Source organism: Asterias rubens, chromosome 20 (genome assembly GCF_902459465.1).
Source record: "Asterias rubens chromosome 20, eAstRub1.3, whole genome shotgun sequence".
Lineage (NCBI taxonomy): Eukaryota > Metazoa > Echinodermata > Asteroidea > Forcipulatida > Asteriidae > Asterias > Asterias rubens.
In genome coordinates, this window is record NC_047081.1 from 6,882,514 (window position 1) to 6,943,461 (window position 60,948).

Consider the following 60,948-nt stretch of genomic DNA (forward strand, 5'->3'; position numbering starts at 1 on the left):
ACACGGCCCTCAGGCAGAAAGGAAAATTAGTCTGGTGCTTTTAAAATATCAATGAACTGTCACTGTATCTACTTGTTTTGCAGACAAGAAGCAAGACAAATTGTTGATGGTTGGAGCCTGATAAAGGTGTACATGTATATGTTCAGTAAATGATTCAAATGCAACATGGTCAACGGATGACATTTATCAACTTTAGCTTAAAGACACTGGACACTATTGGTTATTACTGAAACGAATTGTTAGCATCAAAAGCTTAATCGGTAACAATCAATGAGAGCTGTTGATAGTATTGCAAAACATTGTGCGAAACCTTTGGTAATTGTCAAAAACCAGTTGTTGTATCCCAATATATGCATTAAATAAAAAATCTGTGGAAATTTTCCTTCAATAGGAGACTTTCCAACGCTAGGCGGCAGCAGACATACCGGGTAAATTTCCATTGTTTACGTAGTTCTGAACATGCGCATAGTTCTGAGAACAATGGATTTACCCGGTAAGTCTGCTGCCCTCTATCGTCCCAGAAAGTCTCCCATTGGTCATGAAAGTCGCAAGATGGAAGAAACAACACCCTTGTGTCATAATTTCATGTGCTTTACAGGTGCCTAATAAAAGTCTTCATGCCGTAGGTTTTACCAGTATTTAAGTGAAAAGTTATTTCTTTTTCAAAAACTACTTACTTTCAGAGGGAGCTGTTTCTCATCATGTTTTATACTATCAACAGCTCTTCATTGCTTTTCACCAAGAAAGGTTTTATGCTAACAATTCTTTTGAGTAATAACCAATAGTTTCCAGTGCCCCTAACCATAGAACGTACTTTCAGACATAAGTAGCAACTTTAAAATTTTTAAGAAATATGTACACAGCTAATTAGTGCAACTCGTCAAGTAAATACAAATGTCGAATCTACAATTAAATTACATTTAGTTTTACATTTAATTACAGCTATACCTATTACATCTATGGATTTAGCATTCTGTTTTCATCACAACACATAATTATTTAACAATTCTTTTGCATTTATTTACAAAGTGCGAACATGATGCTACAACAGTGTTTAACATTCCTTGTTACTGAAGACTGTTACTTGTTTCACAAAATTCTTTTTAAAGACGCTCTTTCACAACTTAATTTTAAAAAGGTGAGTTTTTTTTAAAACATGGAAAGCCTTTGAAGCAAGCAGATTTTTCCCCACAACACATCATTTCCAAGCTTACATGGCCCAATTTCATAAAGCTCTTTAGCAGAACATACTGCTTGACAAATTATCTTTGCTAAGCAAAATTTTAGTGGGGCACCAGCCACAACAATGTAAACTTTAAGTCATTTTGGCTGGTAACCGACTTCTGCTAAGCGATACTTTTCTGTGCTCACCAAGTTTTTGTGCTCACATGCTTTGTGAAGATGGGGCCCTGGTAATATTTGACTTATACAAATTCAAGTGACAGAAATCCAGTTTTCTTGACACTTAAATTGAGATGGACAATTAAAATGGATAAATCCTGAAAAAGACCCCCCAAAAGACCACAGCAAGACACGTTATTCCTCTAGAAATTTTACAAAGTTTTTCAAGTTTCTTACAATTTTTTTTACACAGTACAAAGAGTACTAAATAGTCAATATCACCAATATTTAACAATAAACTACACTACTAATAATGTTACAACGTTACATTCCAGTCCTTGTTATTGTTTTTCATATTTAAAATATCTACAAACCCTATTGACATATTTTTCAAGTGAGGACAAATAATGATAAATTAATCTTTGTGTCATTTTGTTTTTGAAATTTACAATTGAACGCTGTCTCATAAGAAATAATGTCTTTGAACAGCAACTTTTAATTACAATTAAATCTATAAATGGGGTCAACTCCTACTCTACAAGAAGGAAAAACGACTTTGGTAGAAAGCTAAACCTTTTCTTTACTCGTTCCCAAATTGTTACGAGAACATGTTTGAAATAAGACATTATAGATGTAGATTTACACATTAGAAATGCACGTTAAGTATGCAAATAAGTATGCAAAGGTTGTGTTAAACATGTATTTGTCTCAGGCAAATTAAAGCTACTTCAGTAGCTGCCGTAGCTTTAATTTGAGATCTACGCATTCATTCTTAATAGTGTGAATGCCAGAAAGTGCATCTTTGAGAGGGTTAGGCCATTTTCATTTTGCAAGGGGGGCACTTTCATTACAAAATGTTCAAGCCTGTGAGAAGAGTTTTGAAGGGGCACCAAGGACAAGACCAGGGGCAACATGGGCCATTGGCGCCCAATTTTAAGTAGCAAAAAGTAGCTAAGCACAATAAAAAATATTGCTAACCAGAATAAGGGTACCAGCCAAACTTCCATGTCACATGTACAATTTGTGAATGGTATCCTGCTCACTTCTGCTAAGTTAAGTTAAAAAATGGCTAGCTCTATGAAATTAGACCCTGCAGTCAAAAGCTTCTTACTAATTTCCCCTTAGAACCATTTGCTTATCTTGCTAGGATAGAATGACTTTACATAAAAATGTTTGCTTTGATCAAACTTTGGTAAGTACTGTTCAATCGTTGTGTAAATGCAGACATTCCAATCTTTCCTGGTACTGGAAATATGTGCACTGGTTACCGTAGCAGACTATATCACTCTGGATCAATAAGAGAGGAGTGGCTTTTAACACACCCTGAATGGAGATATAACTTTGGTAATCACTCTTAAAATTAATGCCAATAAAAACTTGGTGAAAAGCAGCACAACAGCTTTCCAATAGTATAAAGCATTTTGAGAAACAGTTCACTTTGAAGTAATGTGATTATGTCAAAAGATATCAGTTTGTATGCCTCAAAGTTGAATGTGCAAAACGTTACTGACAGATTCTCAGAATGTGTGTTTCAATTGCGGAGAATTCCTCCTGCATGAACATAATCGCTTCAGCTTTATCTAAAAAAAAAAGGGGGGACTACCTTTTGAAATGAAATTTTCACAGGTATGTTTTATTGGGTCATAAATTGGTTTTTGTAAACATAATGCTGATTTGTAGGACAATTAATATAAAAATATACAGTAAAAGTCTGAAAGTTTCACTTGAATACAGTGTCTATACTTTTTGAGAAAACAGCAAAAAATACTTGAATGCTGAATCCATGCATGTATCGCGAGGTGAGAGCGGGTACCAACCGAATCTTTGGCCGCAGCATTTGCGAACGCAGAACAACCCTCAGAAATCTGAGAAACCATTTCATGCCGGAATCGTTTCTCAAATTAAAATGCCTTCAAATATTTTCATATCAATTCAAATGGAATTCTTTCTCAAAATAGTTTATACTCTCAACTGCTGTCAGTGCTTCTCGCATAGTAAGTTTTTATGGTCAATATCTTTTGAGTTTTTATCAAACCATGACCCTAACTTTAAACATGTTTAACTTCCAAGAGTAATTTTATTATTAGCTATTTCAAAAATAGAAAGTGATTTTTGTCTACAACAACTACAGGGTGAGAGTTAGAAGATTTTAAAGAGAAAGATGAGAAAGTTTATTACAGCTAACTGAATCATTTGATGATTCGTGCTCGTTCCTAAAACAATATCTACAGATTTGAAACTTCAATTCTCAACAATCCCTTTAACTTTACACAGTTCCAATAACTTCAAAGCTGCGGGGTCGATCCAGTTTGGACTTTCGACTTCTCGAGCTGTAAGCCGTTTTTTCCGACGTGTCTGAGTTTGCATCCACCGTATCCGAGCTTTTAAACTTTCTCTTTACTGAAATATCGGAATTACTAGATTGCTTGACGATCGTCGAGTGGAGACAGGCCGGGTTGGATGTTGATTTAATCATTCGATTACCGTCAAAATCTCTGTCTTGGTTATCGACAACATCATCTAGGGTCCGTCGAGGAATGGGTTTGATTAGGACGGGGATGCCCGTCGTGCCGTTATGGCGATGTTGAAGTGGGTCGTAGACGTGATCAATCGGGGAGTTATTATTATGACTCTGAGCAAGGGAAGAACGTGGGGAGTTGAACCCGCTGTCACCCGTAGAGCTCGAAAGGCTCTCAACTCGCTGATGGATTGGTAGTTTGTTCGGGTATTCGGGATGACCCGTCGAATTCTGAATGACGATCTGTGAGGGATGGACGCTGTGTATGGGAGGTTGGTGACCGGGGCTGCGATCTGCTTGGGAATGAAATCTAATCGGAGGAGGGGGTGGAGGTCGCTCGTTATCCATGTAATCAAAGTGTTGCGAGGTCGGACGTGGGTTGACGGCCATCGTTATCTGGCTTGATCCCTCTCGGCGTTCACTGGTAACCGAATGCTGTGGATATGCAGTGAAAACGTTGGTATCCCTTTGGGGCGAACACATGGGATCTTGCATATCGTCGTCATCCTGGGATGATTTCTTACTCTGTTCTTGCCGCATATAGTTATCAATCTCTTCATCGTGGTAGTACTGCTCATGCTCAGTATGTTCGTTGTAGTTTGAATAAGTGTTCTGTGGTTCGGGTTGTCGGTTTGCGTATCCATTGTAATTCTTTGGTGTTTGTAAAGCTTCAGGGTACAGACCGCTTGGAGGTCCGGTACGTTTCACCTCGGTCTTCTTCGCAGCGACTTGCCGCCTCATTGGCTCGGGGGTGAGCATATCCTCTTTGGGATTACCCTGGGTACCGTTTTTTGTGTGCGATGCGGGAAGTTCCATTCCAGCAGGAGGGTAATCCATTGGATCAACCATCTCCGATTCTCTCATGGCTTTATGGGCAGTGAAGATGCGAGCCTGTCGCCGCTCCTTCAGTTGTTCCAGTTTCTGTTTCCGTTTTTCTGCGGCAATCTCGTTCCGTCTCAGCAGTTCAACCTCCGAGTCGTTTTGATCGTCAGTACTGATGCCTTCAAATGGCTGCATCTGTTGGGGTTTATTGTTCTGAATTGATGAGAAGTAATGCTTCATCTTGTCTGCCTTCTTTGATGACTTAACTGGCTGTGCCTGTTGGGCAATGACTTTGGTACGGTGTTTCTCGTCGTACAGCTGTGTTGGTTTCAAGAACTCCTGCTCGGATTCAGGCATGGACTCCTGGGCATTATCGTGGTATTTCTGCTGCAGTATTTTGGCCGTTTGAGTTAACCGGCCATGTTCGAGTTTGTAATGGTTCACATCCTTAACAGAACCGAAATCCTTCGGGAGGGATTTTCTTGAGCCCTCTTTCTTAGCAGTTGTGGTCCCCATGCCCTTGGCAGGAGTGCCGCCCTCGGCTGCCGTCTTCGATTTCTCCTTTGAGCTACTCTTGGGACTGGAGGTCGAGACCGAGTTAAGAGCAACTTTCTGTGGAGATTTCCCGAGCCAATGATTGTAGTTGAAGAAAGGATCATGGATGTCTGAGGGCGGAAACTGCGCTGAGAAGGTCTGGTGTTTGGTGTTGTCCTGAGCGATAGCTTTCTTCTTCGCCGACTTCCCAAGGAGCTTACCGAAACAGGACGGCTTCGCTTCAGAGTCTGACGTGAAATATCCATTCTCCATCTCGTTGGATTTGGCTCTCATAGAGCTCGTCCGATCGAAGTTGTTTCTCTTGGATGGACTCCGCCTCTCTCGCATGGAGAGACTTCGCTGCAGAGGACTCGCTTGGACATCCATCGTCCGTTGCTTAGAAGGACTACTCGTTCCAATGGTATTACTTTTCTCGTAGATGGTATTCATGTTAACATTGGCTGGGTAAGAGACGGGTCTCGGCGAGGCTGAATCACTTCTCGATCGGGCAGTCTGTGTGCTCTTGTCCACCAGAAACGTTGGTAGGGTATGCTTGGTCAAAGCACCGTCTTTAAACATCAGGTACACCCTGTCATCAGGTTGCTTCGTCTTCGGTTTGACAACAGGGGTTTCAACCTCATCCCCAGAAGGGCTGTCCGGGGGTAGCTTATCCAAACCAATGATCATGTATCCCTTCCCTTTTTGCTCGATCTTCTCCTCGGTCATGAGGTGGCTGAGAGACTTGTGGATGATTTCCGGATTGGGGACCGGCATCTTGGAGTAGCACTCGGCCAGTTTGTCTCGGATGGTGTCTTGAGTTGCCATCAGTTTGCGTTTGTTCATCTCTGAGATGATGAGGCAGAGTACTTCGGTGAGAGGGATGAATTGATGCTGCTGGATTGGGGCCATCTCGACGCCACTGATGTCACCTGTAAAGACAGAGATGGAAGACATCAAATTATTATAAGTTATCAAAAATACATCTACAAAACCAAAGAAATAAAAAAAAATCAACTATCTTTCACCTAGCTTTCACCTTTGAGTGTCAGAAAAGGGGGATTCATTTATTCACATCAGATTTGAACAGAAATTTAAAAACAAAGAGAACAGGTAAGAGATCTATGACTCCGCAGGACAGACAAAAGAAAACAGAAAAGACAAACAATTTTTTTTTTTAGGGGGGGGGGGGATGGTTGAAAACAAAGAATTGTTCAACCCCCATAATCATTCAAAAATATACCCAGTCAGTTTCCCTTGTGGTTTATTATTATCAAACAAGGAAGATTGTAATAGCACCGACAGACTAAAAATTCATTAACTGCTTAATATAAGCTTTCATAGCAACAACTACCGTTTGCAACTACTCTGCATCTGAAGTAGTTGCTGCTACCAAATCACAGGTTTGTTTTAAATTAGTTAGCCTTTTAATGCTACTACAACCGTCCTTGTTTTAATCTCTCAGAGGCTATTTTTTACGATTGTCTTCTAGATATCAATGTGTATTATATTTTTTAAATATAAAAGAGCTTCTTCATTCTCAATTTAGTTTGTCTTTACCAGTTGTTAGATAAAAAAAATAAAAAGTTTTCTTTCAACTGAGCTTATTATGATAACTGAAAAGCAATGCGTCAAATCATACTAATTAACCGAAGAAATCAAACAGTGTTTTTACATCTCTTCCACAAGAGAAGCAATACTGCCCTCAAGGCAAAACAAACCGTACACAAAGCACCCAAGCAAACGGCTGGAATGAAAGACTAGGTGCTTTATTCATGTTACAAGCACTTCTGCCTATATCCATAGACTACTTGTAAACAAGGCTCTGCGGTACACAATGGTGCTATTGAAAGTAACAAAGGGGTCTACAGGTACTTATTGTGATGGTTGAGGTAAATGGGTAAATCTTTGAATGGGTAATGCTCTAGATGGGTTTCAGTAACTATCCCCCCCCCCCCACAAGCTAGATATTCCTTGGGCCGATCTTGCATAGAGCTCCTTCAGCAGTGGACAATTCTGCTTAACAACATTTCTGCCTAGCAAAATTAATCAGGGTTACCAGTCACACATAGTACATGTTATTTTGGCTGGTAACCTTATCCCGCAAAGCAATAATTGTTGTGCTTAGCCATTTTGTGTGCTTAGGCAGTTCGATGCAATTGGACCCTGATCAGAAGAAGTACAAACCCTCCTCAAATTTCCTCACCACTTCACAAGCAACACAGATAATCTTAATGAATTTACTCTGACACATAAAACAAGGGAGGTAGTGGTAGATTTTCAGACCAAAAGTAACGCATAGTTAATGATCTGACATTTCAACCCTAGCAAAGTCTTTTCCATTGGGTCAAAGAAAGACTCTGCTAGAGTCAAAACGCCAGAGCCCAATTTCCTAAAGCTGCTAGCACAAACAAATTGCTTAGCGTTAAATTTCTTCCTTGATAAAAACAGGATTACCAACCAAACATCCATTTGTTGCATATTGCTTGTTACTGGTATTCAGCCGTTGTTTGCTTATCTTGAAAATCACGTGGAAATTTGGTTGGTAAATTTGGTTGGTAATCCTGTTTTTATCAAGGAAGAAGAAATTTCATGCTAAGCATTTTTTTGTGCTTAGCATCTCTATGAAGTTGGGCCTAGACCATTAACTATTTGTTTGCACCGCACAGGTCCTTGTGGTTGGTATTTTTGAGTAAGCAGTTTGCAACAGCTATAAATTCTAATTCTCTCACTAGACTCTATAACACAAAAAATAACTGTATGAACTATTCCTTAACGATGACGTAGTTGACAGGGCTGTATGCTTCGTTTTTGAAAGGGCAAGGGCACCAAGGCAATTTCTCTCTGGAAAAGGGCACCCTATGAGGAAATTGTAAATTTCCACTGGAGCATTTCAAGGGCACCAAGGCAATGACAAGGGGCAACGGAGGCAATTGCCTCCGTTGCCTCCGTGAAGCATCAGGCCTGAGTTGATGCTATATAAAAGGTTACCTGTTTTTGGTTATGTAATAAGCAGGCATGATATTTGGACCTTAAAAAAAGTAGGATCATTTGGCTGATTACAAGGGCTGACCCATATACGCACGGTGAAGAATTAAATATACTTTTCAGGCTATTTTAATCACAATTTTTCTGATTTTTCTGAGGTTAAACAAATTGGAAATCAGGAAAAATTGCATGCCTCAATTGGGTAGTCTTTAAGTGCAACAACAACCTGCCAGAACAATCTTGTGACATTTGCAGCAAACTGAATACTTGAGAAATGCCTGTCCCATATATTCTTGACGTTTTACAATCATAAATGGTACACAAATGTTTCCAAGTTCAATTGGATAAGTGTGCTCAGAGTAAAACGCCACACAATCAGACCCAAATGAGAAAAGTAACACCTTGAAGCCTAGAGTCAGTCGTGCGTGATTTCTCTTTGTCGTGTTTTGTAAAACGCCACAGGGACAAATATCACAAAGCAAAGAAAAAAAGATATGTGTGTTTGAAAAGTAGGTTGAAAGGCTATAGCAATGTGGCTGCTACCCTTGTTGAACACTCCTTACAAAATCAATAACGCAAAGATAATCTGGCAGTCGTTTCTAGTTTCTAGATCCCTTCAGGTGAGATGTGAGGGTCATTCGAAGGTTGAGAAACACAACGCTCAAAGCCGAGCAGGATAGTACAACGCTCCCCAAAACAAAATGACAGGATTGTGGAAATAAAAGGGGCTTGGAAGAGACAAACTTTAAAGCCAGACGTTTCTTTCTACATGCAGACATGTTGACTGCTTGGGTTTCATTTTTTTTTTAGAATAAGTTCTTTCTCTTTTGACAAACTACTCCATGTATATTCGATCTGCAGTTACACCGTGTTTATTATATAAACCTGGCTGTGTAGATTTTTCTTCGAGAACTTCTTGTTACTTATTCTACTGCGACCGACGACAAAGTAGATTTCAGACTTCAGGAGACTACTTAATACAGTTCTGAAAAGAACTTACTGCCCTGGCTTATAAGGCAGTGGACACATATTGGTAATTACTCAAAATAGTAATTAGCATAAAGCATCATTTGGTAACAAGTAATGGGGAGAGGTTGATAGTATAAAACATTGTGAGAAACGGCTCCCTCTGAAGTGCCATAGTTTTCGAGAAAGAAGTAATTTTCCACGAATTTGATTTCGAGACCTCAGATTTAGAACTTGAGGTCTCGAAATCAAGCATCTAAACGCACACAACTTCATGTGACAAGGTTTTTTTTCTTTTCTTTTATTGTTATCTTGCAAGTTTGATGACCGATTAAGCTCAAATTTTCACAAGTTTGTTTCTGGTTTTATGCACATGTTGAGATACACCAACTGTGAAGGCTAGTCTTTGACAATTACCAAGAGTGTCCACTGCCTTTAAGAAAGGAAATCAGCCAGGACTACTACTTTCTTACTGGATCAATGGGACTTTTCCTTATTAACTTCACTGCTATGAAGTGAGTTCTTGTAGTGGATCCAGAGGACCTCTCCTTGATTGATTACTACACCCCCCCCCCACCCCAGAGTCACCAAATTACAATGGCTATTGCTTCATGGATAATCCTTTGACAATCTCTTCTCGGAAGAATAAAGAAGGAAGTCCTGGTAGGGGGTTCTAAGAAAATCGTTTCAGTGAACATCTTTTCTTCACTGAGACTCCTGAATCACAAAACCATTCTCAGTGCTCCTGTTATGACTCAAGTCAACCCCATATGAGGAAATGAAGAAGCCTTTGTTAAAGGCACTGGACACTATTGGTAATTACTCAACATAATTGTTAGTGTGAAAACTTACTTCGTAACGAGCAGTGGAGCTGCTGATAGTAAAAAAAAACATTGTTAGAAACGACCCCCTCTGAAGTAACATAGTTATTGAGAAAAAGGAAATTTTCCACTAAGATATTTGAAGCTTAGAAATCCTTCAGGGCCTGAGGCCTTTCTGAGGCATCTGAAATCACACAGATATGTGCAACTCGGGTGTTACTTTCACTATTCTCTTGCAACTTCAATGACCAATTGAGCCCAAGTTTTCACAGATTTGTTATGTTATCTGATGTTGGGATACAACAAGTGAGAATACTGGTCTTTGACAATTACCAAAGGTGTGTTCAGTGCCTTTAAGGCGTTGATTAAGAGACTGGCAATCTCCTCAAGAAGCATTCTCAGCTGCTTGGCACACTGTCTTAATAGACGGTTCTCATCAATGGTTAGAGAAAACAAATTGTCATTCATACAAGAAGCAGTTACCATGAAGTAACGGCTCAAATCAACTAAAGCAGTGTTCACACTGGATGAAGATTGTGGGTTATATGCTGCTGGATTTATTTGAATCATTTAGAGTTAGAGGACCGTTGATTAACTAACCCAGCTTGCCCGCAGACACTAGAGAGAGAGCGCCTTGCATAACCCTAGACCGCAGATGACTGGATGCACAGTTTAAACTCCCTTCGTTTTCATGGGTATTATTTTGATGAATACAACCAATGTCAACCAAAAGTCTAAATACTTCTGTGAAGATCCCCCATGATGTTCACACATCAAAGAAACATTTGACGTTTTGGATTCTGGTACTTCTGTGAAGATCCCCCATGATGTTCACACATCAAAGAAAACTTTGACGTTTTCATTCTGGTACTTCTGTGAAGATCCCACATGATGTTCACACATCAAAGAAAACTTTGACGTTTTCATTGTGGTACTTCTGTGAAGATCCCCCATGATTTTCACACATCAAAGAAAACTATGACGTTTTGATTCTGGTACTTCTCTAAGATCCCCATGATTTTCACACATCAAAGAAAACTTTGACGTTTGGTTTCTGGTCATGTGAAACAATTTCATGTTCAGCATCAGTTTTGACCTACAAGCCCCTGTTGTCTTGGGGATGTCCCCCCAAATTTGAGCCCTGAATATGGGTTGTTTCTTACGTCAAATCAATTATACAACTTCTCATACCAAAAAAACTCCAACAAAAATAAGACCTGCACTAATTTATTACAGGGGGGGGGGGGGGGGCGCCTCAGGAGGCGAAATATTGGACAGGTATCAGTTTTCAAGGCAAACAAAATCCTCTTTAAGGAATTGAAGTAATACATGTTCCATGAATAATGAGAATGACAAGTTGGACAATAATATTTCCACTTGGCTACCTACTGTCCATGCTTGGATATATATAAAGATCAAGTAAGTAAACCACACCATTGCTAAAGTGTTAATCCCTCGACTAATCCCTTCACAATGGAAGCATTTCCAAGGCTTATGTGGGTACTATCACTTTTTAATCTGAAAGCAGAGTGCGCTAAAACCAGGTCATGAATAATGTTCCACCAAAAATTCTGACCTGGTAAAAACCAAACGCTGAAAAGCAAAGCACATTGTAAGGTAAAAGCTTGTCAATTTCCACTAAAAAGATTCCTAACAATACCTCAATATTTTGTCCTTTTTTCCCAGTTTTGGATTGCCGCCGGCATGTTTTTCCGGCGATAGCACAACATAAATTGGATTAGTGGCCGGGTAAGAAAGGATGGCTAATTCTTGTCCAGACAACATGAATTTTTAATGAATTCAATGATTTCTCAATCTTTTCTGCTTCAGCGCACTTCTTACAAAAAGCATTTATGTGCGTAGATGAACCGGTACGTGGGGTATCATGTGTAAAAAAATAGGTTATTTAAACTGACTCCAACTCAAAAAGTTCTGACATATGTATGTCAAGGTTTATAAGACCAAATAAAAAAAAATATCAGTTGATCGTCCCCGCCCGCATCCTTTTTTGGGGCCGCATCTTTTTTTTACTATTTACTATTTTTCGATTTTGAAAAAAAAAAAAAGAAAAAAAAAAGAAAAGAAAAAAAAAGGAGCTTTTCCCGAATCTAACTTGATGCTCTCGAAGACTTGTAACCGTCTGTTTAATAAAACATTATTAGTGGATGCCTACCAGCAAATCTTTTTAGTGTTACATCCGACCCTGTTAGTGTTTAGTGTTAACACAGGTCCTCATGCAACTAATAGGTATACATAAGTTTGCGGTTGATTCAAACTGAAGAATTGGTGGCCTGTTTGTTTGAAATACTTAGCGGCCATCTTGAAAAAAAATAGTAAATAGTAAATAGTAAGGCCCTCATCCTCCTCTTTTTTGAAAAATCCGGACGATCAACTGGTATTTTTTGTTATTTGGCCTAACCTAGAAGTATATAGGACAGGTGACAAAGGGGTGCCAGATATCACAGAGATTGGTATCAGCTACCCTCGGACAATAAAACATGTTTAAACTTTTAGACCTCTTGAAAAAAAGGAAATGCTCATACAGAAAGTTTGTGAGAGCTCAGTCATAGACACGAGTCTTGAGTGAAACTTGATGTGAAGCCTATGTGTCAAAGTAAAAAAGAGTGACTCTTGAGTTAAAGGCAGTGGACACTATTGGTAATTACGCAAAATAATTATTATCATAAAACCTCATCTGGAAACGAGTAATGGGGAGAGGTTGGTAGTATAAAACATTGTGAGAAACGGTTCCCTGTAAGTAATACAGTTTTCAAGAAAGAAGTAATTTTCCACGAATTTGATTTAGAGACCTCAGATTTAGAATTTGAGGTCTCGAAATCAAGCATCTGAAAGCACACAACTTCGTATGAGAAGGGTATTTTTTTCTTTCATTATTATCTCGCAACTTCGATGACCGATTTAGCTCAAATTTTCACAGGTTTTACTATTTTATGCATATGTTGAGATACACCAACTGTGACAATCACCAATAGAGTCCAGTTTCTTCACATTTAAACCTCTTGAAAAAAAGGAAATGCTCATACAGAAAGTTTGTGAAAGTTCAGTCATGGACACGAGTCTTGAGTGAAACTTGATGTGAAGTGAGTGTGTCAAAGTAAAAAAGAATGACTCTTGAGTTAAATAATGGACTCGAGTTCAGGTTGCGTGAGCCGATAAATTGAGTCAAATAAACATAAGTAACCATAAGCTTCTTTCACACCGATCTAGAGAACATCTGTGGTAAAGGAAAAATTAAACACAGAGATTCTCCAGATTAAGTGGACTCTTGAGTTAAATAGTGGACTTGAGTTCAGTTTGCATGAGCCGATAATTTAACTCTGTCCTACACAGGACTTGGGATTAACACAACAAGCTAGAGTAGTATGGAACTGGATAAACTTTGGATTAGATAGTGTGGTGTGAAAGGAATCTCCGGGTCACTTTTAATTCATGTAGAAGACTTTTCACACAGGTCGCCAATTACACAGATCAAAAATTTAACACAGAGATACCCAGGATTAAGGGGTGCGTTCACAGTGACTACACTTTTCAGGGCTAAAAATTATCTGGATTAACAAACCTCAAACTGTCTTAATCTAAGTTTTTTTTTTTTTTTTTTTTTGGGGGGGGGGGGCATACACTTACCAGTATGGGTAGTGTGAAAAGAACTCTCGAGTCCAAGACAATATTGGGTCAAAATAAGTATAAAATGGTACAAAAACAATTCTTCTGAGTTTTGAAGCAAGTTTTTCAGATAAAAAGTTCAGCAAAACAAGGGCCTGACGATTCGACCTCAGCAGATTTTTTTCCCGAAGGCTAAAATATGACGACACAACAAATAGGAACAGCTAAGTAAGTGTAACAAGTTTTGTTCTATGATAACATGTGAGAAGCAACTTGTAGCTCACCAAAGTTCACAACCCCATGGTAAGTAATCAATCTAAGCTGTGCACACTTTAACGACAGTGTAATGGTTTTGGTGGACGTAATGATCTATTCATCAATCCAACGATCGGAGGACATCGAGACTATTACTTATTGATCATGTATTGATCGCATTTTAGATTAAAACTCAATGTGTATTCAACGCTTTATAAACCCAGGGTTCTTTGACTAAATAGGTTCAATTCACGACAGGAAATCAAATTTAACCGCCAGTGTGGATATGTCTGACCACTTCAAAATAAAATACCCTATTGAAAGATTGTGAACCATATCAACAATTTGATGTATCAATTGTTATTTTTCTATTGCCTTCATGACCCAAGGTTGCACGTAATCTGTCCAGTACTTGAATTTATCACACCAGCTGACTCCAGTTACAGGGCCTTATCATTTCATAAAGTTGCTCAATCAATAAATATTGCTTTGCGATTTTTGGCTCTGAGCAGAAATGAGCAGGATACCAGTCACAATTTGTTTAACTCATTACTCAAAAACCATTGCATTTCCAACCAAATTATTTAAAAAGGACCACCTTTATACCACGTACGCTGTGTTGTGTGCAAATCTGTGTGAACATTTGTATCACTCTTACTGATGTTGAGAAAATAGAATTTGCTGTTGCAAACAACTTACCAACCAAATGGACCGAGAGTATAAATGCAAAAAATAGTTCATGGCCTGACGTTTCGACCCTAGCAGAGTCTTTCTCGAAGGCTAAAAACCGATGTTATGAACATAATTCAATGTCATAATTGGTATAGAAATGTTGGATAAGGTTTTACAAGGAACAACATTTTGTTGTCTTTTTACATGATGTACATTTTGTCAAAATTTTACAGTTTTACTACAATTTAGCATGGGACCCTCGTTAAATTGCCCTCGTGTGAAAGGGGCTTCATATCTTCCTCAAGGCTCGTCTCTCCACAACTCCATCTTAGCGTCAAATTGTAAATTGTAAGCTCCAAAATACAAGTTTCCTATTGAAACTAATAAACTGCTGATACATGTAACAAAATCATCTCTGAAAATATTCTACAAAAACACCCAACGGAATACCAATATCTTTTTTATAAAAAAAATAATAAAAAGTTTCAAAAGAAAGATTCCCGGTGCATGAAATTGTCGCTGTAACCCAATATCCAACCTACGCAAAAAATAACTCGAGTTAAAAATAGCGGAAATCGTAGCAGCTTCACAAAAAGAGTTTTTCTTCTTATACTCAAATAAGGCCCTTTGTCTGTTTCTACCACGGACATGAATTTCTGAAGGTTTATTTTGCCGCCATATCACACAGAGAGACTCTATGGAGACACTGAAGGGTGGAAAAGCCATTGATGGGAGGTGTTCTAGCTTGCACTTACGTATCAGGGGGAACGAGACGTGATCGCTAGGTCTTTCTGAGCTGTCTTGCTAAGCGAGGTCCCGTATACAATGACTGGTGTAAGTTACAGGTTGGATAAAGCATAGCTCTATGGGATAAAGTGTCTCACTCTATTTTCAGACAGAAAAGCTGTACAACTTGACATTTTAAGCAGTCTTAGATCCAGGATAACTTTTAAAGGATTTGGGTACTTTTTTAAACACAATGTCCACATATTGACAATAAACTTACTTGGTTTTGAAGATAATGATAATAGGGTTCATGTTCATAAAAAGCTCACCTTCAAGTTTTACTTGCTGAGGTCTATAGGTTTTGAGAAATGAGTAAAACCATGTCACAAAGTAACTGGTAAATACGTTTTACATGCTAAAATAATGGTTTTACTCGTTTCTCAAAAACTACAGCATCTCGACAAGTAATATTTTAAGGGAAGCTTTCTACCAACATTATCTTCAAACTGTGAAAGTTAAATGTAAATCTCTGGACCAAAAAAAAACCCAAAAACAGACCCTTTAAAGGAAAATACATGTATTTCAAGCCACATCAGAGCTGCCAACATTTGCTTCTTACTATCAGGGAGATTTCGTCCAACAATCACGGAGATATTTAGAATTACATTCAACATAATAGGGAAAAGATTTCCATAATCAGGGAGATTTTCAAATTTGTTCATCAAAACATGGACAGATTGGTTTATTTTTCAGGGAACTTTCTGCAGAATCAGGGAGGGTTAGCAGCTTTGCCACATGTTGTGCGTAGGTTTTCAAGCAATATTTGTAATCTTTACCTAAAATATTTTATTTGCGTCTGCGATGTCTGGTTCTCTATCATAATTCTCAACACTAGTATCAGATAATTTCTTTGTTCTCTCAACCGCCACGGCAACCTGTCATTAATGAGATGCAGTAAAAGCGTAGAATTCAATAATTTCTCGCTACCCCGCTGTGCCGATCGCAAAACTCTCAAAGAGACACGCAATCCATTGGCTGAAGGCAGATGACTAAGGTATGATTGTCTCTCTCTCTATAGGCTGAGAAGAAGGTTCAAGGTTAGAGGAGTGAATGGTGAGTGGGGTTGGGCAGCGTGTACCAGCCTTCAGTAAGACCAAATAATAAGAAAACTTGTTTAGCGTGTCCGCCGGCTTCCTTTTTAGAGTCCACCTCCCCTTTTTCTTTCATTTTATCTTCTTATAAAATAAAATAAAATTAATTTAAAAAAATTCAATCTTGGTCGAAAAAAGAAAAGAAAAAAATTTAAAAAAAGCCCAGCAGATAATCTATAACCCTTTGGTGCACAGATTAGTTAAAAAAAAAAGAAGCAAAACAGAGCATGTTAAACCGTGTTTTTATCCAAAAAAGCACCCCCTGTTGAACATCATACCAAACGAAAGCTCAACAATCGCTTTAAAACAAACGAATGGGGGCAGTATATTTGGGGGTTGTAGTTTTTAAGTTATGACTGTTTATGATGTCAAAGTGATTTTGGTGGTCGCTAGCGACTGCCTTGTGCATGTCCAAAGGGATACAAATGTGTGAAGGGGGGTGGGGGGAACCGCCTCCTTCCTTTTCTAAAAAAAAGACAGCACGCTAAACATGTTTTGTTATTTATTTGGCCAAATACAACCAGACCACATGCTGGGGCTTAGATATTTGAAGCGCAGTCTCCTGGAAGATCAGAGGGAATATTTGTTGGGAAAGCGACAGCGGCAGCAGAAAATGTTTATCAACATTACGTGACTAGAGAAAACTCTCATACATTAATAATTTTGCGATGCATGGGACTAAGTTGGTTAGCACGAAATTTTGCTCTATTCTTATGAATTCAGGATCAAAGAAAAGGCTTTCTGAAAAACATTTTTCAAACAACCATTCATGTGGGATTAATTTTCGAAACCTTGGCAATTGGCATAATTTGTGGAGTAACTCACAGATAGGCCCTTATGTATTTGTTAAAAATCTGTTGACCAGCATGAGGCATTGAAAACCCCTTCTTACATTTTAAAGAAAAAAATGGGGGGGGGGGGATTCGCAAGACCATAGCTCTTGTAGCTCAAAATGTGTACTGGACCCATAGAAATAGAACCCGGAGAACGCTGAGCTTGGCCACCCTCTGTGTCGTATGTGGACGCTGCATATCGATACCGCGTGATACGCGTGTCTGGCAAAATTATCAACGCGTGAGACGCGTGTATTGCAAAATGTCAGCGCACATAGACCGTTTCTAGTGTTTTCATTGGACAATGATGATGTCATTGTATGGCATAATTGTATGGGAAAATATTTTGCCATACACGCATTACAAGGAATGTGACCCGCTACGTGAAAATGAGTCAGATGTTGACAATTTTAAGAATTGAGTTGTATGCATGGCTGGAAAGAACACACCAGCAGCAGTAATTTGGTATATGTCTAAGCTTTGGGGAGAGTCGCGTTGCTGAGTTACTCCGTTTGAAATTAGCCAATACATAATTTTGTCTGAAAAAAACGAATTACAAGTGAAGTGATGTTTTAACCTACCATTGCGCACGAAAGGATACAAATTAGACATAGGGTATGATCACAAAATTGTTGTATTCATAGCTTTATAGCCTAAAGGTAAGTGTTCTCAAGGTTAAGCATGCAAATAAAGATCTTTTTTTTTTCCCAACATTAAACTGTCTATAACTTAATAATGCATTGGGCGACATCTGACTCATTTTCACGTAGCGGGTCACAAATGGCGTAAGTGCGTCCATAAAAATAGTCTCACAAGGCAACCGCACGCACAACGAGACACTCAGCGTTCTCCGGGTTCTATTTCTTTGACTGGAATTTGTTTTACAAGACCGGAATCAAAGTATGAAGAAAAAACGCCTAATGCCATGGTGACTTAACGGGTATTAGGTTTACTTCATTCAGCCAAAAACAACAGAATATGATTAAAGGGAAGGTACACGTTTGGGAATTGTCAAAGACCAGCCTTCTCACTTTGTGTATCCCATCATAAGCATAACATAACAAGCCTGTGAAAATTTGGGCTCAATTGGTCATCGAAGTTGCGGGAAAATGATGAAAGAACAAACACCCTTGTTGGACGAATTTGTGTGCTTTCAGATAGGAATAAAAGACTTCTAGCTAGAGTCTTTTATTATTTTAGTGAGAACTTACCTCTTTCTCAAAATCTACCTTACTTCAGAGGGAGTAGTTTCCCACAATGTTTTATACTATCAACAGCTCTCCAATGCTCGTTACCAAGTCAGTTTTTAAGTTAATATTTGTTTTGAGTAAATACCAAACGTATACCTTCCTTTTAAGTTCAAATAATATTACACCATGAGGTATTAATTTTCAAATTGAAAAACACAAGTTGTACTTGTCCAGTCTTTTGTTTGCAGGCCAAACACTAAAATCACTGGTCCAAGGTAAAATTCAAGCCCTGCTTTTTTTCTTTTTTTCTTTGAAAGGAACATTACAGAATTGGTAAGAAACAAAAACCGTGAAGATCACAGATTTACATAAAACTTACACGGTCTAATGATAATGATAGTAGAAAACATCCCTTGAAATATTTCTGTCTGAAATGTCATATTTGATGAGAAATAAATAATCTAATTTCGCGTTTGGAGTTTATCGCTCTATGAGCGTTTTATTCATTTTTGTTTTGGCATCGAAGCAATGCAAAATTTGTATCGGTTTTTCACTATTCTCTCGTGACCCAGATGGCTGATCGATCTCAAACTTCTACAGGTTTGTCAGTTTATGTATATGATGGATTATATAAAGTGCTTACACTGCCAACAACTGTTTGTTAGCAAACACCAATTCTGTAATGTTCCTTTAAATACAGCAACACCCATTCCCAATGAATAGGAACTCCTTCAGACAGCGTGTGGGAAATTGCCGTCCTTGGAACCATGGGATTATCATCTGCAATACACAGGAACAAGATATGATATTGATACAGGATTACAATATTCTTACAAGATGAGAAAGATTACGATGAGTTGAAAGGATTTCCTTGGTAAAAGGTTCCAAGAGCTCCAAATAAAGATTGCTTGACAATTTTCTGATTAGCAGTAATGAGCAGGGTACCAGTCAGAAATTGTACATGTGACTTTGATATTTTGGCTGGTAACCCTTTTCTTATGGCTGGTATCCCAACTGTGTGAGGCACCTCCAAGAAATTGGGCCCTGTTTTTAAAAGACTCAAGTGGTCCTTCTCCCCCTATCCCTAAATTCTCCTTAAAATCCTTTAGACAAGTACCCTATTTCATTACAACCCAAACAAACAAAAAATTGTTTAAGTTTTCCCCCATTTTTTGTTTTAAATAGGAGACTTTCCAACGCTAGGTGGCAGCAGACATACCGGGTAAATTTCCATTGTTTACGTAGTTCTGAACATGCGCATAATTCTGAGAACAATGGATTTACCCGGTAAGTCTGCTGCCCTCTATCGTCCCAGAAAGTCTCCCATTCCCTCAGTCCAGAAAATGATACGTTCCATCAAACGCAATCAGTCTGACCTTCCAATGCCACGAAATGATACGTTCCATCAAACGCAATCAGTCTGACCTTCCAATGCCACGAAATGATACGTTCCATCAAACGCAATCAGTCTGACCTTCCAATGCCACGAAATAATACGTTCCATCAAACGCAATCAGTCTGACCTTCCAATGCCACGAAATGATACGTTCCATCAAACGCAATCAGTCTGACCTTCCAATGCCACGAAATAAGATCTTGTTTTTAACAAACACTCAAATGATCTTTCTCCCCTTAACCGTAAATCCTCCTTAAAAATCCTTTCAAAGAGAAGTCCTCCTATATCTATAGATACAACCCACTTAACAAATTCATCACCTCTGAGAGCTTCACTGGTTCCCCGCGCCGCCGCGGCCACCGTTGAAACTGCCCCGGGTCAGTTACGTTACTATGACGTTAAATTAGGTCAGGGGATAAGAGACGGGTCCGAGCTGGAAATCGGACACTGTGCAATCTCCAAGACGTCAGTCTCTAGTGAGAAGTGTTTTTTGCCACTCTCTCCGCTCTCCCTCTTCATGCATACAAACTCATGAATTCCTGACGGGGAGGTCAGGTGGTAATTTGGTGGGGTACGACGGGGGGACGGAGGGGCGAGCGGGTAAACAAGAAAGAAAGACTAATTAATAAAGGCGCGATGGTAAATAATTGAGTTGATTTGATTCACAGGTGTCAAGAGAAGGCTTTTTTAATGAGCTTGGAGATTCCTTGGCAGACGGGAATAAGAACTGATGGATTTTTTTTACACATTCTATCACAAGTAATTAGGCGATTTATTCACCACAAGCGAAACTAATTCGCAAGTTGACAAATGCTTTGCGGAAATTATTGAAAAGGTTTGACATGCATCGAGTAAATAATTAATCTGTTTAAATTTATAAGTGTTTATTTAATGTCAGGTTCATACTTTTGTACAACACAGCCAGTTTGTCAAGCTTAAAAGTAATACTGTCCGTCAGTAAAATATGCTCTTCCATGGCAAGACTCGACTTTTAAGAAAAGTGCAGAGATACAGGCCTGTATGCTTTGTTTTTGAAAGGGCAAGGGCACCAAGGCATTTTCTCATTAGTAAAGGGCACCCTATGAGAAAATTGTAAATTTCTACAGGAGCATTTCAAGGGCAGCACGGCAATGACCAGGGGGGCATCAAGGCAATCCCCATTGTTGCCTTTGTGAAGTATCAGGCCTGACTGCTGTTTCACCATAAAATAAGGACAAACTGAGATAGGACATGTTACACTCACATCCCACATCCATACATAGGATGCCTTTGGAACTTTTAATGTGAAAAGCACCATCAAGCTACCAAGAAAAGATCTTACAAGTACCCAAAACAAAATTGAGTTGGGATGTTTTGCCGTGTAAGGACCGCATAGACCAACAATCTAAAAAGGGAAGCAGGAAATTCTAAGCCTGGTATCATTCACTGAAGATAAATAAACATGATGGAATTGAAATTCCAAACATTCTCAGAGTGTCATGTCCGCAGTCCTACAACCACTGGCCTGTAAGAAGTCAACAACGAAGCACCGAAGAAAATAAATCAGCTACGAAGAAAATAAGTCGGTCAGGAGGGGGTGGACCAAGTTTAGAATGAAGAGGATGGGCTGAAGTACGTGTTTAAAATTAAATAAAGGAGAGCGAGAATGTGGCTGAAGGGACAAGGGGTTCATTAAAGTTGGGAGCGAGCATACAAGGTTCAAATTAAAGCGTCTCTGTTTCAGGGAAGATGGAGGAAACGCCTTAAAGGCACTCGACACGTTTGGTAATTGTCAACCACCAGTATTCTCACTTGGTGTGTCCCAACATATGCATAAAATAACAAACCTGTGAAAATTTTGGCTCAATTGGTCATCGACATTGCAAGAAAATAATGAAAGATAAACCACCCTTGTTGCATTACTTTATGTCCTTTCAGATGCATAATAAAATAAGGCCTCAGCTGAAGTATTTTATTATTTGAGTGAGAAATTACCTCTTTCTCAAAAAACTATGTTTCTCACAATCACAATATTTTATACTATCAACAGCTCGCCATTGCTCGTTCCCAAGTAAGTCCGTATGCTAACTATTTGGAGTAACTACCAATAGTGTCCAGTGCCTTTAAAGGAACACATTGCCTTGGATCGGTCGAGTTGGTCTATAAAAAGCGTTTGTAACCGTTTTTTATAAAATGCATGGTTAGAAAGATATTTTAAAAGTAGAATACAATGATCCACACAAATTTGCCTCGAAATTGCGTGGTTTTCCTTTTACTTTGCGAACTAACACGGTCTGCCATTTATGGGAGTCAAAAATTTGACTACCATAATTAATGGCCGACCATGTTAGTCGACGAGGTAAAAGGAAAACCGTGCAATTTCGAGGCATGTTTGTGCGGATCATTGTATTCTACTTTTAAAACATCTGTCTACCCATATGCATTTTATAACAAACGGTTACAAACGCTTTTCAAAAACCAACTCGACAGACCCAAGGCAACGCATTCCTTTAAGATGCTCATGACGTTGGATACACACATCACTGATGGACGGATTGTCTGAGAACTTCTCAGGGCTGCATCCTGGAGACTTTGATTCAGATTAATTTATTTAATATCAGAAGGCGGAATGCCAAAAATGTATATTATTAAAGGTCTGTTTGAACAATTCTCTCATACCTGAAATTTCTCAAACTTAAAAAAAAAAAAGGAAAACAGTTTTGTTATTTAACAGAATAATGAACAGAAAGCAATTTAACATCAGCGAGTAAAGATAATGTTTTAACATGTACACTGTAGTTCCTACGTATCTCCAAAATGTTCACCTGATTTTGGTTTGTTGTTGTTGTATTGTTTTTTAACCTTAGTTGCTTTAGGCAAACAATTATCCATGGCAAACTCCTAGTAGTAAAGAAAAATCTGTCCTTAGCCAATATACCTTATGCATTGACATCATCCATTCACCATCTTAGAGGTAAAAGGATGACGAAACATTCAAAACCCACAGATTTGTACGCATGGTGCACAGGTTTGGCCAATGAACAGCCACTTTTTTACCCCTAAGTGAGGGCGCCCTACTGATGATATGACATAATGTACATAAAGGTCTATATTGATCATTAGGCTGATGATTACATCCCGTTTTATTGGCATTAAACAACTGAAAATAAATTTCTATCTCCCCTGGACAGGATGCCAGAGTAAGTCCATTGCAGGTTACTCCCCAGCTTTCACCAGTACCCATTTGTACTCCCGGGTGGAGAGAAGCAACTATGATAAAGTGTCTTGCTCAATGGCAAAGGTGTTGCGGATGAGGCAGACCAGGATTCAAACCCACATTCTGTAAACTACAAAATTCGAGTTCACCGCCCTAGACCGCTCGGTCGGCCACAAAATGCTCGGCCACGATAACCCCTCATAACACTACGCATAAACCCACAACGAAAAAGAAAAAAAAAAGAAAAAGAAAACACAGTTCACTAAAACTAACAGAGTAACTGTTTAGGAAGCTTTTACACTTCATTTCATTGTAGATATGGGAATTCAAAAGCAAAATACAATATAACGCCTCAAAGCCCAGCAGTTTATACAGAAATCCTGGTACAAGGTTTTCTGCATTATTATTTTCACCCCACATCCTATGGATTACGGTACATTTCATTCAGTTTCCAGAGACTCCAGACCTTGGGTAAACTCGGGGTCTATTTGGGAACGTTTCCCGTCCATTGTTGGGATAAATCCTGTCACCGAAAGCCCCTAGGGATTGGCGACTACAGTCCTGTCCGTTTTGTCCCAATATCAGTTCTGGAGTCCTGAACACTTATTGTGCCGAAATCTCACATCGTAGACAGACAGACTCCAAATAATTATTTGTGTAAATTTGTTCAAATATGTCATAATTTCGTTGTACAATTTCTACTAATTTGTTCGCGTTTGTGATTTTATTGTGTTCAGAATAAAATATAGAATTTTGATATCTGCTTTGAAGTTGAGCAATACAAGATTGCGAGTGAAAAAAAAAAAAAACACAGGGTCAATGCACATCACCAAAACTACAAAGGGAGTGGGGAATGTGAACATTATAATGCTTGCTAATGGTACAGTGCACAATATACATGATCTATTAAAGACACTGGACACTATTGGTAATTGTCAAAGACCATGTATTCTCACTTCGTGTATCTCAACATATGCATAAAAATAACAAACCAGTTAAAATTTGAGCTCAATTAGTCATAGAAGTTGCGAGATAATAATGGAAGAAAAAACACCCTTGTCACACGAAGTTGCGTGGTTTCAGATGCTTGATCTCAAGACCTCAAAATCTAATTCTGAGGTCTTGAAATCAAATTCATGGAAAATTACTTCTTTCTCGAAAACTACATTACTTCAGAGAGAGCCGTTTCTCACAATGTTTTACACTCTCAACCTCTCTCCATTACTCGTTACCAAGTGAGGTTTTATGCTGATAATTATTTTGAGTAATTATCGATAGTGTCCACTGCCTTTAAAGGTTTTATACAGGATTGGTAAGGAGATAATTTTATTGTTTTATTTAAGTCTGAAAGTTTACTAAATATGAAGCACATGCTAGAAACATTTTTCTACTGAATGTTGCCCCTCAATTCAATAAATTGTTATCTAAAGACTTTTTAAAAACTTTAAAATGGCAATCAGTTGATTTTAGTTGCTATTTACATGCTAAAAATTTAGCATGGTTTTGTCACTATTTCGACCTCCTGATTTACACAACAGAATAAGCCAAAGTTTATAACCCTGCTATGACCATATCAACAGCCCACCACAAAACAAAAACTGTCAGCTTCTCAATTGATAATTTGTTTAAAACTGTTTTGTATATTTCCATCGTGCCAATATGGTTTACAAAACAGCCACCACAAAGTACAGCAAGTTACATTGCGTGAGAATGTTACCCAGCAGGCTAACAGCTTTGCAGCTGTTTACCCCGCTACAAAACAGGTAACGAAATAGCTCAAGAAATGTGCCCGCTGGACTGTTTGACGAAAAATCAATAATGGAAAATGTATTTCAGATTTCTTCTCGTCTTAGAGATATCTTCATTAAGATGGCTGTGGATTGGACAATATTTGTAAGCGTTCTTAACTGATACTAGAAGTGTAAATTTATGTACAATGTACGGCCAAGCAGAATGTTCAGTCGCAGCAGGACATAATTTTAAATCAAATCAATTGAGAAAGAAAAAGAAGAACCATAATCTAATAAGATTCTGCTAAAGTGAAAAACGATCCTTTCTTGAGTTGAATTCCGTGACCGCTTCTCAACGATCGTCGAAATGGAAATCCACTATGACAAATCTGAAATTAAAAGGGTCTCGCTCCGATGACATGCTTAAGTACCGTCCTCTCCAAGACGAGTCCCTATCTTTTTTTTTTTTTACCACCTTAAGATATTCAGGTATTGGAGATGCGGGATCACACGCGAGGGGGACTCTCAACACTTGGCCCACTTCCTCCGCGAGACAAGAGACGAACGAAGAATTGGCCGAGGGGCATCGTCTTTTTTATCAATGGGCAGGAAATTTGAGACAAATTATCCCAGATGAGGACCGGGTACATGTACATCAATACATCATTCTTAGGGCTGCGGGTAGGGATGCTTCTTCTCTCTCTATCTCTCTCTGGTGAGAGGTGATGGGGAAGAGGTGGAGGATGAGGTAAGATGGTGATGTATTGTCTTCAAGATAATCTGCTGTTGAATGGAGGACACTCTTGGGACGGAATAAATTTGTCCCGAGAGAGTGATAAAATTTGTCGATTCCTTCGAGGGTGTGAATTGAAATGCATAGTTTTGAGTTCTTCAAACCTCCCCCCAAAAAATACAGATGGGGTGTACATGTACTTGTGGAATAAATTTGTCCCGAGAGAGTGATAAAATTTGTAGATTCCTCAGAGGGTGTGATTTGAAATTCATAATTTGGGTTCTTCAAAACTTCCCCGAAAAAATTTATAGATGGGTGTACTTGGGCATTTTTATCCTGGCCAAATATTCAGAACTTAAATTTATTTTAAGTATATTCAAGTCATGACGTGTGACGGGATGTGAATCACCGTTATTCAGTGATGTCATTTTGTGGACAGAAATTGAAAAGTTTTGCATTTCATGTTTGTTTATATAATTTTTAAGCAAGTCGCCCAAAACAAGGCTAAAAGCCACTCTAGGTTAAGGGCTACAAGGAAGAAAACATAGACACATGCAGAAACTCAGTGGAGCTGAAGGTAGGAATTGACATTCCTCTTAAAAGATGGAAGATCATAGGATGAGGGTTCTGTTTACCGTGGACTTCTGAAGTTAGTAACAGTTATCCGCTAACAGGGGTGTGCACCGATATCTGGGCAAGCTGTTTCAGATCTTGAATTTCATCTCTGAGGGGGCAATGCCACTTTTTGGTGAAATTCTTAGAGTCAATAGAGAAAACCTTTGTGCTCAATGCACCTGTGACCTTAACCAAGACACACTACCATGATGCTTCGTCCTTCGGATGGGACATAAAGTCGTTGGTCCTGTGTGTTGTGTAGTGCAAGTAAAAGAACCCAGTGCACTTATCAATGTACCTGGTTTGATCGGCAGCATATTGTGCAACAGGACCTTGTAACCCATTAAAATGGAGTTTTAAAGGTATAGGTAGCGATCTCATCCTTTAAAACATAGCTCCCTTTACCTTGCAGCATAAAATACTGAGCGCTCTGATATATCCCAAGGGGTGTTATAAAGTGCTATTTAAGAATCTAGTATTATTATTACATTGTAATTCTCTACAACAAACGAGCCCCCACACTCAACAAGGGTTACTACGGTACGGTCAAGCTCAGTACATGTATATACTTCCTTTGACTTTGACGAAAGACCAAATTCAAACCTTGAGTGGTCCTTGATTGAAATAAACTCAACCAAAGGTGCCTACTCACCACAAGTTGATAACATGTGTGCAACTAATCGTAACAATTCCAAACAGCCATTCATCACATATAATCCCTGACAATTCTCCAGCACAAAGCTTCCCCTACACGCACACCAGAGTAAAGTTTTCTTCATGTCTAAAACCAATTCAATTTGAACATGGTTGATGAGATCGAATCACTGTGAATGGACAGAACCAAACCAGATGCGTAATATGTGTACGTGAACTGTACCCTTGCATTTATACAATGCAACAGAATTCCACATGTGACGGCACATGTGAACGCATGATCAAAGGGGCCGCTTTAAGTCCGAGAGTGGAATGCACAAATGTAATTGATTTATCTCGTCATGGGAATGATGTAAAAATTCAGTTAGTCTAAATTGCTAATGGATGTCAACTGATTGTTACATGTAAGACAAGCCTGGGTATAAACCAGGATAAGCTGAAAAGATAAGCCAGGAAACATACTCCATAACTCTTACAGTTGTTTCGTTTCTGCTTAGCAAGTCTAGGCTATTTGCCACCACATTCAAAGAGTAATTTTCCTTTCCTCAGGCTAGGCATGTGTACATGTACACACCATAATGCTCACTTGTGATTTATTTCTGCTTAGCGAAACTTGTCTGTGTTAAGCAATTCTAGGCTAAATATAGCTTATCCTTCCTGCCTGCTTATACACACCTGAAAGCCCGGTTCATACTCCCCGCGAATGCGATACAAATTTTGACGTCACATATTCGCAGCGAATAATTCGCAGCAGTTGAACTGTGATGCTCAACTTTTGTGAAAAATACGTGTCAAATTCAACGTCAAATTCACTTTGCTTTATGAACCGGGCTTAATGCTTGCTGGCTAAGCAGTCTTAGCTAATTCACCCCAATTTACCAATGTTGTTTGGAATTAAGTTTGTTGTTTGATATTAAGTATTCAATGCCAAACCTGCTCCAATTCCTAGGTATTTTTTTAAGCAACAAAAGTAGCTAAGCACAACAAAATTGTGTGTACCAAAAGGTCCGAGCCAAAATACCAAGTCCCATACACAATCAGATAGGTATCCTGCTAATTTGTTGCTTAGCACAAAACTTGTAAGCAGCTTACAATTTGGCCCTGCTAGTCCAGCTGCTAAGGCCCATATGTGGACAAATTGTGCACTTTGTGGTAAAAGCATGAAACTTCCTGCAGTTGTTATATACACCCTAAAGATCATTTTAAGACTTGGACCCATCTTGGATCTCACCCATTTTAGGGGTGGGGCTACGTTTTAAGAAAGTGGGGGGTAACAAATTTAATATGTCAGTTTTGACTATTTGAAAAACAATTCTGCTAATTTTTTTAGACTAAAATACATGATAACAGTTCAATAATTATTTGAAAATTAATAACTGTCTTGAATTCTGCCCATTTTGTGGGCGGAGTCGTATTTTTAAGAAAGAAGGGGGTAAAAAATGTAATATGTTAATTTTGACTAAATTTGCTTTTCTCTGCTCATTTTTTTTTAGACTAAAATACATGATAACAGTTAAACAATTATTTAAAAACTAATAACTGTCTTGAATTCTGCCCCTTAGTGGGCGGAGTCGTATTTTTAAGAAAGTGGGGGGTAAAAAATGTAATATGTTAATTTTGACTAAATTTGCTTTTCTCTGCTCATTCTTTTAGCTTTTAGACTAAAACACATAATAACAGTAAAATAGTTATTTAAAAATTAATAACTGTCTTTATTCCTGCCCCTTTTGTGGGGGCAGTCACATTTTGTTAAAGTGGGGATAAAATAAAACATGCTATTCTAGCCCCTTGATTGTTGTACTGATACATGCAAAACCGTGTAAATACATGTATAGACATTTAATTACAATATTTCTACATTTTCAGTATGCACTACATAGTTGTTTGCAGTAACAGCGTTTACAATTTACTCACAGCACTTCTTCGCTCCCTCTTGAGAGTAAACGATTGGGTGCTAAACAAATCGAACCAGCAGTGATGCCTTAATGTTGAGTATTCTTATACAGTTTTTGCCTCTCCAAATTCCTACAAGAGCTCATTCGAACTGATGATGTGGCCCGACTCTACCCATCAGCCCCGGAAAATGCTATACAGATACCTCAACCAGCAACACCCAAGCATCAAGTTCACCGTGTTCACCATGGGACAAGGGCAGTCTGGCAATAGCTGTCTATGCCTGATCCCCACCACAAAGAAACAAGACAACACCCTCCACCACAGTTTCCAATGAAAAATAACCAACATTGACCGTTGTACACCAGTTCTTCTTTCATTACCCTAGCATCTAAACACACCCTCTTGTTCAAGGTTCCTAAAACTTGTGTCTATGGTGTTCAGTATATAGGACAGGATAGCCTTTGTTGGAGTTGTGGGTTTGCCAGTCTGAGTGATTCAATGCCGCCGTTCTGCTTTCTTTTGTCATGTCGCTCGCCTGGCTGACAACACCCCAGCTAAAAACGCTCTTTGCATCGCCAGCAACTCCAGGGGAGGCCTAGCACCAGCTCCTGGCTGGAAAATATCCAGAGGCCGTCCAAGATCATCTTGGGGTAAACAACTGCCTGGCCTAGTGAAATCGACCACAAAGCTCTATAGGACGTGGACACAGGAGATCGGTGCGACTGACCTTTGCTGTCTCTGCAGTTGATTAATTGAGTCAGAGTGAAGAGAATTGGCTAGTTGGAGTGACGAGTTTAATAGTGCGGAACCGGTTCAGGAGGTACATTTTGCCATTGGGAAGGTCTATCCCCGGGAACTGGATGGTGCGATCCTTTTTCATCAGGAACTTGTGCCGTCTGGACCTTGCCACTGCGTGCGCCGCTCTTCTGCTTTAGCTTTAGAGAACCATCACTGATATGGCACACTCTCTTTGGATCATCTGAATAGGGAAATTTGCCTTACTCAGGACTGGTAGCCAATCAGTCTTTGTGCAGCTAACAGCACCAGCGATGGTCCTCATGGTGCTGTTCAATTGAATATCGAGTAGGCTTGAGAGTTTCTCCAAACTGGATCACAATACTCAGCCCCCAGTGGCAGATAGCTATAGCACCGATGAGCAAAGTGTTTCGGCATTTGCTACCAAGAATTTACCAGTGAGATTGTGGATCATATTGTTTCTGGTCCCAATTTTGACAGTCACCTTCTGCAGAGGAGTTTTAAAGGCAATTGTAGGGTCACAGCAATGGTATGGACAGCTACAGTTTCAACCAGATTAACACCACCAAGCCGCCCCAAACTTAACTATATGTTCCCATACCCAAGGTCAACCACATACCACTACTCACTTTCTTCCGTGTATGTTCCATCAAGCAGGCATAAGGCCAATATACCCTCCGCTCACAAGAAACTTCATCATAAAACGAGGGATTCTTTAACCGACCACCGAATTGACTATAGTGCTGCAGAGCTCATCACTCTCATTCAGCCTTTTATCTTTGTAATCGAGAAGCCAAATGCCAACTGAACGTCTCCTGGTCTGGGGCTCTTCTTGAAAACTGTGACCATACATTGTATCTAGGTGTCACCCTAGACCGCTGCCTCTCCTTTAAGACCCATGTTGCGAAGACCAAAGCCAAAGTCTGTGCAAGAAACAACATTGTCAGCAAACTTACTGGAACAAGATGGAGTGCCAGCCCAGACACTCTTCGATCAACAGCCTTAGCCCTTTGTTTTTTATCTGCAGAGTATGCGTGCCCAGTCTGGGAAAGATCTACCCACGCTAAGAAGATTGATCCAGTCATCAATGCTACATGCCGACTCATCACTGGATGCCGCAGACCAACACCAACTGATAGCCTGTACAAACTTTCTGGTATAGCCAGACGACGAGCGAAACCCTCCATTCAGCCACACACCTGCTAAGAATAGACTCGGTCCAGGAAAAGCTTCCTCAACAAAGTCAAACCAAGTGCAGAAGCCGGGGCTCTTCGAACTGCCATGTGACATGAGAGACTTGGTAAACTTCCACCTAGAACATCCATGGACATACGTGCTTCGGAAGAACTCCCCCCTGATGCTGACTCAGGTTGGGCTGAATAGAAGTCCCTCAACAGACTTGGAACATCAACTGGCCGGTGCAACGTGTCTCTCAAGAAGTGGGGATATCTAGACTCTGAAGACGTTACCTGCATATGTAAGACAGAGCCACAAACTATGGAGCAGGAATACAGAACAGAGGACCTTGCAGAGTACAACGATCTTGCTAGGAACTGTGTCCAGTTCTGGCTGAAACACAATATATAGTGTGTGTGGACACGATAAGAAGAACAAGAAGCCTTGGCACCGCGAATGCATTAGAGGACATTGCAGTTACCAGCACGACACCCTTCTTCAAAACATTAACCTCCAGCTAAGTGACATTTGGCTCCTACTCTTCCTGACCAATGGATATCGACCCTCTATCCACAGCACGTTTCCTAAACCCCCATTAACTTGGGTCGTACTGGTAGATTTCATTGGCCTCTTAAATGGCCTCATCAAATACCAACTCACCACTTTTCCTTTTCCCGGTACATGTTACCTATTTCAGTATTCCGACATGTATGCTACAGCTCAGTGATCATTCCAACACATCCCAACCGAATAACTACACTGTATGAGTGGATTCTTCGCCATATGTTTAACTGCAAACCTGTCTCAAAATTGCAAAAAAAAAAACTGCTAATATAAATGTTACTTATTGTTCTGGCCTGCATGGCATGGTGCCAGATCACACTGTGCGGGTATAATGGCGTGATTTGAGAGCTTGAGTTTGCCATAGCCATAGTATACATAACCGACGATTTTACAGTACATGTATGTCTGATGTCATTCCTATGACAGAGTATCAGATTTTGCCGGCCCAGGACATACTTTTATTCCTGTATTGTTGATGAGATTGTTGGCTGCTTGTGCATTCTTGGCTGTATTACACATGTGTAATTTAGCGAACCCTCGTTTACTACTCTGGCCCCGCCCACAAAAGAGGGGATAAATAAAGAAACTATTTAAACTCATGGAAAAAATGTATTCTTTTATAGTATTTCTATTCGAATAACATAAATCAGCTTAAAAAAACAATTAAAAAAACAGTAATAGTTCACTAAAGATAACACTTTGTTTTAAAAACGCCCACTTTTAGAAATATTGAAACTCCGCCCACAAAAGGGCATTTTTTTTTACTAATTTATGTTTTAACTTATAATTATGATTTTCAAGTTTATATTTCTGGTCAAAAGAACAACAAAAAATTTATTCTAAGTATGATTTTGCCCAATATTAATATCAAAGACCCCCCTTTTTATGCAAATGAGGCTCCGCCCCCAAATAGGAGAGACCCAAGATGGGTCCAAGTCTAAAATTGATTATTAGCCCAATACCAACCATCATAGCAAATTTCATGCTTTTACCACAAAGTGCACAATTGTTCACCTTAGCAGCTGCACTATGCTCTGTTTTTACCAGAAATGGGAAAAACAGAAGACACTCCGGTAGAAACAAATTTTCATTGAACGCACATTAAGCTACATGTATTAACTTCCCTACCAGAAACCACATGTACTGTAGACTAAAATGGATTTCAAGGTACTTTTTACTCCAGCCCATCTTATATGATGATAAATTTTCAAAGTAAACACACGCGTCACGGTTCACACTGATTTACGAGTAACGACATTTATGGCTTTGGTTAAAAGTCCCATTGCGATAAAGAAGATAAACTTTTGATTAAAAAAAATCGGACTTTACTGGAGACACGTTAAGACTTTCGCTAGATGACAAATCACGTACTGGGATTTTGTTTACTTGCCGTGTCTGTTGGGTTTAGAATCAGAGGTTTATCTTGACGTAGATGAAAGAATCAGTACAGTAATTGTGGCGACAACTATAACATTAAACCATGCACTGAACACACATCCATTTACTTTTTCTAGCGTTACATTTCCTTCAAATTTGATTTCTGTCATCAATGAGTTTACTTACAGTTGCCATGGCAAACATTTGACGTCGCTGCATTGGCGGTTTTTCAGACAATATTTCAAGTCAAGATTTGCGGAGGGAGAGTCGGTTTTTGTCTGGACTGGACGGCACCGAGTCGCAAGAAAGACGGGTGTGGGTTTAATCACGACCAAATAAATGAGTAGTAGTTAGCAGGAAAGATGGAACCAGTGGCGCTGCTGATGGGATAGCCAATGTTGAATAACACTTCAGAAATTGACAGTACGACTGTTCGAACATGTGTTGTTGCACTAAGTGAGTATATTAATTAGCATCAAGGATCTTGATGAGTAAGTACTAAGGGATTGGAGCTTAAATGAGCTGTGTCTATCCTTTCTAGCCGATCTTTCAAACTGTAATCAACAACAAAATTCTAGTTGAAATTTTCACAGGTTTATTATTTTATGCATGTTGGTAATGGGTTACACAAGGTGAGGATGTTGGTCTTTGACATATACCCTGGCTTTAATTAATGATCGATATTTCTTGTCACTTGTAAAATCTTTTTTAATACATAAAAATTCTCTAATGGTTCCTCTCCAGGTAGTGTTTCGTTATTAGTTTATTTATTTATGCGTTTATCTCATACAAAAGGAAAGATAAAACAATAACAGAGATTAAAGTTCTTTTAAATGTGTTGTATAACACACTCTCATTAATAACATTTTTTGTCTGTTTTATGAAATTAATAACATTTGAGAATCTGGGTCAGATATATGAAATCAATCACCGCAAGTAGGCCGCAGTGCCATCGTAGCTTTTACCCTATCACCCTCCCGGCTCAACAAAAAAAGTGACTCATAATATTTCATAATCCACTTAATCTCATTTATTCACCCCAAACCATTAGTGAGATCACAAAGTAGGGCAACAAAATGAACATTGTACCTGTGTGTTCTTTTTGTCGGCCTGGTACACAATGAAAAACAATTAATCTTCCCGAGCAGCTGGAAAAAAGGAAGCTCACTAACTCTTCAAAAGAATGTCTGATCAAATCTTTGGAGAGAGCCGTGAGAACATACAACAATTGTCGACGGGGTTTGTTTGGTTAAATTTGTTGTATCTTCGGTTGTTCTCTTCAGTGTTTGACTGGGTCGTTGTTGACTAAGTCATCTAGGAATGTTAATGACATTGGAACTTATCTGGGAAGTGGTCATTGTATTTTGATAAAAACATCATTAACCTCCCTCCCTCTGTGGGTTAGGGGGAGTGGTTCCTAAACCACAGAACTGTATTGAGAATTTGGCAAGTTTGAAGTGACCGTTAGCATTAATTAAAAAAAAAAATTAGAAGCTAAGTAGCCGGATCTCAGACAAATTTTTGCCTTCATGCCCCCTTGTCATTGCATTAGTGCTCCAGCAGAAATTTACAATTTTCTCATAGGGTGCCCTTAACCCAGGACTCACCGAAACTGCCTTGGTGCCCTTGCCCTTTCAAAACCAAAGCATACGGGCTTGATAATGCAACCGTAAATGTGCAAGTTTGATGTAAGTCGAGCTCTACCGATCCTGTATAACAACCTTCAATGGTGGACAACAGGCCTGCTACATAATCATATGTTGGGCTGTTTTACAAGTTGTTGTTTTTTCAAGTCTGCGACTATTTTGTTAGCTTCACCAATCCCGTAAAACACCTTTCAGTTAGTCCCATTGTCAGATACCTTTACTTACTCTTCTCTTAACGACTATCCCACCCAAAAGATACTTAACCCATTGTTTAACTGTAATCTGATAGTCTTAAGTTATTCCATCTGGTGCATGCCATACCCTTACCCCAAAGTCTTCCAACTCCCGTAACATCATGTTAGTCATAACCAAGGACCAGGTTCATCATTTCACAACGCCCTCAGGCTATTGCCGGCAAACGACCGCGAGACCACGACACCGTTCTCCTGGCCGCGTTGTTATCAACGTCTACCACTGTGCGCACAATCAACTATTAATACCCAGGGTGTGGGATTACGTTACCCTGTAGGGAAAGGGGCTTCATGTCCTTCCACTGATGGCTGGGGAGGGGAGTAACAAGATACGGGTAGACCATTAGGACGAGACATGTCAGTCACTTTTCGACCGGTGTCTTCGTATGTGATTTCTTTGACAACTCCCCTGAATGCTGATGGAAACGTGAGAGGCTGCCCTCAGAGAAATTATTATTTTTAATTAATAAATAGTAATCAGGTAAAATGACCAATCATTCTGATTGACAGTGGCTTGCTTAAAGGCAAAGTATAGCTTTGCTTTTTGGAAATGTTCGATTGTTTTAGTCCTTTATAAATGTAGATCTATACACAATAAAAACTGACCTGTAAAAATTGCATTTCAAAAGGTGTTTGTGTTTTTGAGATATTGCCGAACATCCAGAGCGAATATATTTAAGAAGGAAGATATAATCCCTTTATAGGAATACACAATCTTAAAAACGTTTCTGACAGTAACATTTTTCAGATTCAAATTTAAGGGTAAGTACAGTGTAAACTTCTATCTTTTTTTACAATAACCACATTACTTCAAAGTGAAATGGTTCTGGAAATGCTGTATAGACTGTATTGAATTACCCCTTTTTGCTATGAAAAGTCGCCATATTGTAGGGCAAACCGTATGCGCGTCCAAACGCGTACATCATCATAGCACGCAGCACGCAACATTCCCGGTTTGATTTCTACGGCACATGCACGCACGCACGCACGCACACTCACAGCTGCCATCTTGTAGGTCAGATATTTGAGCCCCGTGACGTCATACTCAATACGGTCTATACTATCAAAGCTGCCGTACTTCTAACCAAATCAGATTTTTTTCACAGAGCTTGGGAGAGTACTGAGTATACAGTTCTAATTACACATCACGTACATATGTACATGGGTAAAACCACTGCCGTCGATTTCACAAAACACTTCCTAACTTGAGACTAATCTTAAGACTTAGGACGAGTCCCAACCCTGCACTGTAGCATGCAGACCTTAAGATTAATCCTAACTCGAGATAAGACGAGTCCTAACTCTTTGTGAAATCGACCCCTGAATATTAATATTTAAACGTTTTTATTGACATTAATTTAAGAGTAATTACCAAACCTTTACTTTCAAAGTGGTAAAAAAATTGGATGGAATGGGTTACTCCTTCTTAACTTATTGGAATTCTGTAAACGCTACCTTTGCTTAAAGAACGCTGTACAAATTGTTCGGCATTTCATGAGGTGGTAATCAAATTGGATGCAATGTGTTACTTCTCCTCAATTTATTGGAAGCTTGTAGTGGCTACCTTTGCTTAATTTATGCCCTGAGCTTCGGGTCACACCATGGTCATATCACCGAGCTATCCATGCAGCTCTGCGGTCATAAAATGAAGACCAGCGACTTCAGACTCAGTTGTAACAAAAGACGGCAATATTGCAAAGTCTCGCTGAGATTAGTTCCGCTGATAAGCAATCTTGACTTTCAGGTCAAGTGTTTGGGAGTGGTTTCTTTTATAATATATCTGGGCCGCCGCGGCAACGAAGTCAAATGCCCAACCTTGTACCTGTACTCGTTTTCAGTTTCTGAAGATTTATGACCCATATCTACTACAATCAGGAATGTTATAAGAAACTCTAAATGTCTGGACACCAGGAACCAGACTAAGTTGGTATATCTTAAGCAGGGTTCGAAGTTAATGCTAGACTACAGGCCTTTGGCCTGTTGTTTTTTCATAGGGCCAGTTAACTCAAGCCATGACAAGTCTGGGGGTCTCATGGTTTTCAATTGAATAAATGTACATTAATTTGTACTTCACTGTGTAGTAATATTCAAATAAATAAGTTCAACTGTGTAGAAAGCTCTCTCTAATTACATTCTTGTATTGTAAAATAAATACTGTTTGAGTAAATATTGTATTGTAGTCTACAACAAGCCTGGTGATATTGTGGATTGTCCCCCTAAATTCAAGCCCTGTTAAATTTGGAGTCTGGCAAAATTAGGTTTTAAATTTGAAATGTATGGTTTAAGATTCACTAAACTATGCAATGCAGGGCTAGAATTCAGGGGGCAAATGCACAAGACTGCAGGGCTCATACATTACACTTACTGGGCAAGGTTTATTTTACAAGACCAGACTGTAAGGAGAGTAACCTTCTACACAGTTTTAAATGTATGTAAGCTATAAGAATAAACTAAATAAATAGTAAACTTGCTGGTACAACCATGTATTAATTCTCTTGAGGGAGTGTTGGCTCTGAGCCAGTTTGTCTTTACGTTTCGAACAGTATACTCTGCTTGTCTTCAGGAGAAAAAAAGGGAGGGGAAACAAACGGATGTTATTTTTGTTGTTGAAAAAGCACTAACGATAATTTCTCATTAATATTGTCTAAAAGAATCAAGTATGTTTTAATAACCAACATAACTATTTGCCAGACTCATAGAGTTATTTATAAGAACTAGAGGGCGCACTGGTGATGCTTCTTGCACAAACTCGACAGGACCGCAAGGAGCCACGCTCGCCATTCTGTACGCGCGTTGAACATGGAGTACACAAGTACACAATGGAGTTTGTGTCTATTGAACGCTACGCAGCGCTGTTTTGTCAACTTACAAAATGGCCGCACAAACACACGCTGTGCGATGCCAGTTTTGTCAACTTAGAAAATGGCCGCCTGTGCACATGCCGGGTCGCGTATTTAGGCCAGTGCGCCCTCTAGTTCTTATACATAACTCTATGGCTAGACTCAAAGTCGACATTGAACATTATCTTTTCTTGTTTATTACACAGTGATGTACTTGATGCAATTGAGGTCATTGAGAACATAAAACCACTGGACTTGTCCAGTCTTGAGTTTACTGGCCCAAGGCTAGAATCACCGACCTCGGGCCTGTGGTCAAGTGTTAAATTCGAGGAGCCCCCCTCCCCAATGTTCAGAACATTAGTATGCACTTTGACTTGTCAAACTGAAGAGTTTTTAGGAGAGAGTTGAGCCCTCCAGAATGTCTTGGATAATGTGAGTCATGCTTCCGTAAAAATCAAAAGACAACACCTCTCGTAATAATGTCATCATGATGTCATGCTTGCCTAGAGTTCCAAACTTGCCCAGGGGCAATGTAGCAATTTGTCATCAAAACCCCCTCAAATCTCAGTACAAAATCCCCACTCAGCCCACCACCCATGGGCTGTATAATTCTCCCCATTTGCAAAAAAAAAAAGACTTTCCACCAACACGCACCCCCGTCTGCCGTGGGTTACCGTGACAACCAAGACAAGAGAATCAATCTGGGCATCTCCCAGCACCGTGGTGTTTACTTTAGGTTGTCTTCACACAGAGAGCCAATTTCCCACCGAGTCCGTTAAACCAACACGCAGCCACAACTGTTTAGGAGTTTCACGACCAGAATGATGCGTTCCAAGGGTGGGATTTATGGCCTGAAATCCCAGGAAATCCAGAATATTAAACATCAACAGCCGAGGAGAGGGAAGAGTATTGTCTGAGAACAGCCCCAGAGGGGAAAGGATTCTGTCGGATTCCAAGGGAGTAATCTTACTATCGCTGCTTGAGTTCTCAAGTCATTTGACTTAAGACGTTGTGAAAATAAGACCCACCATCTGCTCTCATATAAGTACAGGAGGAAAGGTGTTTCGTTGTGCCGTTTAACGTCTTAGGAAGCAATTAAAAGTTGAAAAGAACACTGCAGTGTCACGCCCGCCCAACAGAGCCAAGAGAGGCAGGGTTTATCCGATGTCTTAATCCACATTAATTCATCTTAATTAATCAGAAAATAGAAGTAGCCATTACAAACTTCTTACCAATCAAAAGGACCTTGGGTAAAAAATATATAGAATAGTGGCCTGACGTTTTGAGTATTTGACCCCAGCAGAGTCTGTCTTGAAAGCTTAAGGAAATCAAGAAAGACTCTGCTCTGGGGAAACATCACCAGTCACCTAACCATTTTTTTGGCATCTTAATTAAAGGATATCAATTTAATTAGTTTTAACATTTGAACTGTCAACATCTGACATCATTTGCCAAGTTTGTTTACAGGGAAAGTCTGTGTGAACTGAGAAGAAAGATCACATTATACAATGCTTCCATTCCCCCACCCGGTGAACAATAAAAGTAATGGTTAAATAATTAAATACAAAAATACATAAATCAGTATTAGTCAATAACAAAGCTCTGGTAAGAAATATAGTTGATTACTTGACCATAGAATTACCTTTGAAAACTGCTAACAACAAAAAGGACTTAAAATGGTAAACGCAAAAAAATAGTTCATTACTTGACCTTTCGACCCTAGCAGAGTCTATCTCGAGGAATATTTCTCACAGTAAAAAATTTCCTCAAAGAGAGAACCACAAAAGAAAAAAAGCTGCAGATTCTCAATAAAGGAGACGATTTCAAATCCAAGAAAACTCCCATCTCAAAATGTCATCCTTACAATAAATTACTCACAGCACAAGCGTCTCTCTGTGTGTAGATTTCAAAAATATGGATCGTTTTACTTTCCCCTTGAGTACGGAAACAATGAACTAAAGAAAAGTGCATACCCTGCTATTACGTAGGTTATAGCTCGGACCTGCCCCAGTGAACTTAATGCTATATAAAGACCGTATAACTCTTAGTAAAAATGGTCACGTTGGGAGCATGCTAAAGCACATTTATCGGTCTCACTTGGCTGGTCCTGCTGAAGTAGGCTAAGAAATCTGTCTCCTTGCTTGTAATTAATGGGCTGCAATTGCATTGGAATTCATCAGGTGACTGTCCTTATGTCATCTGGATACATATTTGAACCCTCTAGAGAGACCATTCGTTTCTGTAAAGTCACGCAATACGCCCATACATTATTGCTACATGTAATCTTGTTGGTTTTTTTTTCCATTGCTATTTCAGGTAAAACACAGGAGAATTAAAGGCAGTGGACACTATTGGTAATTACTCCAATGTTTATTAGCATAAAACCTTTCTTGGTGACGAGTAATGGGGAGAGGTTGATGGTATAAAACATTGTGAGAAACAGCTCCCTCTGAAGTGCTATAGTTTTCGAGAAAGAAGTAATTTTCCACGCATTTGATTTCGAGACCTCAGGTTTAGAACTTGAGGTCTCGAAATCAACCATCTAAACGCACACAAATTCGTGTGACAAGGTTTTTCTTTTCTTTTTTCATACATGTAGTTATCTCTCAACTCCGACGACAGATTGAGCTCAAATTTTCACAGCTTTGTTATTTTATGCATATGTTGAGATACAATAACTGTGAAGCTAGTCTTTGACAATTACCAATAGTGTCCACTGCCTTTAAGAAGAAACAGAAGTTCATGTTTACTGTTATTTGAGTTGTAGATTCTATGATCGCGTGAGAAACATTGGAAATCGTCAATTCATTCCCACCCCACTCCCAAACCTTCTCTTTGACCGTCTTGTTTGAGCAAGAGTTGGTCAAATAATGCTGCCGCCCTGGGCACTTTGGTGCAAGTGCTCATTGGTTCTCATCCCAGTCTAGTTAGATTTTACTTTGTTGAACACCCAAATTACATTTGCATTAATTCTTTGGATGTTGTAAAGTAGTATCATCATGCGAGCTCTTCCAGCCCTGTATGCTTCGTTTTTTAAAGGCAAGAGGAAATTGTCAATTTCTATCGTAGTACATGTTTCGAGGGCACGTAGAAATTGACCAGGGGGCATGGAGGAAATCAACTTTATTCCTCTGTAAAGTAACATGGGAGCTCGTCAAACTAACTTAAAAAAACAACTTTATTCTTTTTAACTTTTTCAACCCCAGGTGTTCCAAAGAAAAAAAAGTGGCTACGTGACCACTGCGGGCATTTGCAGAAATAGTTGTTAAAAAGCGTACATTGAAAACCGTTCACAAACAGGATGTGTGTTTACATTAAAAGGTGTTTTCTACCAGTGCGACCTGGGGTTGACCTGCGTTATGGAGGAGTTTGTTTATTTGAATGAGTGACAGCGGACAATGATTGGTGGATGTTAAAGAAGGAAACGTCAGGGAAGATTAGGTTGATGGGGGGGGGGGGGGGGTGCTGTAAATGAATGATCACTATTAATGTTCAACCTGCACCTTTATGGAGCTATAGAAACTATTGGGGTTATTTCTTGCTGGTATCTGAACAGACCAGTATCTAAACAAACGAATGTTTACACTGACAGATGTTCCACTGAGGGATATCTTGAAAGTACATGAAAAACGCTTTAAAGGCAAAGTGTATATAGTTGGTAATCACTCTTAAAATGAATGACAATAAAAACATACACTTGGTTTAAATATTTAAACAGCTTTTAATGGTAGCGTTTTGAGAGTAATTTCACTTCGATTAGGCCTTTCCATGTGGGTATAGGGAAAAAGATATCGGCTTTTGACCCCGAAAGTTTTAATTTGAGAAAGGCTTCAGTCAGAAATGTTTCTTAGACTGTGTCGTCCAATTGTGAATTTTTCGTCATGCATGATTGGACTGAACTGCTCCGGATTTATGGCGATCACCTTTGAAAATGAAAATTTTCACTGATTAGTTTTTTTTTATAGAAAATAAAACAATCCAACAGTTCCAAAGATACACTTCCCAATATCATAAACATTGGACGAACAGAAAATAAAATGTTTTAAATAAATCATTTGAAAATGCCCAAAGACCAAAATTTAAGTCCCAAGTAGGCCTATCATGTTCAAATGTTTAGAACTGTAGGCCTAATTAAAGAAGTTACAAGATAGATATTGAAAAGTCAGATGGAAACTGAAGTTTCTAGAAAGGTTCAAATAAAGTAGACTTTTGCAGTTAGCATGATGCAAGTAAATATCCTTTGAAATAACCAAAACAAAAATAAAGCTCCTTATCAGATTCCAAATACATGTACAACCCCATGCATTGCCCATAACAGTTGCTGATTTGTTGACCAACCTTCAGATAGCAGTTTGAATGCTTTATTTTGGGTGCTAGGCACTTTGTAGTGACCCCCCAGAGTACCTTTATTTACCAACTCGACTCCCCACTGAGCAATAATTCTGTCAACTTCAATTCCAAAGGTTGTTAAAATATGATGGGATATGGGGTATGGATTACACATCCATTTAGGTCCAAGTGTTAGACAAGAACCACAGGTGCCACTTAAGGTTAATTGGTTTTATTGTTAGCTGTTTGTGATACATTATGCTGTACTTAGGGGCCAGTTCAGAATAGTCAATACATAGGGTCAATGTAAAACATTTCTTGTTGGCAATTGTTTTGTTGTCGCAACAGCGTACACTTCATGGAATGTTGGCTGGTAACCTGTTTCTGCTATGCAAGATTTTTCTGTGCTTTGCAAGTTTGTTGTGCTTTACATGCTTTATGCAATTTTGTCCTAGGGTGTATGTTCGAACCAAATTGATGTAATTGTTTTGTTGTCGCAAAGGTGTAAAGCTTCATGGAATGTTGGCTGGTAACCTGTTTCTGCTAAACAATATATTTCTATGCTTAGCAAGTTTGTTGTGCTTTACATGCTTTATGCAATTTTGGCCTAGGGTGTATGTTCGAACCAAATTGATGTAATTGTTTTGTTGTCGCAAAGGTGTAAGATCATGGAATGTTGGCTGGTAACCTGTTTCTGCTAAGGAAGATTTGTTTGTGCTTAGCAAGGTTTGTGCTTACAAGCTCTATGCAATTGGGCCCAGAGGTGTACTGTCTGAACCATATCGAAGGCATAAGACTGGTGAAATATGGTGGTATTAGACATTTGTGACAATATAACCACCACAACATCACAACAAGTTTACACCAAACAAATTCTGCCCCTTGACATTCAACGATGCATTCACAGCGTTTATTTCATGGAATTCTTTTACTGTATCCAGCTTTGTCAGTGGAAGGCGAACAATAACTCAAATGTCAGACCATTCTATTTTAGGTGAGAGTACTGCAGAGATATGGTGGTATAGTGGAGACAGTTGTAATCAACAATACCACAACAAATTACACCAAAACAACGCTTTTTGACATTCAGTGATATAGCCTATATTTACAGCATTTATTTTAAGGAATTATTTCACTGTATTCAGCTTTGTCACAGTGGAAGGCAAAAAAATTGTTTTGGGTAGAACAAAATATAAACCAGATGATCGGTCACTTAACCGAGTAACTGTCACAGGCTTTTAAATAACAGAACTAAACTATTACCTCAATTCTGAGATGATTCACAAAAAAATCAAAATGTAAGAACTTCTTATTTTAAGCCTTTGAAATGTCACAATTCAATACTAACGTGTCTTTCCTGAGTTTAGGTGAATTTTTATTTGCTACCCAATCCAGGCAGAATGTCAATTTGGGCATCTCCTTGCAATATGTAACTTCACGCCAAATCAAGCTGTGTGATTCATTTATAAGATTTCTGTCCTTGCTTAATTTCCCCACTGAGAAGGCCATGTTCTCAATCGTGACTTTTTCTTGCTTTAATATAACAAGGGTAGGAAGAGATTAGACAACCAGTCTTCATTGTCATTCATCATGTCAGAGTCCTGTGACGTCATTTGGTATTCCCAAAGCATATACCACATAAGCCTGTGCGTTTTACGGTTATTTTTGTAAATGTATAAACTGTTTCTCAAACAGTTGGTTACACGGATTACTGCCCGATTCTTAAACAAAATTTCTGTTCACAAAAACTGTTTAGCACATCCATGCTTGTGATAAAAAAAGCATTCATAACATTTCAGCATTTCGCAGCACCTTCGAGTAAATTTTGTAAACTTATCCGAACCTTAAAAATGTACACCAGATGATCAGTCAGTTAAAGGCCTTGGACACTATTGGTAATTACTCAAAATAATTATTAGCATAAAACCTTACTTGGTAACGAGTAATGGGGAGAGGTTGATAGTATAAAACATTATGAGAAACGGCTCCCTCTGAAGTAGAGAAGTTTTTGAGAGAGAAGACATTTTCCACGAATTTGATTTTGAGACCTCAGATTTAGAATTTGAGGTTACAAAATCAATGATCAGAAGTGTGACAAGGTGTGACAACTTCGTGTGACAAGGGTGTTTTTTCTTCCATCATTATCTCGCATTTTCAATGACCGATTGAGCTCAAATTTTCACAGGTTTGTTATTTTATGCATATGTTTAGATACACCAAGAGAGAAGACTGTTCTTTGACAATTACCAATAGTGTCCACTGTCTTTAACTGACTGTCACAGGCTTATAACAGAACTAAACTATTGTCACAATTCTGAGATAAATCGCAACGAGTTTTTTATTTTATTTTCAGCTATCAACAAAAAATTTTTGCCTGGTATCTGATCAAAGTTTGACACAAAGTTTGATCAAAATGTAAACAGCTTGTTTACAAAACCCCCCTCCCACAAACAGTTACCTTCATTTAAGAACTAACCACATTTAAATTACTGATGGGGATTCTTTTTATCCACTTCAAGTTTTTCTTAAAAGATGCCATTAAAGGCAGTGGACACTATTGGTAATTACTCAAAATAATTTGTAGTTGATAATATAAAACATTGTAAGAAAGGACTCCCTCTGAAGTGACGTAGTTTTCTAGAAAGAAGTAATTTTCCACAATTTTGATTTCGAGACCTCAAGTTTAGAATTTTAGGTCTCGAAATCAAGCATCTGAAAGCACACAACTTCGTGTGACAAGGTTGTTTTTTATTTCATTAATATCTCGCAACTTCGACGACCAATTGAGCTCAAATTTTCACAGGTTTGTTATTTTATGCATATGTTTGGATACACCAAGTGGGAAGACTGGTCTTTGACAATAACCAATAGTGTCCACTGTCTTTAAGTGTACAAACTTTGCAATTTTAATTCAATTTGGTTTTCAAGAAAGCAAAAGCAAACAAAATTGAATTACTTGGTACATAGCAAATTTTTACCAGAAATAAATTACAGACCTTTATTTAATTATTGCCATTTGGTTTGAGACTGGAAGTAAAGTCATTTTATTACAGAAAAACCAAGGATTGTCTTAAAGGCACTGGACACCCGTTTTGTAAACGTCAAATACCAGTATTCTCCTCTGGTGTATCCCAACATGGATAAATTAACAAATACAATGTATGTGAACATTTTGACTCAATTGGTCATCAAAGTTGCAAATGAATAATGAAATAAAAAACACCCTTGTTGCACAAACTTTTGCTTTCAGATGAAAATAAAAGGCTTCTGGCCTGAAGTCTTTTTTTTTATTCGAGTGAGAAACTACCTCTTTCTCAAAAACTATGGTACTTCAAAGGGAGCTGTTATCACAATGTTTTATACTACCAACAGCCCTCCATTGCTTTGTTACCACGGAAATTTTCATGCTAACGATTATTTTGAGTCATTACCCAATCTTTCCAGTGCCTTTAAGATGTGACAGTTGCAGGCAACCTAACTGTGTCTTGTAGATGTGCAAGATAATTGCTAAGACATCATTGACAATGTCCTTGATGAACCATCAATGTCTGTGAGACTCCAGATGTATTTATTCTGGGCCTGTGATGTCCTTGGTCCCAATCATATTCAACTGACTACAAACACAAGAGATTTTTCACTATATAGTGAAAAATCTCTTGTGTTTGTAGTCAATTGATTTGGACTATTGTTTTTGCTAATGTACGGTCTTGAAATTTTACCTTTGATCTATTTAATGTTGGACAGTTTCTATGTATGAAAGCTTCACACAACAAATGGAACAACGTAGATCAATTTGAGAAACGAAAACAGCACAATATATATTTATGTACGTGTCTAGATTCTTTTCCGGGTGTTACACACAAATGTATGATGTTTGCCGACATGTACATTAAGAATTATTTACATGTAGGTGTTAACAATAACACCGATCGTAAAGAGTTAGCACAATGCAAGATGATGTGAAGGGGGTCAGAATGGCTCATCAGTGTTTTTTTCTCCTTGCCTTTTCTGTGGACCCAGGTTCGAATCTAGCCTTAACCTTAACCTTGTATTGGGGGTAACTTGGGGGGGGGGCACGACACTTCAAAGATCATCTTTAAAAAGAAACCATTTGGAGTGTCCCAGATTGAAGGAAAGATAAGCAAGGAGTAAAAAACATTTGGAGTACCTTGTGTCAATTCAGGGTGATTTGCCCAAACTTCCAAATTTTAGTTCGAGAATGTCCTCCTACATTTAGGTTTGATAAATCCTAGGGGGACAATGGAGGTCAAAATTGTAAAAACCCTGAAATGAAAAGTACCTAAAGGTCACGATACATGCTCTACAACTACTTAAATTTATATTATCACATCAGGCCTGATACTTCACTGAGGCAACGAATGCGATTGCCTCCATGCCCCCTGATCATTGCCTTTGTGACCTTGAAATGCTCAAGTAGGAATTTACAATTGACTTAAAGGGTGCCCTTTACTGAGGAGAAAATGCCTTAGTGCCCTTGCCATTTAAAAAACGAAGCATACAGGAAAAGTCTCAAATACAACCACACAATAGTTGATTATTGAGAGGTAAAGACTGTGTGCCTACACTACACCACACAAGCTTAATGGCCAAGCCATCAAACAATGGCACCGCTGAAACAGACTGAGTAAATTTACACAAACAATCACAAGCAGGAAGAGGGGAAAAAGCTTCGCTGATGACAGCAGCTTGTTCCTAATAATCACTGGCAATGATTATTTCTTGATTACGGAAGAAAAAAACGAATATCGTAAAGATTGCAGTGCTAAATTTGATCTGAAAGCTTTCAGTAATTGGAATTAAACATCTTTGTAAGGAACAAAACAAAACAATTATGGTGATAAAAATGTTTTGTAATTTTGCCAAATGAAAGGAAATAGGACTGGTGTTTTGTGCTGTAAATGCACAGAATGAAAGTAGGTAATATTAGTAAAGTTGCTCTAAATTGGAATAATTTTTTTATAAAAACTGGTTTTAATTTGTTTCTTTTCTTTTCGTTTTGGTGATAGAATTGTGGCTGTCATTTTGCCAAATGAAAAGAAATTGGACTAGTGTTTACAGTAAATTTACAGTAAAAAAATACATGTAATATTATTTGCATTGGATGCTCTAAATTGAAATGAATTTAATTTTATAACAGCTTTTAAGGACAACACCCAAACAATTAGGGTGGTACAAGTGTGGTTGTTTAATGTTATTTTACCAAATAAAAGGAAATTATAGGACTGGTGTTTTGTGCTGTCCCAGCATATTATAATAATTGTGTAGATGCTCTATTGTTGTAATAACTTTAGTTTAGGCCAAAATTACTACAACTTTGTTGTGGCGACTGACAATCACTTGTGTGTATACAAACACAAATTCACATTCGGATTTCAGCTTACATGTACAGACACAAGTGACGCTTTCACACACCATACCAGCTGTGTGTTTAAACTATCGATGGACAAAACTATTGATTTGGAAGACAGCCCATGTGTGGTTAAAAGGAATAATCCAGTTATCCTAAACGTTTCAATCAATCAAAGTCATACTTTGGTCCTCATTCACCGACTTCCATGATTTTGCACTCGTCTACTATGTTAGACTTTAAGGTATAGTGGCATGCTAAAGCCCGGTTCATACTTCCTGTGAATGCGAATGCGATACAAATGTTGACATCACAAATTCACACTGACCAATAATTCGAACTGCCTCTAGCTACCGGGCAATCTCGGTGGTCTAGTTGGTAAGACACTGCTCTAGAATTGCAAAGGTCGTGGGTTCGAATCCCACCCGAGTAAAATGCCTGTCATTTTTTTTTCACAGGACTCGGGGAAAGTACTGAGTATACAGTGCTACACACATCGGTGTATATGGGTAAAACCAAAAAAATTAATATTCTTTATCCCGATGCAAATTTAACATCTATTAAATGACCAATAATTAGTTCAATTAATGCGAAACATTCGCTTCGGTGAAAACAGTCATGTGATGCAAAAATTAATGTGCTTCTCATTCGCAGGAAGCATGAACCAGGCTTTGGAGTAGTATTAAACTAAACAGAGATCAGTCAATGTGTACAATAAAATCTCATTTTGTTTGTTGCATTTTTTAGATATAAATGGTACACTTCTCAGATTCAAATTTGGGGGCATAATATTTTTGTCTCATTTCAACAAAAATTCAGGTATGTGAATGTTGGCCAAAGCCCTGCATTCATGTGGATTTCCCCCAAATTCAAGCCCTGGTTTTGCATAAAAAGCAGACGATTACATCGCCACAGAAGCCATGAACCAGGCCCTTTGAACGACTACATTCCAATGAGATGAAACAAAAAAGACCAAACCCTAACATGCTCTGACAGTTCTCCAATCTCCATCCCCCCTGAGACTCTCCCGAGTTTACTCTGATATTAATTTTTATAAATGGCCTTGGATCTCAAGCGCACTTCCAATTTCTCACTGAAGACAAATTCTACCAAGGATCAATTTGGTCCAGTCACCTGGGGACTGGCGGGCAGTACCGGCGGGCATTACTGCTGGCAGGCATTACTTCTGGGTGGATAGGGCTGAAGGCATTTTGGTATACTGTGTATAGTTCTAACGTGGTATGGTGCGATGAATGGTTGATATGAGAGGGGGATTGTGTGCACAGTGATCGCCCAACTGTCAAACCAACTACAGGTGTAAAGAGGAACAGCATACAGGAGTATTTACTTTGTATTTGTAAAGCACACAATGTAGGAATGAATAATTCACAATACATGTTTATACGCTCATTTTGATGCGAGTGCGACTGAAAAAGGTCCACAATGAAGTGTTTGGGAACAAATTTTTTCTCCCGCTAGTTACTGTGCAGTTCATACAGCTTTCTGGGAATGTCTGTTGAACTGCATGTATTATTGAAAAAGCACACATTCAGTGGATGAATATTTTAAAGCCTTTACAACACTCTCAAAATATATTAGTCAACACTATCTAGTCATATGAGACACGTTTTTTACTAACTTAGATTAAAAATCATGTCTCATTGGACTAATTCGTGTTGTTTTGACTAATACATTTTAAGAGTGAGTATGTAATTTGTTTGGTGAGTCAAACTGAAATTAGCAAAAGAAAAAGAAATAATTATAATAACACATTCAAATAATATATAAAATAATAAACCACCAGGGAAACTGAACTGAGAAATTAATGTAAACAATTATTTAAGTTTTAAAAAACGAAAAGAAATTGACTAGAGCAGAATTTGAACCAACTACCTCTGAATTAACATCAGGTGCTCTGTCAACTAGGCCCTTAAGTAGGGAGACCACCGACAAAGGGCTAGGTTCATGTAGCTCAGTTGGTAATTAAGCACTGACCTGTTAAACAGCCAATAAAGGATGATCTCAATATTTCAACTATTACCTTTTTATGGCCAAATAGACATCGTAGATACCGGTTAATAACCATTTTACCTTCAACAATTGCATTCATTTTAGTAATAAGTAGCTTGAGTCAAAAATGCACCCGGCCGTGCGGCTTTTTCAGCCGAGAGTCAGAAAACGGCTTCTCTATTATAATAATAACAAATTCTTATATAGCGCATTTCACAATAAACCGTATCAATGCGCTTTACATTAGTCCCCTGGTCATTGGGCCAATAAACATCCCTTTAATCTTTCTCAGCTCCCATTAGGGAGTATACAGCCCGAGCTGCCATGGCGCTCCGAAAGCTTTTCATTCACAATATCAACCTCTACCCTCGCAGGTACCCATATATACCCCTGGGTGAAGAGAAGCAATTATAGTAAAGTATCTTGCTCAAGGACACAAGTGTCACGACCGGGATTCGAACCCACACTCCGGTGAATTAGCACCAGAACTTGAATTCGATGCTCTTAACCACTTGGCCGTGACCCCTTGACGCCAATGACGATTTTCCCCATATTTGGTTTTAACACAGTTCTCCAGCCTTGGCAAACTGAGGGCGCTATTTTCCACATCAAATAGCCGCCACTGACGTCACGATTCCTTTGTTGCGCCGTTTGTTTGACCCCCCGTTTTTCAGAAACTTGGCTTGGAGCGTTCTGGAGAAAAACCTATTTTTACCATGTTTTAACCTGGGGTAAGAGACTTGTTATATTTTTTAAAATGTTTCCTATGGACTGCAGCTGTTAGAAAACTGTAATATCTATATATTTGAGATCATCCTTTATTGGCTCTTTAAGCCAGAGGTCATAAGTTTGAAACCCGCTCCAGTTAATTTTTTTTCTTTGTTTAATCCTAAATCATACATTATAAAACATTTAAAAAGGAACATGTGACACATCTTCCACTACGAGTGTTCTTGATTAATTGGTCCCCCCTACAGAAGGGCCATTTTGTATAAACAATTTAAATAAATTTCATGGGTCTACAAAAATATTGCTTTAATGATAAATCATTTTTTAATATTTATCTAAAGATGCACTACTGAATAACAAGTCAACTCTGGTGAGTGGTGTCGTAATGACTCCAGACTACTCCAATCCTAATTGACTAATGGAAACCAACGATAAGTGAAATCATAATGTCTGTATATCACTGAGCTTAATGATAGGACGCCAAACGGAGCAACGTGGAGCTGTGAAACGGCGCTCCTCCCAGATGCCCTGGCTAATGATTGGCCGACGGGTAACTAAGAAGATGAGGCGTCAAGATAAGGCGTGAATTCCTCTTACATTTGTAACCACTTCCAAGACAACATTCATCTTAGGACAAATATATTCTTATTAAATGCAGGGTGTGAGATGTGTATATTTTCAGACACACACATTTTGTTTTGTGACATTACATTATCAACAGCTGCAGTGTTTCTTACCAAGTAAGTTGTTCTGATTTTTGTAGTAAACCAAAGGTACGACCTGCTCTCTCAGAAGATCTGAAGCCAGGAGTTCTAGAGAGATTTTAAACAAAACTTAATCGAGGAAAAATCCTGATAATTCACAGGCCAAGAAGTACAAACCTACAAAACCCCAAAGGAGAAATGACTTATACTTTCTTGGAAATTTTGAATATGGCATCACAAATCATGTCACACAGTCATGTATTTTAATCAAGAATTTGCACTCAGTTCCAATGCTCAGACAGAGTAATGATGGCAGAGGGATATGTAGACTGAAAGATGGGTTCATCAGCGAGAAATGAGCCATGAAATCCACGCATGTCTGCACAAGCTACAAAGTGTCAAAAGAAAACTGCCTGGTCGGCCGCTGAACATCAACGGAAACTCTCGTTGTGAGTCGTCGACCCGATGATCTTCAAAAGTACAAGACAATACTTTATTGCATGTATAAACATGACACGCTTCAATGTGCACTGTTAAACTAAAAAGGTCAAAATATTGTCATCCAGTCTTAACACCTAGACTCTCAAAAGAAACAACTTGTAATTTGTAAACCAGTGTCCTGAGGCCGGATACTTCACAGAGGCGACGGAGGTGATTGCCCCCTGGTCACTACTGCCGTGGTGCCCTTGAAATACTCCATGTAGAGATTTCCTCAAAGGGTACCCGATTACAAGGAAAAAATGCCTTGGTGCCCTTGCCCTTTCAAAAACGAAGCATACAAGCCTGAGTGATTTTGAAAGGGCATTTTACAAGATCACTTAATTGTGTATGCTCTGCTTTAGTAGCCTATATGAATATAACACTGTGACCTGGAACCCTTTTCCTATCAGAAAGTGTCAAACGTTAAATACTGCACAACAAGTTCTTTTTTGTATTCACATGTACAGCAGTGACTCCAAGCATTCTGTGTACTGAAACATCCTATTTTTAGCAGTTCCTGAAACTCTGAAGTACCAAGTACACACCATAAAATGTTTTTCGAGTTTGGAAAACCTTCCCTTGGAACTTTCAGTGGGTCCCTGGGGAATTCTTGCCTAGTTTATAAGTACACCTAAAGGTAATTCTCCTGACCTGCAATATAGTTTCATTGGCTCAACTGATGGCATTGCAGGAAAGAGGTTTCCCCTTTCCTGCATTCATTGACCCTCTCGGACCTACAAAGAGAGAAATACTTCTCCAGTGGCACGCTGCTGACGTCTGCGGCTCTATTAAATGTAAAAAATGTCAAGTGTTTGGTCAATTTGCCTTCTCACATGCATTTTCAGTGAATTCCTGTGTACGGATGTGAAGAGAATTCCGATTTGTGGGATTGATCAATATCCATGCATTTGGGATGGCTCTGATAAATTGAAAATGTTTAAAACTATTTATGTCAATGTAAGACTGTAAACACTTAGGTGGATTACTACTGGATAATTTGCTCTGATTCTTGAAGGGCGGGTTCTTTGTGGTAATGAGCGGAGTTCACATTATGTTGACAAGAATGGAAGAATCAAGGTCAAAGGCAACAATCTTAAAGCCACTGGACACTGTTGGTAATTGTCAAAGACAAGTCTTCTCACTTGGTGTATCTCAACATATGCATAAAATAACAAACCTGTGAACATAAAATAACCTTGTCACACGTGCTTTCAGATGCTTGATTTCGAGACCTCAAATTCTTAACTTGAGGTCTCAAAATCAAGTTCGTGGAAAATGGCTTCTTTCTCAAAAACTACGTCACTTCAGAGGGAGCCGTTTCTCACAATGTTTTATACTATCAACCTCTCCCCATTACTCATTACCAGGTAAGGTTTTATGCTAATAATTATTTTGCGTAATTACCAATAGTGTCCACTGCCTTTAACTCAACTTGAGTGACTATGTCAAGTCTAATCAATCACTTTATTGGATCAAACTAAGGCTGTGTCCGAAACGGCGTCTTCGACTACAGCTACGGCTAGATCGCGCGCGTCTGCCTATTCTTCAACACTGGTAGACGCGCTGATCTAGACGTAGCTGTAGCCAAAGTCGTCGTTTCGGACACGGCCTAACAGTTATGTGTATGACACCATAGGAATGGAAGTTAAGGGACATCAGGCCTGATACTTCACATAAACTCCTCATAGCAGTGCCCTTAACTATGGAGAAAACACTTTTGAGCGTTTGCCCTTTCAAAAACGAAGCATCAGGCCTGGGACAGCCAACATTACTCTTCAACTTGCAACTTGTCTTTCCCAAGGTTTACATCCTTCCCATAATGTCTTAAATTAATTTCTCAGAAACACACAGCATCTTTAAGTCTAACTGGAGCAATAAAGCACAGTAAGTCAGACACCTGCCCATTACAGGATATCAGTAAAAGACGACGTCTTGCCCACTCCACTCCTCCCGGGGAATGGTTCTGCATCCAAATACAATTTGTTGACTTAACCAAGAGCAATTCAGTCCCGCTGAATTTGTTTGGATGAGATGTCTTAAGAGCAAGGTAAACCAACTGTGTCACATCGGTCATTTGTTTTCCACCCTGTAGTTCACGTTCTTTTTGCTTCCCGCACGGAATCCCAAATCCACATTCTTCGGGGCTTGTTTTCTGCTGGATCAAAACCCCACGTTGCAACCAACAAACACATGAAGTGAGCACTATATCAACTGTATGCTGTAGCAATTAAGTGCAGAGTTATGCTGCCGCAGGGGGAAAAAACCTAGATGTGGAAAGTGCTTGGTAAATAAAATTTAGTTTAAGATGGTTTCACTGTAATGCCACATGCCGAGACGTGATTGATCGTGACAATCCTTGTGTGAAAACATCCCGAGTTAATTTTTATTTGACAGTAATTCCAATTAAGACGTTTTGATCTGACTGACATCCTGACCACGGCCACTCTACATCCTGTTTCCTTGGTGAATGTCTTCTCGTAAACTCAAGTAATTAAAGGCACTAACACAGTCTAGTAATCAGACCAATGCCAAATTAAAATATGTCAGCTTTAAAGGGACGGTATGACGTTTGATAACCACTCTTAAAATTAATGTTAATAACAACTTTCTTGGTAAGACGCATACAGCGACTTTCAAAAGTATATTAAAGAAACATTTTAAATTATATCAGTTTTTATTCCCCCCCCCCAAAAAAAAAAAAAGAAGTTGAATCAGAGAAGCGTTACTGTCAGTACCAATTCTCAGACTGTAACTTACCATTAGGGATTAATCATCCTGCCTGGACATTATGTTCTCAGAGTTCTGGTGATTTCTTAAGAAGGTGACCTCACCACTCTTTGAAATTAATTTTGAAGATAATAGTTTAATTGTACACATTTCTACGCGAATTTATGATTTAGCAATCAAGCGGTTTTAAAAAATAACTAAGGATAATAGAAGTACTTTTCCTTTAAACTCACTATACGTACATGTACAAAGGAAGATCTGATATGTTTTTCCCATACAAAGCGGCCGTTGGTCGATCCAGGCACTTCAGCTTTTAGGTATGCAACCTCACTCACCGTCAACATCTTCTATGGAATTTCAAGGGGCACAGATGAAATATAATTTATTGCTTCATGCATCCTCCATGCTTCAAGTCAATTCTATGATTTAGAGTTTGCACCGGCATACATATGGAAAATATGGATGACTTTCAATTCAGATGAAAGCCAGCCGGGTCGACGTAGTGGTATTAGGACCTTGTTCAAATCCCACCAGGGGTGGGGGGGGGGGGACTGTGTGGATTAAGTTCCCGTGGGTTTTCCTCCCATATTTAAACTTCCTTTGTATTTCTCCATGCATTTAGGTTCTCTCTCCGTGGATTTTGGGGTAGTATAGTGATTAAGTTCGCTTTTCTGAGAATCCTTGACTTCGCAACTACATGAAGAATATAATACTTGCCAATTACATGGATGTCATGGCCAGTCATGTTGCCCCCCCCCCACCCCCCCCCCCCCACCCAGTCTTGCCCGTAGAACCAATTCAAAAGTTTCCCATAGACTTACGGATTTTATAATGGAAGTGCCCTTTGCAAAATGAAAATAGCATTGCTCTCTTAAAGATGAAATTCCATGCCTATGCTTACAAACTTCACTATGACCCAGCCCCTTCTTTCACCAGGACAAGATCTAAGACAGTCCTGTTGCTTTCATATGGTATCCTCGATGTCAGTCAACAATCCAACAATAGACAACTGATGATGACACATTCTGTATATCACTCATCCTGATGTGGCGTGGATTCCACGGCGACTGAGCATGACGAGAGAAAGGTAGCAAGCGGCAGGACTGACAGCGTAGGGATAACATTGTGTAAGACGCTGATGAGATCGCAAATCGCATTATTTCCAGCGATCGGACATTTTTTTTCAGTCACCTGCGATGTTGCGTGATTGCTCATGACTCACACTGACTTGGTATCTTTTTTAACCAGTACCAAGCATGGTATATTAGAAATAGTTGAGTAAGTCGTGTCGCCAGTGTGGCTGGTGTCTTTGGGATTTAATATCTTAGTCTCATCTCAAGAATATACTGGACGCAGATCTTCATTATCAGTGTCAGTATTCACTCAACAGAGTCAAAGAGTGACCACATGTTTCGAAACATGATGAAAGTGTTTTTTTATTTATATTTAAGGAGTCCTTATTATGTTCTGGATACAAATTGTTTTTAATTGTAGCTTCAAGTATTTGTATAACATAACATTTTTATGAGGACAAGTAGAAACTAGAAAGCTATGTACTTTTTTAAAATATGTACGAACCCCCCCCCCCCCCCCCCCCCCCCCTTTAAAAGTAAAGGCAAAGAGTCTCTGGTGACTTACGAAAATATCACTGAAGTTCATTTGCCTCCGACTCGCACGATTTTCAAACACCTCGGATCGGACCCAAGTCCTCAGAGGCAAGAAACTCTCAGATCGTTTCACAGAATGCATAAACCCGTAAAAGAAACCGAACACAACCACGACCCTCCACATCTCAAATTAAAGTCACCTCTACCTTCTCTGGACAAACATCTGCACTGTCACGTTTCTCACTTCGATTCCTCCAACTAGGGAGGACTTCTTCTGGCATCAGGAGACGAGAAAGAAATTCAAGACATGCCCAAGAATACAAGAGAGCAATCTCAAAGGGTCACAACATGATGAGGAAGAAGAAGCTGCCGCACCATGGACCTCATTCTCTTTCCCTGTAACATTTGACATCTTCAAGAAGAATTGCTAAGATCAAGTCAGCAGCGTCTTGTCTGTCTCAAGTTCTGCAAATCTCCCGGGGGTTTCCTTGGAGTCACTGTTTTGTGGAAACTCAAGGAATAGACAAGTGTGAACTCACTGAAAGGAGATCCGGTATTTGACAGGTGAAAGATCCGAGGAATGTGACATGAAAAATGGACACAAGTGAAATGAGACTTGGACTATTTTGGGGATGATTTTCAGTCCCTTGATACAGAGCAAAAGGCAAGAAATGTTACATCCTCCAAAGATTTGACCCACATGGTTTAAAGGGAAGGTAGGGCCCTATATGTTTGGTAATCACTCTTAAAATTAAAGGCAATAAAAACCTACCTAAAAGTATATAGAAGTGCAGTGGATCGATAAAGTATTTTGAGAATCATTTTACTTCGAAGTAATGTGGTCATCAGTTTGACATCCCCTAAAATGAGTCTGATAAATGGTACAGATCTATATTTGTAGGTTTTGCAGATTGTGCAGTCCAATCACAGATTATTCTTCCTGCGTGGACAGACATTTAAAGACCTGCTTGAACGAAAATGTCAAGTCGTAAACTTTGCTGAAATTCACTTAAAATGTTTTCAAAGAATAGGGAAAACATTCCGCTCAGGTAGCTGTTTAACTACTCTGGGTTTTTGACGATATCTCAAAAACACAACCAGCTTTTGGGAGGAAATTTTTATTAGGTTTTATTGATATGATTAACAACCATTAAACGGTTCCAAAAACAACCGATACTTTAAATTTAAAGGGAAATGATTTAGCTTTCCTGACAAAAAAAGCCCTGTACTTTTCCGCAAGCAACTGAAAACAAAGGAAAGATCAACAGTTAATAATGTTGACTTTATTTCTGTTGGTTTGATGTAAATGATTAATTTTGGCATGTGAGAGTTCCTTCGACGAGATGATTTAGATGGCAATTTCGATTATCCTTGCGAATGAAACGTCTCAAATTTCATCATCTGGCCGTGAACACGTACATAATGTACTTTGGTGTATACTTAGCAACCATACAGAACACAAGATACTTCAAACGGGTCAAAAGACAACTGGAACTTGCGGTGAGTGATTAAATTTTTAAAGATTCTTTTTGTATTTATTTATGTAATTATGTGTAGTTTCTAATGATAAATCACTAAACTTGAGGGGAATTTCAAAAGCCAATCGCATTGAAATTATTTGAAATCATTGACTTTATTTTACTTTGGACAATTTGTACTTGGAATTGGATGAATGAACCATTGCACTTTGGCCCTTTTCTGTTTATAATAAAACAGTTCAAAGACAAGTTTCTGACAACTTGTGTTTCAGAAAAACAATTAATTCAAAGAACAGAGTTTTTGTGATCCCATTGTCACAGACTATAAAAGTGCAATTTTAGTAATAATTATAAACAAATCCGTGGCAAAATCATAGGAGATTCCAGACTTCCTCGCAGACTTTAGTACTACCATTACCAACATAGCATATTAGTGTTACACATAATTCAATTCAATACCCCGTCAGCACTCTCAATGGATGGCATTTATCACTCAGATTTTTATGTCCTACCCGATTGTAAACTTTATCAGCAAGTTCACAAAGGTCGCACGTCAACCATAAACCGTCAACAAAACTTTGAAGTTTGGACCCCAGTTATTGCGTTGAGAGCGTTTAACACAGAATTTCAGACATTCAGCAGGAACTGGTCCTATAGTACTATAGAGTTCTCTGTTAACTGTATGACTTATTAGGCCTAAAGTTCGTGTCCGGATTTATCAAAAGAACAAACAAACTGCCTGACCTCATGCAGGTAGGATTACAGTTAAATATAAATAAAGGATTTAATTTTCCCCATGGACTGCTACACTTCTGAGATAATAGTCAAATCTCGGTGGCTGTGTACATTTAATTACTAGAAACACAGCGATTTAATTTGAGCAATACCATTGTTGCTCGGTTACTGCTGGGAGTGCTTGTTTTATCGCAATGTATCCCGGAGCATTGAATGTGCTCCCACTCCCACGTTCATTTCAATCAAAAACACAAACATACGCCCAACCCAAACTTTTACATCCAGACTCTGCGAACAGTCTCCTACTATGTGTAGATTTAAGTCAGCATTTGGGTTGATCAGAAACACAATGATTTATTTTGAGCAACCATTGTTGCTCAGTTACTGCTGGTTTTATCTCAATGTTTAATACATTGAATGCACTGCTCCCCCACTTGGTGTATCTCAACATATGCATAAAAATAGCACTGAAACCTGTGAAAATTTGAGCTCATTTGGTCGTCAAAGTTGCGAGATATTAATGAAAGAAAAAAACACCCTTGTCACAGGAAGTTGTGTGCTTTCAGTGCTTGATTTCGCGACCTCAAAATCTACAGTAATTCTGAGGTCTCGAAAATGGAAAATTACTTCCTTCTCAAAAACTACAATACTTCATTCAGAGGGAGCTGTTTCTCACAATGTTTTATACTACCAACACAGCTCTCCATTGCTCATTACCATGTAAGTTTTTATGCTTACAATTGTTTTGAGTAATTACCAAAAGTAATGCCTTTAATACTGCACTCGGTCTTAATCTGTTTATCTTTTAAAATTGTTTGGTATTTTTCTTAACTTGTTACCTCTGTTAAGCACACCGAGGCCCTTTTGGGGTCAATGGCGATTTATAAAAGTTGTTTTATTATTATTAATATTGTTATCTCAATGTCATTAATGCAAATGCTCCCACTCTTCATGCGATCAGTTTCCCAGATTTGTCACCATTTGGGTTTGTTAAAGCTACTGGTTCTTTCATGCGTTTAATTTCTAAAACCTTGTAATAACACACCCCAATCCAATTTACAACTCCATTTAGGTCCACTATACGTTATTGAACACTTTTCATTCACAGTTCTCAGTTTCATTCAAAGTGGACAAAACCAAAAATCAGACGATTCACGGTAATTCTCAAGGATTGTTCGTAATTTAAAAAAGAAACTCCCGATCAATAAACATTTGACGTAAGTGTATAGCAACTCGATCTCTATGTAGCCTTGGTCGGGTATTGTCACCAAAATCCAACCGAGAAAACCGGAACAAACAAAATCCAACCAATCAATAAACATTTTGACACCTGACCGAAAAACCGCAGATGTTTAATTTATGAGTTGTTGCTTTATCATTGGTTTTTGGACAATAGACATGATTAAAACCAGAAGACGATTACAGGTGAGGAAAATAATATCCTGGTAGTACGGAATTAAGTACTTCTAGAAACTATAAGGCTCTCTAGAAGTAGGAATGCAGATAGGCTCGGACAGAATCAATTAAAAAAAGTATAATATCACAACTTAAATGGAAGTAGACATGATCTTTAAAATGGAACAGTTCCCACACGACGCCACCACTTTTTCATTCTATATGAAAAAATATAGTATCCAATTTACCTCAATGAGATCCCTTTTTGTAAAAATGAGTGAAAAAGTGGTGGCGCCATACATTACCCCATACGAAATGTTATCCTTAAAAATTACTGTTAATTTTCCTGACACCACATTATTCAAGTCTCCAACCCACTTTTTGAATTATTCCTAATAACATTAACAGTACTGTTCTACACAGTGCTTGCATCTCCCCCCCCCCCCCCCCCTCCCAGGAATAAAAAATGCACATAACAAGATGCATCAGATCCAACAATTGGTGCCGAAACTAAGGGAGTGTCTGTTACACTACAGTACAAATATGCATAACAAAAGATGATACATAACAATAGGATTGAACCACCACAAATCTTCACATACATGATGTAAGAACCCTAAACCACAGACTTGGTCAATGGCATCAAGTCTGGACTTCTTTTATAAAGTAACTCATGATAATAATAAAACAAAACAAAGTCCGACGACGTAGCAACACTAAACTTACCCAAATTCGCAATGGTAAAATTCCTTGGTGGTTTTAGAACCCTCCTGGCGTAGGCCTCTCGTAAACATTCCAGCTCCTTTTCTGCCCCTTTGATCAAGATAATCCACGGCTCTAGAAAACCTAAAAATCCAACGTCTTTTACGCTATCTGCTAGTGGCTTGTTCCAAAAACTGTGTTTGTTCTCCCGTTGAAAATCTCGAAACAAATCCTTGCCGACTTTCCGGTGTCCATGGCGAGTGCTCGAAGACTTCAAACTTTCCGCGTCCGATTCTTTCTTGGGTAAAGGACTCAAAGTCAACGCCAAACAGCCAGGGGAGAGTACCACATTCTTGGGGATTTTCTTCTCCGACTTCTGACTTTTGTGCGACATTTTGGCAGTTGTTTGTGGGGGGTTTTCTACTCGCAGAACATAGCGTCGTCGTCCACCACACTCCAGCTGTTTGAATTACGTGTGTGCAATTAGTGCATTATGAGCGTGCACAGTGCTCGTGGTAACGTATTGGTTCAATGCGTCAGGTACATTTTGCATCGAGCTGAAGAGAATGGTTAGACTCTGTCACCAGCCGTTCGTTCAATTCACGTGGGAGCCCGTCTCGCGTGTGGTGCTAATAAAAGGGGCACACGAACATGTGATTGAATTACAATATATATGAAATTGTTGATAACCTCCGTTTGCCATGGTTTGCGTTATGTCGAAACCTATTTTGGTAAATGTCGCTCAATTTTCCATTGAATTATTAACTTATTTATGAAGAAAGTCACAGAAAAACAAAACGATCCAGTCACAAAAATTACTCGGCATGTAAACACGTCACTAACCAGTTATATTACGTTAAAAATAGCATAACTCGTTAATACGTTTTTACACGCTAAAACTGAGACCTCGTGACACTTTTTTTTCTCATTTCTCAAAAACTACAGCACCTCACAGCATGCAAAAAATAATTTTAAGAGAAGCTTTCTACTCCCAGTATGTAAATCTGTGGACATTGTGTTTTGTGTTACAAAAAGTACCAAGACCCTTTAAACAAAAATGAATGTGACCAGCGCCGATATATTGATAATAATTAATTAATTAGCTTTTCATTACGAAACTTACCAAGAAAAGGAAGTAAAGAATAAACGGCAAAAAAAAATAGGGCCTAATTTTTTTTTTAACTGACATCCGCTCAATTTATCCCTTTATTTATTCATGTCTTTTAAGAAGAAAACAAAAAATCAGTAGAGAGCTCTTTACAACCGAGCCATCACATTGTAATCACCGGCTGACAGAATATTGCTCAAGTAACCAAGGAGGAACGCTATTGCCATGGTAACGGGGCAGATAAGATGCGGTTGATGCTTGACGCCAAGCCGACTGGTCAACCATCCCATCAGTTCATCACCCTCCCC

At 38.8% G+C, this 60,948-nt stretch overlaps 1 protein-coding gene across 1 annotated transcript; it reads right to left on the reverse strand.

Annotated features, from left to right (window-relative positions):
- Window positions 1-2,970: 2,970 nt before the first annotated feature.
- On the reverse strand, window positions 2,971-59,926 carry LOC117303979 (uncharacterized protein DDB_G0284459-like). The gene is made up of 2 exons (XM_033788449.1): window positions 59,557-59,926; window positions 2,971-6,144 (listed from the first exon to the last, which is right to left on the reverse strand). Exons 1-2 carry the CDS (start codon window positions 59,924-59,926, stop codon window positions 3,608-3,610), a joined length of 2,907 nt encoding a protein of 968 aa, XP_033644340.1. The 3' UTR covers window positions 2,971-3,607.
- Between the last annotated feature and the right edge of the window lie 1,022 nt (window positions 59,927-60,948).

What these genes read in the sequence shown, in the direction of transcription:
- LOC117303979 (XM_033788449.1), bottom strand. Translation starts at nt 59,926, where the DNA reads ATGTCGCACAAAAGTCAGAAGTCGGAGAAGAAAATCCCCAAGAATGTG. An exon ending in TTTTACCATTGCGAATTTGG is followed by an intron (nt 6,145 to 59,556) that starts GTAAGTTTAGTG and finishes CTGTCTTTACAG; the next exon opens with GTGACATCAGTGGCGTCGAG.